General features: G+C 38.1%; 1 protein-coding gene across 2 annotated transcripts; it reads left to right on the top strand.

Annotated features, from left to right (window-relative positions):
- The first annotated feature begins 15,247 nt into the window (after window positions 1-15,247).
- Window positions 15,248-60,678, top strand: CABCOCO1 (ciliary associated calcium binding coiled-coil 1). Of its 2 annotated transcripts, none has more exons than XM_076338154.1 (6): window positions 15,248-15,306; window positions 21,536-21,680; window positions 26,883-26,955; window positions 56,973-57,095; window positions 57,490-57,630; window positions 60,357-60,678. In XM_076338154.1, exons 2-6 carry the CDS (start codon window positions 21,544-21,546, stop codon window positions 60,432-60,434), a joined length of 552 nt encoding a protein of 183 aa, XP_076194269.1. In that variant the 5' UTR covers window positions 15,248-15,306; window positions 21,536-21,543; the 3' UTR covers window positions 60,435-60,678. The 2 variants fall into 2 exon arrangements, with proteins under 2 accessions (XP_076194269.1, XP_076194268.1); XM_076338153.1 differs by lacking the exon at window positions 15,248-15,306 and adding an exon at window positions 18,303-18,372.
- The last annotated feature ends 270 nt before the right edge of the window (window positions 60,679-60,948 follow it).

Genomic DNA, 60,948 nt, shown 5'->3' on the forward strand with positions numbered 1-60,948 from the left:
ACCTCTGAAAGAAATGATGTTCCCATTTGGGGGCAGAAGGGCAAGGACAATGGAATCAGTGAATTTATATTCTTTCGCAGGCTTTGCTATGTTATTAAGATGTAATAATAGTTTCAGGCTTTTACTTTACACAGTTGTGCCTTTCTGTTGGCAGACCAAAGAAGACAGAATGAAACAATAGTTCAAACTGAAAAGTCAAGTTTTGACTATCAAAATGAAATTTGAAGACAGTTTGCCCAAAAGATGAATGTCTTGTCTTTTGCATGGAGTTTAATATTCCAGTTCATGCAAACTTGTCGAGATTAATGGTAGTTTATATCTTTAGGAAAGACATAGAGGAGATGGGAATCTGAGCCCAAAGGTAGCCTGAAGAAAGAATATATACATATGTATTAGATAAAAACAATACTTACGTATATATGTTTAATATATACATTTTATATGTAATATAAATATAAGTAAAATTGTATTTAACAACTTTTATCTCTGTTTGCCATTATAATGTATTTTGTTGTTTAATTCGGGTTATTCCTTCTGGTAATTTTCCTTACTACATTAATTGGCATGTTCTGTACTGAACAGCTTGTCCCCCTGAAGAATATAGCTCTCAGTCAGTGAATTGATGCTTTCCTATGCGCTCTCAATAAACCCAAAGACCTGCATTAAACTTATGTTAAATTATTTGTTTGTTCATTGCGACCAGTGTACTCACGGCTGTATAAGACGTAGAAAGTCAATTCCTGACCCGAGGGGCTTAAAGTCACTCAATGGTCAGCACTGTTCTTTTTGTCTCTTGTCTTGAATTTGGGAATTCTTAGCGGATTTTTCTGGTCTGAACACTGTCAGGAGTCCTTTAGATCTACAGAGATTTTGGGTTTGTTTTAGCAATTGGTGACCTTGGCGGGTAGGTAGTCTAAAATAGCTGCGCTCTAAATTATCCATATTGCTTTATCTTATGCATCAGGTCTCATAGTTTAGATTCTTGAACTAAAAGGTACTTAGAGGGGAGAAAATCTTAAGCTTTCTTAGTTCATACTGATAGCATTCTGCAATGTTATACGCACATTTACATTACTTCTACAATGTAATACATAGTAAGGGACTGTCTTGAAGTACTGGGTTAAATAAATTCATATTTCTTCTTGAAGTTCTTGTTGGCAGGAAAAAGTACAGGTCCCCTGGAGATGGACTACATGTCCTTTTAAGTCTTTTCTATCTAATTTCTAGGATTTCTATGAACCTCAATTCAATTTCTTGGCACTAGATATAGCAGTCTTTTGGCTAAGATCAAGAATAGAATCAATCTAATATTTGCTTTTATCCTCCATTGAGCCACTTCTCTTTACGGGGAGAGGATAATGGAATCATTGATAGAGTACGTGGTTTACTTCTTTCATTTCTCTGTATGCGTATTGTTTTGAGTAATTGAAAATTTATGATTTGCTAAATTTAACTTGTAGTTTCTTATTGCTGGGCCAAGTACTAATGTTATGAGTCTCTCAAAATCACTATCAAATCACATGGAAATTTTGACTACCTATTAATTAAATAGGGAGAGATTCTGAGCTAGATTGTATTGAAGAATGGTGAGCTCAAATAAGCAGCACCTCTCCCTAAATAACTCAGGACTCTGTCCATCCTGCTGCTGATCCACTGAAGCAGTTATCCTCTTGTACTCATATCTTACTTTAATTGGATATTGCCTGAGAAATGGCAGAATTATCTTTTTGTTTTAAAAACAAGTTTCTCTGACAACCTGGGATTTATGTGTTTCTTTTTCTAGTACATAATCATGCCCTGAATTTTTCTCTGAAGATATATGATATGTAAAACAGAAGAACATTACCTAAAGGGAATACTGTTCCCTGGATAGAGTATCTGTGATGAATGTTATAAAGGAGCCAGGAGAGGATGATTAATTACTATGTTAATGCACCTACGTACAATAATGCATGACTTGCTATTAAGAGCTATGTAGCACTAATGTACTGTTGCTTTCACAAATTATCCATTTGTTAGTAAGAGGGTCAAACCCAAATATGGTGTGCAAGATCTCCATACGTGCCCATGTTTTTTTGATCCTTGTCCTGCAGGGCAAGAATTTAAGCAATTTGTTGTTGTGGGGGCTGGCAGCCAGGGGAGCTGTATGTCCGTCTGATGTTGTTGTAACAAGCAAGGCTCCGCTAGGAATTTCCATCTGCTTTTCCTCCTGAATTTGCCTACGTATAATTACCGTGCTTGGTGATGCTTAACTAAAGGTGAATGGAAACATGTTTGCAATTGAACCTTTTCATAGGATCTCTATCGTAGGAGGATGTGTGAATGGGCTTGGAGTTTACAAAAACTTTGAATTTCAAAAGAAGGCTTCTGAAAAATCATTCGTTTTCTTGAATTCATAAACTTCATCTACTGCTGAAATGCAAAGCCCTCTGCAAACAAGTAACAAAATCATACTGAATCACCTTGGTTATTAAAACTGGAGGATTCAGTGGAGTATTTTGGAGCCTTCTTGCAGCTGCTGTCTTTGTTCCAATTGCAGGTGGCCTACACCTTCAATGCCCGGTAAAGCTTCACGTGCAGCTGTGACCTTCTTTCCCCTTCTGATGTGGACTTGGGTGATGCAGGTGAGTCTAGTCCCTCCCCAAAAGCTGTGATCTAGTGATGAAGAGGAAAGTATTTCTAGGAAGGCAGCAGTGTAGTTTATTGTGCAGGGAGCAGCTTGGAACTGCTATATTCATGGTATTGGGACCGGCACTGTTTAACATCTTTGTCGGTGACATAGACAGCAGGATTGAGCACGCCCTCAACAAGTTTGCCGACGACACCAAGCTGTGTGGTGTGGCTGACATGCTGGAGGGAAGGGATGCCATCCAGAGGGACCTCGACGGACTTGAGGTTCGCACGGGCCTACCTCTCATGAAGTTCAACAAGGCCAAGTGCAAGGTCCTGCACATGGCTCGGGGCAATCCCAAGCACAAATACAGGCTGGGCGGAGAATGGATTGAGAGCAGCCCTGAGGAGAAGGACTTGGGGGTGTTGGTTGATGAGAAGCTCAACATGACCCGGCAATGTGTGCTTGCAGCCCAGAAAGCCAACCGCATCCTGGGCTGCATCAAAAGAAGCGTGACCAGCAGGCCGAGGGAAGTGATTCTCCCCCTCTACTCTGCTCTCATGAGACCCCACCTGGAGTACTGCGTCCAGCTCTGGGGCCCCCAGCGTAAGAAGGACACGGACCTGTTGGAGCGAGTCCAGAGGAGGGCCACGAAGATGATCAGAGGGCTGGAGCAGCTCTCCTATGAAGACAGGCTGAGAGAGTTGGGGTTGTTCAGCCTGGAGAAGTGAAGGCTCCAGGGAGAACTTAGAGCAGCCTTCCAGTACCTGAAGGGGGCCTACAAGAAAGCTGGAGAGGGACTTTTTACAAGGGCATGCAGTGATAGGGCTAATGGCTTTACACCAAAAGAGGGTATGTTTAGATTAGATATAAGGAAGAAATTCTTCACTATGAGGATGGTGAGGCACTGGAACAGATTGCCCAGAGAAGCTTTAGATGCCCCATCCCTGGAAGCATTCAAGGCCAGGTTGGATGGGGCTTTGAGCAACCTGGTCTAGTAGAAGGTGTCCCTGCCGATGGCAGGTGGGTTGGAACTAGATGATCTTTAAGGTCCCTTCCAACCCAAACCATTCTATGATTCTATGATGTTTCCCCACATCATTAGCAAAATGAAAACCTGAGGACCTGATGAAAATTCAGGAAAGCAACCAGCTCTTTGCCCAGCCCCTGCCAGGGCTGACTGTACGTGGGCCACGTGGTTGTCTTTAACAGGCTAGAGGTGGCTAGGCACCATGAGCTGAAGAGCTTTAATCAAAGACAGAAAGGAGGAAAGTGTTCCCTCCAAGATACTCATGTGCTGAGTGATACTGGCCTTTGCAAAACAACCTCAGAAACCTGAACTCGGGTTGCTTCTCAAATAAGTAGAAGAGCACTTATTGTGTAACACTGTGTAAGGCCAGATTTTCAAATATGGTCTGTTTAAATTACACATGCTGGAACCGACACTTTCAGGGAACCTTTGCATCTAACGCAGCTACATCAGTGGAGAAGAAGGAGCTCTGTAGCAGGAGCTGTTCTTCTCCTTTGACCTGGAGTGTCTGTGACCATTAGCAATCATAGAGAATCTACCGTGGTTACCTGTAGTAGGAAAGCACTAGATCAGAGTTTTAAGATCACTAGTTCTGTGTTGCACTTTGTCCTGCATTTGAAGGAAATTAAAAAGCTGCCTTAAATACATGTGCATACAAATGTGGGTTTTGTAAACAGGAAGGATCCACATGTAATTAGAAGGAATGGCTTAACGCTACTGTTTAATCTTTTTTGTTGGTATCTTTTTTCTATGTAACCTTTGTGACACTGACTATCTAAAAATTTACACTGAAAAGCAGGAAGTTCGCTACTGGAAATGTGGGCTGAACTTCAATCAACCTGCTCAGTGCAGGTTTTGTGTAAGAAAGAATACAGTCCTTTAATATTGAGTAAGAGAAATGGAATTAGCTCCTTCTAAGGGCTTTGAGCCGCCATGTCTTTCACATTGAAAACATTCACAGAAGTCAGTGGGCATTTTCAGTACCAGAGGAATGCAGGGTTAAGTCCAAAATCTACCTGTTACTGACTAGATAACATCAGAATGAATGTATATGATGTTATATTGCATCCAAATATCACATTTAATTCTGCAGTTTTTACACCTTACTGCATGCGGTGCTTGCAGCTCTGAATAATGTTCTTATTTGGTTAGATTTATATACACAGTAAAAGGGGAAGTAACTGCAGCTGTACTGCTGTCAGCTACAGAGCATGGCACAAATTGTAGGAATTCACAGTGTGGGCTCTACACAGAACTAAGCAATTCTTTAAAATACTATGAATAATTCTACAAAACACTGCAGGATCCAGCTCTCTGAACCTCATTCAAACAGATTTCTGACTCCTTTTGGAAACGCGATTGGTGTACGTTTGTCAGTGAGGGTCAGGGTGTTTGAGCAGGAAGAGGAGTTGCATACATGTTGAATCCCAGACTATAAATCGGAATCTTAGTGGGTAATGGGCACGTTCTCGTCTCTTGTGACCCAGCTATGACACAGGTATTTTACTTAGTGGTTTGCACACTTTAAGAAACTGACGATGACAACCTTCAGAAAGTGGCAAACTGCTCAGAAACAGTAGCAGACCTTGAAACAGCTGCAGAAATCCCAGGAGGTCCTTGCTTTATGTGGGGCACTGCAAAGAAATTGTTTTGTCATACCAGCTCCCTCAGCACAATGATAAACTTTACAAAATAAGTTAGCTTTTTCTTTGTTCTCATTACTGTTCACTCACCAAATGCTTGCATTTTACTTGATCTTGCAGGTAAGTGCTATTACTCTGAATTGTTGCTGCTGCTGTGAGTCTGCATGCAACACAAATCTGACAGAGAAAATGTTTCAGCATAGCTTAGTTTATTAGTCTTCCAAGTTTAAAAAAAAAAATGAAAAAAGAATAGGACAAAGAGGAAAAACAAGAAATACTGATGTATATTGTAATGAAAATGCAGTTCAGTCTCTAAGTCTTCTTCCACTTACTATAGTTTGTAAATTATTCCTAAATTGTACATAAAATATGAATATTTAAGTCCAACTCCTTAGCTGGAGTAACTCTCTATCCCTCCATTGCTCCCAACAGGCGTGCCGATTTGCGCCTGCTGACATTTGAGCTATCATAATTGGTGTTGGCATTCTTGGACTGTATTTAGGTTTAGCTATTTAGTTCGAACATGGTTTTCAAGAAGCTGAAAACGCTGGGATGTTGTTAGGGCAACTGCAGGGATAACTGCATGATGCTATCTTTGTAATTGTTATTCAAACAATGCTTACAGTAGTTACTGGCACTATTTGGATTAGGAAAATGGTGAGATCTAAATTAAAACGGGCTTGGAAACATTGCTTCATGGTGCGTGATGTTCTTATGCCATTGCCTCTTAAAGTCTCTCTACACAGGCCTTGAGGCAGCGGTCGTCACTGGATCGGGAAGGCAGATGTGGGCATTGGCCCTGAGGCGGCACAGCCCCTGGTGCACCAGAGTGCCTCAGACCTCCTCTGCCGCCTTCTCGCCGGGACTGGTCTTCTCACAGAATCCATGGAACTGTTTTTAAGTACGCCATGTCCTTACGCTCCTGTGCCCTCCTTACAAACACCACTCGTGGTGTCTGCTGTGTGAACTGTGCAGTTCACTGATGCCGGTGTGACAGCAGCTGGCTGGACACGCTGCAAAGAACCGAGAGGATTGGGTAGAGCCATTAGGCAGACGGATCCCTCCTCATGCAGGCTCCTTTCTGAGTGGCACCCCACCAGGCACCTGAGGGGACCCGTAAGCTGCATCCTGGGCAGGGGCTGTGAAGGCAGCTCACCTTGGCCCTGCCTGCCCCAAGCCCCACGGACAATGCTGGGCTACTCAAGGCATCCGCCACAGAGGCCCGCCACCCTCCTGCTCCCGAGCCACCGCTGCTGTGACAGCGCTGCACGTGGGCATCCTGCAGAAGGGAAAGGCCATCTGCAGGCCCCCATGAGCGAGCACTGAGGTGAGTCCGCCGGGCAGCCAAGATGGCTCCTGGCCAAAGTGATGGCAGGCTACCGGGGGAAGGAGCCCGGCCCCGGCCCCGCCCCGTTCCCTGGGCGACGGCGACGCAGAGCCGCGGGCAACATGGCGGCGCCGGGGCAGGTACTCCCCTCTGCGGCGGTTGTGCCGCGGCGCGCCCGGAATTCTGCTCGCCCCCCCCCCCTCCCGTGCGTTTTACCGCCGTTGGCTTATCCCGCGGGACCGGGGGCGGTGTGAGGGCCGGTGGCGCTGGTGCTGCCGCTGCCGAGGCGGCGTGCTGCAGGGGCAGGGCTGGGGCAGCGGTAGCGGTGCCCGCGCCCTCCCCGCGGCGGTGCCTCGTCGTTTTCGCCCCCGCTCTTGTTTTTTTTAATAATTTATTTTAAATGTTTTCGCTAAGCTTGAGAGAAGGTAAAAAGGGTGGGGTGTTAAAAATGCAGCGTGGATATACATATCTGTGTAACCTTCGGCCCCAAGAGGGTATAAGGGAGAGACACCCGCCCGCCCCGGCGGGGCAATTCTTCCGCCAGAAACCCGCGGGGGCCTCGGCTGGCACAGGCCCGGCCGGGGTCTGTCCCGCGCCTCGCCTCGCCTCGCCCGCCTCGCTTCAGAACCGCGGCTGGTGAGCTCCTCACCTGCCTTCCGCACCTCCCACCGCGCTCGCCAGTTCTCAGTCGGTTACAGATTCTCGGTTTTAAGTGTATGGCTGTTTCTTGGCTTATTTGTGGTGGTAGGAATCTCCTAACTTCTGATTGCTGAGGGAAAGGCGTACAGTTTCCTTTCAAAGAGCACCGAGGGTGTGGAAGCAAGCTCAGACCTTGCTTCCAGCAACGTCATGATTGTATTTCTCACCTTTCATTGCTTTAGGTAGCCAGAGTGCTCCACAGGATTTCGCAAATCCATGTCATTCTCTTTAATATTTGCTTTTCTTCTTTGTCTTTGGCCTCCTCCATTTTTTGGGTGTTTTTTGTTTTGTTTTGTTTTTTGCATTGCAATTTTTGACTTGGTTGACAGAGGTGTGATTTCTGATAGTCAGGCAACTCATCTTGCGCTGCATGTCAGGAGAAATATAAGAATACAAGTTATTCCTCCCAAGAATGTATGAGGTGTTGTGTCAGCTCAGAATTTCTCCCTCAAGCCTGTCTATATAGTTGTAGCTACTACGAGATAATTTTCTTCTGGTTGAACTGCTTTGTTGTCTTAGATGGCCGAAAAGTTACTGTGACTGTTATGGAAGTGATTAACTGCTTTTAGCCAGTGTAATGGTTGCATCTGTTGGCACAAAGCTACCCTAGCTATTGTCGGTACAAAAGCTTAACGTTTAGGTTTCCTTAAATAAATAAATCCTCTTCCATGTGAAATGTATTATTACGTATTCTAAATGCTTTATGAAAAATATATGCATCTTTCACAGTATTCTCTGTTAGTGTTCTCTGTAAATATTTTGGCAGTTGGAACAGTGTAACACTGGGGTAATGCAGTCAGATCATAGTAAAAGGATACAAGGTGTACTGTATGGGAAACGACAGGCTGTCAAAAATATATTATACATCCACTTGAAATGTACCACTGAAATTTTTTGTCATTTTTACTTCATGGCTTTATAAAAGGAATCTTTAGAGGAATTCAGTGAACATTTTTTTTTTTCCCCCCATGTATTTTCTGTTCCTTATGTATTGAACTTTGTTCTGCACATGATAGCTTACCTTTGTGATATTTCCTACTATCCTTTATGATTTTTTTTTTATTGTAAACTGTGGAATTATGCATTTTTATAAATTAAATTATATAGTCTCCGATTTGGCTGAAGCTAGCTTTGCATGGTCTATACCTAAGCTGTAGGGAACACTCTATTCTGCCACTGTTTTTGTTATATTTTTTCTTAGATCTTGAGACGGTTCCTTTTGATTTAAATTGAATATTTTTATAATTGTTCAGACTTTTCATAGAATCATTGAGGTTGGAAAAGACCTCTAAGATCATCGAGTCCAACCGTCAACCCAACACCACCATGCCCACTAAACCATGTCCCTAAGTGCCTCATCTACACGTCTTTTAAATACCTCCAGGGATGGGGACTCCACCACTTCCCTGGGCAGCCTGTTCCAATGTTTCACCACTCTTTCAGTAAAGAAATTTTTCCTTACTTCCAATCTAAACCTCCCCTGCCGCAACTTGAAGCCATTTTAATTACTTTCAATAGAAAGTATATTAGAAAATCTGAATCCTGATCTTAGAAAGTCTTGCAGCTGCTTTATTTTTAACAACGGTTTTTACAATAAGTAGTCTGCAGCTGTGAAAACATCAGTAAAGTTTAATGTCATAATACATTTGGTCATCCATAAATCTTGACGTTTGGACTGTATGAAATTTTTGAAACATATTTTGTTATTAAAAGGACACTATCAGCATCTGTTGTTTATAATGGTCCTCTCTCGTTCCATATAGGCTTTATCTGTTGCATTTGACACATCTGCATATTTCTCTTTTGAATGTAGCTGAAATTAGTGTTACTATTTTTATTTCCTTATTTGTTTGACAACAAAAGAAATACCATGACTAAAAATAGCAACTATTGATTTTAACTTCCCACTGTGGGAGCGGACAAGTGACGCTTTTTTAAAACAAACAGGAACAGTGAATGCATTTCTGTTTCTGCCTTAACTATTTATGTAGACAGCTTCAAGATTTTCTGCTTCTGCTGAAGTATTTGACAGCTTGATAACAAAATGCGTATAATACAAATAACAGCCTGTGTTGCTGGTGCGTGGGGTTTTTTTTCATTCCCATTTTGATTAAAGTTGTAACTGATATGCAACACTTTCAGGGTACATCTGTACTGCTGTCAGCAGTATCGCTCAGACAGAGGTAGCTGAGCTAGCTTTAAATGAACTGGCTCAGGTACTGGAAACTATCTAGCTGTGGCAGCAGAGTTTAGTCCAGTCTAATTTCCCCGATGGAGTGAGGACAGAAGCATCTCAGGTTCCTTACAGTAATTCAGGTATTTGCTATAATTTAAGAGAGCTGGTAAGCTATTCCTTTGTGAGTGTATTTTTGAAAGTCATGATTTTGCAAAGCAGGGTGCTGTATTGTCAAACAAATGCAAATAAGTAACATCTTCAGTCACTGTAGAGGGCTCATCCCAAAGGACCACCTTATTTTCCTTCAGGAATACTGGTGCTGATTTCCATTGTTGTGTTTCAAGGTTTTGCCACTCTGGAAAGGCCCTCACCAAAACTGCAGATAGTGGGACATTTTTTCTAGCCAGGGATGACTCACTTGGGGTTTGGGTTTTTGAGAGAGTGTTCTTCCCTACCCCCCCCAACCCCAGAGGTTTTTTGTGACTTGCTATTTAACTGTATCACTCTTCTGCTAATATTTTCTGCTTCGTGGTGGTTTGTGAACATTGGCTGAGAGACTCAAGGAAGATCTGATTCTTTTGTTTTAGAATATCTGATTTGGTATTTTGATTTGATGCTGTTGACAAGGGGTGCCCAAAGCATTTGGAGTAATGTATTGAACAGCCAGAAACATACTATACATTCAGAACAGCTAAAAATTCTTTGAAGGAAAATAAACCAGCAACAAGTAATTCTCTAATAGTAGTCTGTATTTCAATAGGGTTAAGTCTACTGCTGGGAGTATTGGGAGGATTGGTTTGGGGTTTTTTCCCCAACACATGAGGATAGTGTTACCACAATTAACTCACCTGGAATTACCTCAGGATGGTAAATTCTTTGACATCAGTCAACACATATATAAAATAACTTCTCTTTGAATTTTCAGTGGTGGTTAAAGACAGCAACCAAAAGACAAAACAGTATTCAATCAAAATAATTATAATCTTTTAATTGTGTTTGTGGTTCTGCCCAAACAGAAAGTTACCACAAATGTGGGATTGTTCAAATGATTCATGGACTTTCACTGCTTTTTTAAATTACAGAAACATTGATAATTTTAAAAATTTCCTAAATTATGTACTTTCTCTCCCGTAGTTCTGCATTGGTCATTTGGAGCACTATTTCTTATTATCTGATACCTGTGCTTGTAGTGGACAGTGGTGCCACAAATCCATCCTTATGGGCAGTAACAAAGATAGTAATACACTGGTGAAGGGTGTTCCTGTTGGGAATATCGTTACAGATGCTAGGTGATGAAATGGGAAGCGTTCACCTTGCCATGTAAACTGTCAGATTCTGATGTGCAGAGTACAGAGCCGTATCTGCAATACTGAGTTACAACAGCTTGAATATCTCTTAAATTTAAACTGCAAACTTTAGTTGGTTAAAGAATATGTTTCTAATCATAGAATGGTTTGGGTTGGAAGGGACCTTAAAGATCATCTAGTTCCAAAACCTCTGACATCGGCAGGGACACCTTCCACTAGACCAGGTTGCTCAAAGCCCCATCCAACCTGGCCTTGAATGCTTCCAGGGATGGGGCATCCAGAGCTTCTCTGGGCAATCTGTTCCAGTGCCTCACCATCCTCATAGTGAAGAATTTCTTCCTTATATCTAATCTAAACGTACCCTCTTTTGGTTTAAAGCCATTAGCCCTATCACTGCATGCCCTTGTAAAAAGTCCCTCTCCAGCTTTCTTGTAGGCCCCCTTCAGGTACTGGACTGTACGAGGCTTGGTAGCCTCTCGGTGGCGTCCCTGATGCAAGCCCCCGGTAAGCAGCACACCTCTCTAGAGGGTGCCTCTGTACCTCTCAGAAGAGAGTCACCTACTACTATCACCTGTCACCTTTTCTTAGTTGTGCTGGTTGTTATATGGGGGACAGATCAGGCTGCATTACTCAGCTCCAGCATCTCTCCTGGTGTGACAGGTCTTTCCTCTTCAGTCTGCAGAGCGGTGAAGCGGTTCTGCAAGGGCATCTCAGGCTTCGGGGGAAGTCTCTTCCTCCTGCTGGTCCTTGCTGTTGCAACCATCCATTCCTCTGCATTGTTGGTCCTCCTCCCTTCTGTGTGTGCCGGTGGGGGAGTTTTTGGCTGTTTGGCCATGGGTCCACTGCAAACTGTGCTTGGAACCAGCTATCTAACTCCTTCTCCACCTTCCCAATGTTACGCAGCCTTCTCACCGCCTCCCGCAGCTCAGCCCCCTGCTGTAGGAGGTCTTTGACCTGGGCACACCTTTTGCAGGCAGGTCTGCCGCCTGTCCCTGCCCCAGGAGAAAGGTCTAGGCGCTTCCTGCAGCCTGAAGTCTGCACTGCAGCCTCTCCCTTCAGCAGCTCCGTCTGGGTGGAGGCATCGGCCGCCGCTGGGGTAGATGGTGCAGACCCCCCAGCCGGAGTTGCACCCTTTCCTCTCAGATGAGTGCCCACCGTTCTGCCTTGAGGGTCAGGTAGGATGAGTGCCCTTGACCTGTGCAGATGGTCACAGAACGGTGCCCAGTTGCTGGGTTATGTATGCTTATGTACGTAAGTCTCCCACTCAGCCAGTGGAATGCCCCACCTTCAACAAGGTGTCCTCCCATGCCATGCCCTGGTTGCTAGTGCTCCCTGGGGCTGCCTTTTGTGGGAGCAGGGGTGGCAGCCATTACTCTTGGCCCTGCCCACGCCTCGTCAGCTGCTCTTGTGAGAGCTGCTGCGCCTGGCTGATCTCTGCATTCCCCTGGGGTTTCCCCGGCTCAGAAAACCCCCCTAATGCTGGAGGACCTTTAAATGTGTTGAAAGAGATTATAGGTGACTGAGTGCAAGGTGCCTGGAGTTACTTTTAAATAAAGTTTTGTAATCTTACATAGCTTATATATTGCTATAATACAACACTACATACTAAAACTTCAGCAAATTTTCCCAGAGGTCCTTCTTGCTGTTTGTAATTCAGAGAATGAGATGAGCCTTAGCATCAGCATGTTAAGTGTGCTGGGCCTGACAATATGATGTGGGTTAGAAAGTTTCATACTGTAGTAAGCCAGGTACATACTGGAGGCAGGAGAAAATTCCTTTTTGGACAATCTTTTTCTGACATGATGGATGTTGCCTGATACCTTTCAAGAAGCAGTGAGGAATTAGTTTGGATAAGATTCTTGGGAGTTCAGGTAAAAAGTTGCTTTCCAGAATGTTCAACTTTTTGCCCACCAACCTGTTCCTTACAGCCTGAGATGTAAGCAGTGGGAAGGAAAAAAAGACTTTTGATGCACCTTTATTTACAGGGCTACTGCTGTGATCTTGAATGGTGGAGGACTGTCGTGCAGGTAGTTGAGAGTGTGTTATGGGAGGGTCTTTGTTCTTATTCGCACCTGGCCTGTAACCACAGAGGAGAAGCTGGAAGATAGCTTGATGAGAACAAAAACACTATGCCTTGAACTTTCTTACGCTTTTCTTTCTGATACAGTACTAAATTCCTCATGCTATACTGATAAAGTCCATCTGGGGTGATACCTGTAAAATGTTAACATTTTGCCTTATAAAGAAGTATGGTCAGTAAGGTGTTGACTGAGTGACCGGTAATGCCATTTATATAATGGTGCAAAACCACATAGTAAAGTATCCTATGTATTGGACATCCTGAGAGAAAGAGGTGAACTGGTATTAATTCAGTTTCCAAAACATCAACATCAGTTACTCTTTTAATTCAGCTCTCACTACTTCTAAAGAATCTCTTGTGTTAGAAACTTGTTGAACCATTGGTCATTTCAGGAAAGCATTCATATTTTTCCTAGTTACTCAAAAATATCTTTCATTAATTGTATAATATTAGCATGTTGAGCTAGTAATTTATTTTTTTTTCCTAGCTAGGGCATGCAGCTTCAATTATATCAAATTACTGACTGTAGGAGTACTTCTTTTTATACCGCATGAATTATTGCTAATAAAAACAAAAGCAAACTAATGTCATGCTCCTAACTATGCGAAGGAAGCCTTCGTTTACTTCATTCCTGTTGTTCTGATGAGACATTGGATCTGAGACTAACTCCTTCACAGTTGGGAACAATAATTTTTCATATTAAAGTACATGTGAAAGTACTCTAGTACTTAATTACAGGAAAAAACTAGTCTGTCCACTAGATGTTCTTTGTTGCTCACAGTCTTGTTTCATCAGTCTTGAATGTTGTAATTCAGCTGGTCTCAGAGTTTTAAGTATATCTTTCAGTTTGGCAGCAGCAGGGGGAGTAGTGTATCTTTATTTGGGGGCTCTCCTTGACCAGTGCTAGAGTTAGTTGATTATTAGCCCGGAACAATGCTGTTCAAGCTCAAAAATCAGCTCATGTTAGGAAATCTTCCACTTCTCTCTCTAAGTGAGCTAGAAACATTATTCTGCAAGCTTTGCCTTGCTGCACTTCTGTAAAGCCCAAGTCCCACAGATGTAGAAGTGCACCTGCTACGAGTAAATTATGATCAGGTTTTACTCAGACTTTTTTGTGTCCTGGTGCAGAAGCAGGTCAGGACGATTAGACTCACAGTCATGAGGCTGGAAAGGGATCTTCAGGACATGAGCTGGTTCAGCTGCCTGCTCAGAGATGGGCCAGCACTGAATGTGGACCAGGGCTTTGTCCAGTTCAGTCTTGAAAACCTGCAAGGATAGAGATTCTTGCACCTTTCTGGGTAACCTATTCTAATGCTTTATTATCTTCATAGTGAAATATTTTTCCTTATGCTGTCCCATGCTAATGTATCGTAGGTCCCTTCCAACTGAAATACTCTATTCTATTCTATTCTATGACCATTGCCCCTTGTTTCCCTGCCATGCACCTTCGTAAAGAGTCTGGCTCATCTCACATTTTATAATGTGCTTTGACACCTCACTTTGTCACCTACGTACTCTATTGTAAAACACGTTTTTTCCCCACTGTTTTATTTATTTCATAGATTTCTTACTGAAGTCTCTGGTCAAATGTTTTTGGTCAGTAACACACACTAAATAATATATCATCAAATGTTCCTATTTTTTTGTAAGATCATTACATTGTTGGTTCATGCTCAGCTTGTTATCCCCTATAACATGTCCATCCTTGTTTTTCCTGTAAGGACCTGCCTTCTGTATTACAAATATACAGACCTTCCCTGAAACACTAGTGTCAGATCCTTGTATGTGTATCATTGTGTTGCAGCAAACATCTTGGACTTTTTTTTGGTTAGGGAAGGAGTCAATGTAGAAAGTAAATTTGAAAATGCAATCAAGTACAGGGTGGAGAGCAAATAGCATGGTAATGTGTACGTGTACTCATAATATCTTAAGCAGAAACTGATTTTAAAATTTAATTACTGTGCAATCTAATATCATGTTGGTCAAATCTAGATCCATGGATTTTTTTGCACCTTTATATTTCTATTGTTTTTACTTGCAAGTTAATTTAATCTTGTGCTGCACATAATATGTCACTATGTTCCCACGTGAATTTAAGATAAAAATATTATTTTCCATGTATCTGCCTAGCTTTTCTCTAGTGAAAATGTGTTAGGGTATTGTGTTGCAGCCATGTAATTATAGCGGTGTTAGATTTTTGGCATTTGTTGAATTAATCCGTTGCATAGTTCCTCAAAATAAAAATGTTATTTAGATAAGTTAGTGACATAATAAAATAAACCTTTTAAAATTATATTCCTATATACATATGTGTGTGTAGGAAGAAGACCGAGATCAGGATGCCATAGGTGGAAAGAAGATTATTAATCGGACGTTTCTTTCTCTTTCCCAAATTACTGCTTTGTCAGAACAAAATGTAGAAGGAGTTCAAAAGTAAGTGGAAATGATAACAATGCTAGAACCAATATAATAAAATGAAATAAAAATTATAGACCATTTGTTACATTTCTTTTGTGATGGTTATGTCATTAGTCTTTAGTTGTTCAGTTAAATCATTGATATTTAATATGGTTCATGAAAGATAGGAAGAAGTACTGTTGATCTCAGATCTGCTTTGTTTTACTGTATTTCCTGTATCTCTTGATTTTTCTTTGACTCCTTTTTTTTCCCCACTGATATTTCACATTGATATGGTTTCTGAGTTTACAGTAGTATTAAATATGCTGTAAATGAAATACTAAGATGTAAATAAGAACAGGCCAATACTGAGCTTTTTTCATAAGTCTCACTTGGTAACTTTTTTGCTAAAACATTTAAGATTCTGTACTGTAACATGAGTTACTGAAAAATCAGAAAGGTTTTAAAAGCTCAGAAAGGGATGGAAAGCTTAAGAAGGTATTAGTAGGTAGCCGTTACGGTGCACTGGGGAAATAGGAGGCAGCCAAAGACTTCTGATGTAAGCCCATCTTGTCTTTCCTGTAGCAACACTCTCCCTTGTTATTAGTGCTTAATAGCAGCTAAATTTAGGAGGCCAGGAGTTCAACCTGAGACTCTAGACTTATATTTTAAGGATGGGATTTTTCAGAAATGCCCGAATTATTTAGGAGCACTTGTGTCCCCTAGCAAATTCTTAGTGAATTGAAAGCCAAAGGGCTAGTCCACTGCATTAGTTTTGGGGGGGGAAATAAAAAATCAACCTTGTCCCTCTGAATAGATAAACCATTTAATAGAGATTAAAATATTATTCCTGAAATATATTCTGTTCCTCCTATTTGTCACTGTTCTGAGGAAAAAATAAGTTCTTTCTGGGATTTTTTTTAAGAAAACTGGAATGAAAATTTTTTCCCATCAAATAATAATAAAAAAAATTTCTTTCATTTACTGTTTTCTCTTGTGCAATAGGCTTCTTATTTTAGAGGAGGTTGAAGTGTACAACTCACTGGAGACTAAAATGTGCTTAATGACGCAATTTATTGTGAAGCTTTCTCATTAAGATTAAAAAGAAAAGCACTGGAAGATCATACATTTCTTCTTAGCCTCAGCTGATCACATACGTATTTTTATATATATACACACTGTACAAGTGGAACGTAAAGTATATACTGCATCTGACTGAAAAGAGGATAGTTACAGGGTATTTTATGTACTCTAAGCAGTTTAGCAGCAGCATTGAAATTTTCTTAGTTTACCACAGTGCATCATGTCTATACACAAGAGCAGTATGAAGGCCACAGCTTGGGTTAGAAAATCAGAATAGATCTGATTCAGTATGAGAATTTTGATGTCCTGCATTCCCATCTATCATGGAGTTTTCTACTGCTGTCTGTCTCTGTAGGACTTGAGCACCTTCCGTGAAGCAAGAAATAGGAATCAGGGTAACTAGGAAATCTAAATGCCCCATCATTTCCCAATCATTTATAGATAATGTTGTCAGTGACATGCCTTACAGAACATTGAAAAGGTGCGTACTGGCATTTTTAGCAGCATCAGAGAAAATCTAAATCCCTGAGAAGCTCTGATTATGAAAACACAGAGTTGGCAGAAGCTTCAGAAAGAGAGGATATGGACTGTTTCAAACCTTGGAAAGTTCAGCTGGCCACGTTCCACTTCTATTTCAGTACACAGTTAAGTGTTTTTAACTGACTTGCATGTGTACAGCCATACAAATTTGTCATGCAGAACAAAGGAATACATGTTTTAAACAAAACTGATTGGATTATATGCTTTACTTTGTTAGCTATTGAGGCTTTAATTAAAAAAAGAAACTCATCTTATTTGACAGTGTATCTCTACTGGCTTGGTGAAAACCCTGAAAAACTAATGGTTGCCTGTCAGTAGGTCTGAGATTAATGCCCTTCTTAGGAAGAATGAGAAGCAGCGGGGGGAAGGCTTTGGTCTTTTACAGGGGACTAGAAACTGTGATCACAACTGGTACCTGTATCGTCAGGTATAGTTAAGAAGCCAAGGATTGCTTTAATGTAAAACTTAACTATCTGAGACATGGCTGAAGTTATACTGGAAGGAACTGCAAACTGAAGTCCTAGCCCTCATCCCCTCTCTTCATGTGGAAAAATGTGCACAATTATTATAAAAGACATAACTAATTCTATGTTTGGATAGAGTAGACATAAATGTGTCAGCAACAGCATGGTCTCCTACAAGGGAGTGTATTTTTTCATTACTTTTTCAAGTTAAAGTAAGTGGAAAAATTTCCACAGTGTGCCAGTAAAATAGGATGAGGCTCTTCTTAAATGTCTTGACCATTATGAAAGTGGAATTTAAACTTCTAAATATTTTAGGTATTTTCAGTAATTTTATATTATACTATTTACATTAATTTTCAAATGTAATTTTTCTTCAGAGGCTACATGACAAATAATCTTGAAAGGGAAGCAAGATCTTTTTAGTACTGTAAAACCAGCTCAATCACACTGAAAGAGTGGTAGTAGAAAGTGGAGACTAATTGTTCCATTTCATCCTACAAACCCCTTCCTGAACAAACAGTGATTTTCTCCGGGATTTTCAGTGTATTTCTCTTAGTTTTTTGTAATGCTCTTATTTTTGTTATTTCATTAATCATACCATAACATTTAAATAGTGTCTGTTGAAACCTGTAGGTGTTTGTTTACTTTTTTCAGTTGATATGTCCTCCGATCATAAACATTCATATTTAGAAATTGATGTAGCTAAGTGCCAGGAAGATATATACATATATGTATAATATAATAATAGTAAATATTGTAGATATAATTACAAGTAGACTAAGTTAAACTTTGGAATCTGTAATGTATTTTTTAATTTCATTATTTTACTCTGCAATTTCTTCTAGAAAGCTGGAAGGATTTCTGAATTTAAAACAATTAAAGACATCTTTGAAAGAAGCTATTTTGCTAGATTATTATACTGCAGGATTTTGGTGGGCTAAAGAAATGAACTTCAGTCTTATACAGCTCTCAGGTTTCATGGATCTATTAAATTTCCTGTTGGAGAACCTCAGTGGTAAGAATAATTAAAAATTGTAAAATAAATATCTGAAGTGGAAGGCAAGAATATTTTCCAGTCATTTTAATAAAGCAATATTTAATTACAAGTAATTGCAAAATTATTTATTTTCGTCTTGAATGTTGGTAAGTTATGCCTTGTATCTGAAAATAATTCTTATTGGCAGATGTTAAACTTTTGTTAGAGAGGACCTTAGTCTTTTTAGCAGAATATCTCTCATTCTTTGTTTGTACAGTATGTGGTGCAAAAGGGCCAGGTTCTGAAGAGACCTTGTCTTTGCTATGGTAAAATAAATAATAATTACAGTAGAGTGAGAGCAAGGAGCTCCTAAATTCCAATTCCAGCTGTCTCAGTGACTGACTCACTGTAGCCTTGGGCACATTTCTCTGCTGTTTGAGATATTCAGTACATCCTGTAGCATTGCAGCAGGTGAATTACATTTATTTTATCCTTGGAGATCAACTCTCAGGCAGCTTTCTATATGGCAAATGCTGCACTTCTGGCACAAAATATATCAGTTAACTAAAGACTGGTGACGGAAGTAAACTGGCATCACTGCCGAAGATGAAAAATGACAATGAAAGGACTGTAGCTCCTGTGGCTATGAGGAGGTTTGCAACGAAGCATGTAGCTTGGGTCTAGTGGGAACAAAATAGCCAGAAAAAATGGTGGCAGCATCCTCTAAAACCCGTTTTTCAGAGATCACAATGCTTACTTAACATTCACTTTGAAGGTGATTATGTCGAGAAAAGTCCATCCCAGAGGAAGAGCGAAAGGACTCAGCGGTTCCATTCAAAGAGAGGATGAATATTTAAAATCAAGCTCATAATAGTTATTCTACTCTTTCATTGTAATTTAATTCAAGGGCCTTTCTGACTTGGAATTTTGACAGAATATGTACGTGCTTTATGATCATTGGAATTCCAGTTGTCCTTCCTGTCTCCAATGAGAAAGTATCTTAACATATGCTAACTATATTAATATAACAATGGAGAAGAATGGAAACATGTCAGAAATTAGTTTTATGAGACTGTATGTAATGCATGTGTACTAGACAGGCTGGTAGCACAACTGATTATTAAAGCTGACCGATGTTTTTCAGGAATGTGATCTTAGTTGCATAAAGCTTTGCCAGACTTTAACTCTTTAAGCTGAAATTTTCCATGGCAGTGTCTGCCTCTGATTAATTTTTATATATAAAATTACAACTAAAACAGTTCAATGGGCTTGCAGACAGGGGCTGTGGAAAAAAAATGTATTATTTTGTGCCCTTTTTTTTTTTTTTTTTTAACAGCTCTAATACCCCTGTGCTTTGAAGTAAAGACATAAGGTTTGGCAAGCAAGTGTTGTGAATTTGCTTTTTGCTGTCCTGTGAAAATCCCTTCAGATTTGGCTAAGATACATGGCTTTTAGGGGAAAAAAAATGCAGTTTGTAAACACTTACAGGAGACTTCTTACATTTTTTTTACTGCTAAGTTCTCCAAATAATTCATCTTATAAAGTATGCTGTAGGCCAGGGCTGAGATGAATTTGCTTGTAATTACTGTTCTCAGCTGGTGCAAGTTCCAAGACCAAACATTTCAACTAAGAGCAAAAAGCTAATGTCTTCTATATTAATGACCATTTGCTTTCCCTTCCCTACACTGGACCCAAGCAGCCTGGAGAATTAAGCTGATTTGACCATAACAGGAAGAATAGCATGGAGCAGGAAGAATGGATTTAGAGAAGGAGGGTAGTGGAAACTCATTTAAGGCTGGTAAAGGAGAGAGGAAAACTGAGGTTTGGAAACCGGAGGCTTTGGTTGATTGGGAGCCAGGACAAATTACTGACGTGATTTGGTTCATCTTCTATACATTGAGGCTAAAGTGCTCCTTACTTCACAGAAGTACTGTGAGAGCCTTCCTGAGAGAGGTAGCTGGGGCTGAAAAATCAGTTGTGCAGAGGAAAGAGAAAATTTGGACTAGCTGGCAACAGACCTGGGCCTGGGTGTTACGACTTCTCATGACCTTGTTACGTGTCTTCACTTCCCTACTAACTGTGGTATTTCTGGTTCTATTGCTCTTTCTCATTTCCCATGGCTTCTATTCTATTCCATTCTATTTCCTCCACATTCTCTGTATTTCTTTCTTGTTTCTTCCATTATGGTTATTTATATTGTGCTGCCTCTGTTACTGAAAACTGAGGTGAAATTTTCAGGGTTTTGATTGCTGTACCACTAAAGGGCAAAACTATAAAGACCAGAATCTTGTAAGTTTTTTAATTTGTTTTCTGTACAAAGAACCAATGAGCAGATCAGTAGAGAATTAAAACAATAAGGAAAATAAATCTATTTCACCACTCGCAGATATTTCCCCATTTTCTACTCTAGATTTTTTAGACTGAAAAAGAACAAGTAAATTGTGTTCGAAAATTTTTTTTAAACTCCACCATGGTTCTAGTGATGGCACACACTGTACGCAAATCAGAAAGATGAATCCTTTCTTTTTAAAGGTTCAGCAAACACTGATATATGTCAGATTTCTCTCTTTGTTGAGACACTTAAAAAAAAGAATTTAAATTTTAATTCAAAGCTGTTTTGGCATTTGGTTTTGATTTCCAGGGTAAAAATGTAAAGTAATTATCTATTTTGGGGGGTGCAAAAATGTCTTCCAGTTTGATGATACATGCAGAGTATTACGCATATTCATGTTTAATCAATTATGACTGTAAGCACTTAAAAAAAAATTGGTTACCCTTGTTAACATCTGTTCCTGTATTACTGGTTTATATTGCAAGGGGCATGGTCAGAAGAACAAACTTTTACAATACATAAACAGTAGTAAATTGATTTTAAAGATAAACATACTGTGCATCTCAAATTTACATACTGTTCTGCCTGTGGTTATCTCTGCTTAAGTAAGAGGCCAAGCTGTAGTATTTTAAACACCCATTATTGTGATCCTTACATTTTGAAGGTGGATTTTCTGATGGAATTTTAATGCACATTTTATTGATAAAAATAATAGCAACAGACAAAAATGTTTGACTGCTGTTGCTTTTTAAGTTTCTACATGGCTCATAATGTAACTTCAAGAAGTCTTAGAATTAAAATGGGCCAAAAAACCCCACCCCAACCAGTTGTGTTTATACTTAGTTTTTGTTCTTCGGGATTACTTTGCAGACAAACATATGACCTTAGGAGATAATTTAAAAGAACTTGGAAAAGCAATGGCTGGAATAGGAGGAACTGATTCAGAAAGAAGTGGTGACTTGAATTTCTTCAGCATTGATCAAGCCAAAGCAGTCATCGATTACTTGAATATCAGGTATTTATTTCTACAGGATCCATTATTTCTTATTTGAATAATTAATGTGGTGAGAAATCGGCTGATAAAATAAGTTAAAATTATTTAATTGGGTATGTTCATACTGTGCCAACATACTGCAGGCACCAAACTTTAAAACATTAAAAAGAGGAGAGAATATGCAAGTGGCAGTAAAGATCTGGCTTCAGATGCCAAAGCCCAGGAAATAAATTTAGACTTGAAGTTTATCAAAATGTAAGATTGTGCTGAAAAGCTTCCTTCTGGGTTTTGTTTTGGGTGATAAAAGGGAAAGGAGAGAGTAGTGTATAGAGAATATTGTTGGTTTGCTGTTAAAACATTCTATTTTTAGATTCCAGTTGAACAAAATCCTAGGTCTTGTCTATAACTTTAAGTATTTGTCTGGCCTTGACAGCTGTAGTGGACTTCTTAAGTGGTTTAAAGTTATGTACTTTACAAAATTAAGGCTACAGTCGTATATGAGTCACAAAAATGTTGCATTTCGAAGTTAGCAAAAGTTCAGTATCTGCATGAAAAGGTTTAATGACAGGTCTCAGCTTTTAAACAGAGACACAGGAAGAGATGCAAACAGCGGTAATTCAGTTATTTATCTGAGAAAAAAATTAACGGTCTGATAGCAGCCAATCACACCTCTCCATGTAAAGTCTTAGCTATACAGTAACGTATACAGACATTTCTCCACTGAAATGCCATAGTTAGGACAGTGGCTATACTCATATATCACTGTTTCCAGTACATGATGGACGGAATGGTTCTCAAGCTGTTGTATCACCCATGAATGTCGGGGGCAAGGAGGTAGAAAATGGAGAAGGTACTATTGAAATATATGCTCATACACTGTACAACAGCTGTACCTTTCAGCCCGTTTTCTGACCTGAATGGTGGTTAGAGGGAGAGATTTTGTGGCAGATGGGCATAAAAAGCGAGTAAGGTCATGACTGATCCATATGTAGAATTGTTGGGAATTTTCTGACTGTTCTTTTGCTAGGAAAAGTTTAATACATCGAAGAGGTGTTTTTATAGTGTCTTCTTGGATGCAGAAAAGTATTTCCTCTTGAAGACAGACAAAAATACTAGGATGGCTGATAGCCTTCCAGTTTAGGGTACTCAGATTCAGACTGGGGATTTAAACCCATCCCAGGTGATTTCTCTTACAATTGGGCTATAAAGTTTGTCTCTTTCTCCTGCTCTCCCATTTTTTTCTTTTGTTTCTTTTTCATGGAAAATATAAAAAACTTCAGGTTCTTCCCATATGAAATGAGAACATCTCTTTAAATCTCAAATTCCTGTAGTCAAGGCAAACCAGTGTCCCGCCAAGTACTAGCCCTAAACTAAAAGGAAACTTGGCATTTGAGATGTCTCACTCAACTTCTTTTACTTCTCCCTTCCTGTCTGTGCCTTTTGTATATTTATTTGGAACAAATGTTCTTTCCAAATAGCATGTCTATAGCTCTTGTGTAAATTATCCTTTGAAAGATATCTTGTCCATGAAGTAATTCCTTCACAGTCGCAAGAATTTCATCCAAGAGATTAGGTGCTCCATCCTACTACCACCGAAGTATGAACTGGGCGGGAATACAATCAAGCCACAAGACTTTTGCAGCAGAATGGTATTTTGGCCACCAAATATGTGGTTGTATGTTCAAACTGCTCAATTTATTGCAAGTATGTGCTGCTGCAAGGTCACGGATATATACACATACGCTGAAATGTGTCATATGTGTCCAGTTTATACAATCCATTATTTCAGTCATTTGAATATTTTTTTCTAAATAAGAACTGAATCAGCACACTTATGTGGGTGTATTTTGAACTTTATGAACTCAGAAATAGGTTGACTGAGTTTTATTACAATTCAAATTAATGTATTACTTCAACATTTTTTCTTGTTCTTCACTTTTTTTTGTTTAATTTTAAATGATAGGCTTATAGCTTTTTTTTCTACTCGAGTTAGTATGACATATTTTAGTTCAGATCACATTTTTACAGAAGAGCTATAAACCCATGGGATTTATAATGGAAATGGGGACAAATGCTTAACCACATTGGCGCAAACTGTGCAGCAACTATAATGACACCTTCAGGTTTGGTGGAAGGTGACAGTTACCATCTTTTTATCTTGTCTCCTTGGGCAAACACACATCAACATAGCTCTTGACATTTTCTTTCAGGAAGCAGTGGAGCTAGGGAAATATGTCATTGTTAATCACCTTCAGATTCTCAGATTCCATCATAAGAGGATCTATTCTTAACAATCTTACTTGCATGAGTAAAATTATTTTTGTGTAATTGCTAAAAATGTTGGTACAGAATTTTTTAATTGTTCACAACAGATACAAACAAAAAAGCATTTTATATAATGCCTGATAGAAGAAAGAAAACTACACTGTTGTTTCAAAATAAATACTGATGTATAATTTATGTGATTTGATTTAAAGAGCATTAAATGGAGGAATTCTTTCCTTGATACAGGATTAAGGGTGCCAGGTTGAACAGAGTTCTGTTTTAAAATGAATAAATAAAATTCAGAAATGCCAAAAGTAATGACTTCTATTTTTGGGAATATTATAAATTACCTGTACCTGTAACACAGTCCATAAAGAATATCATAACATATTTAGAGGGGAAGGGGAAGAGCTGATTTTCACGTGCTGTAAATCTGGCTCCTTTCCAAGGCACTGGAATAAATAAAAAAAAAAGCTTGAAATGTTCAGTTCTGCCAGTGCAGTTTGAAAGATATATATCTTATTTCTAGTGTGTCTGTGATGTTCATAAAATATTTTTTGTCTTTTTCAAATAATCCCTGTTAGAATTTTACCAAATAATAGGTGTGTATGTGAGGGGACACATATATTTTCATAAATTGGTGTGAGTCATTTCCAGGTTAAGTCCTGAAGTCTGCTTAAACATAATTCCTATAACTCCACTGAAACATGGCAGGAATTCTTTGAAGTACTGCAATAAAAATGTACTGCAAATGAAATGGCAACTATTGTAACAACTTAATTAATTGCCTGTGTGCTTTGGGTTTTGGGGAAGGGAACTTGTAGTTTATGATAGCCAAATTTCTTATGCAAGTTGGTAAACAAATTTGTTTTTTAACTAATGGTAATTGAATGACTGAATTAAATGTAACTGTAGAATAAAACTTTTATATGGCACTTAAAGAGCCAAATGTTGAATGAGGCTGCCATAATACTTCTCACCAAATTAGGAAATGCATCTGTACATATGTGCAAAAATGTCTGCGCCCATTCGGGTAAAAATGTATTTGAAAGTTTCACAGATGCATTTGACTAACTGCTGGACGATGTACTGCTGTCATGTAAGAGAGGCAGGCAGTGCCACCATTTTAGTCTCCTAATTCTGAGCTGCTTTCATGGCTGGAAGAACCACTGCTGTACATTAGTCGGCACTTTAGCACTGCTTAAATTAGAGCTAATCGTCCCTGGTCCACAGTATTTCGTGGAATCTCTGGTTCTGTGGCAGTGGCCTGTGGCAGTGCGTAAGTACTGGTGGTGATTCAGGGAAGGACAGTCAGCTAAAATAGTGCGTACCGAGCATCAGCTCCCACAGCTGGCTTCCCCATTACCTCCCAGAGCCAGGATTGTATTTCAGACACCTACGTTCCACCACAGCAGCCTCTCGCTTTGCATGCAGCTGGCTGGTCGAGCCCTTCTGCTGGCTGTGCCAGGGTGCGAGGCTGCTGGGTAGGAGAAAAGCCTCAGCGCCGTGGGGTGGCCAACCAGGGTGGCACCTGCGGGAGCTGGCTCTGAGAGCCTTGGGCAGCGCCACGTCTGAAAGAGCAGCCTGTGCTGGGTTGTGTGGCCAGGCACTGGTATTGTAAACACGTTTTCATAGCATTTGCATGATATCCTGCAGCTAGTAGCAGTGTCTTTAGCATTAGCTAGATAATTGTGTATGTTGGGTGTAGTAGGTACTTTCATAGACCCATAGAAAAATTGAGGTTGGAAGGGACTTCTGGAGGCCATCTAGTCCAAAACACTCCTCACAGCAGGCCTCAATATTCCAGATGTGGCCTTGCAAGTGCCAAGCAAAGGGGCATTGCCATCCCAGTTGATGGCTCTCTTAAGAAAAGAACCTGTGTCCTGTCCTTAGCCGGAAAGCACAGGAACCAGTTACAGATGTTCCCTGCAAATACTGCTGTATCTTTCATGGGTACATCAGGCAGGAGTGTGATAAACTCTTGGAATCATTCTTCAGCCTGGACTTGCTATGAAATCACAGAACTGTATTTTAAATCACATGTCCAAACTCTTGGAATCATTCTTCAGCCTGGACTTGCTATGAAATCACAGAACTGTGTTTTAAATCACATGTCCAAACTCTTGGAATCATTCTTCAACCTGGACTTGCTATGAAATCACAGAGCTGTGTTTTAAATCACATGTCAAAATGACATGACAGAAGCCAGAAGTTCTGTATCATGATTTTAAAAGGACAAGTAATTGTAACAGATGGACTGTGACAAACCAAACCTTTGATTAAACAAATGCCATATCATTGATCATTAGGAAAGGGAACAAGGAAAATTATTTAAAACATGTGAAAAGGAAAGCCATATATTTTTTAAGGAAGATAAATATTTTAGGCCGTTGAGAAAGTCTACTTAAAGTTACTTCTGTTGTAATACACAAAACTCCAGTGTGTCAATCTAGTTTTTTAGTTTTTCCTTGAGGAAATACTACATTGATTTTGAAACATGACCTTGAGTGAATAAATGCTTCTATTCTTTATTGTTTTGGTGTTCCAAGATCAAACTTGCTCCCTGGACTGGCAGCCCATCCCAGAATCTGAAAGCTGATTTGGCTTTGTTTCCTTCTTGTCCACTATTGCTGATATTAAAGGCATAAGTATCCTGGTGATAAGTGTTTCAGGAATTACTTTTTTCAGAGTAGAACTTTGTCTTCTCAGAGTTCAATTTCATAAGGACAAAGTGGATGTATTTTTAAGTATCATACTGTATTTTCTACGGCCATCTGATAGTAAATCATGTAAATTAAATATTCTGCATATTGTACCTGAAGTTAAACAACCTTTTTCTTTTTAAAATTTGGAGTATTACCATGCTGGAGAATAACTCTTAGTTTAACAGAATTTTTAATATTGTTATCTTTCCAAAGATTTACAGCTGTAATAGTACTATATTCTCTTGTTTCCCAGCTTATTTAAACACTATAAGCTATATGAATACCTCTTCCACAGTCCTAGAGAAGAACTTGTGATAAGTAATGAGGTAAGTCATTTATATAGATGGAACTCATTATGCAGAGTTATTTAATGAATGCACTGTGGCATATGTTTTATATTGCTCAAAGCAACTTCATGTCAACATTACTGCATTACTAACGTAAAATGGCTGATTAAAGAATACAAGTTAGATGTTTTGATCCTCATATTCAAAATTAATTTTGGATTTCAAAAAAGTGTAAATGCATTGCTTGGTTAAGATGTTAGTTGTGTTAAATCAGGAATACTTTTGTGTATGTATTTATAAGTTGATGCATGTAATTTGAATTAGCAATGCATGAGTCTGACTCTATTTTAAAATCAGCAATCAAAATCAGAAAACGTTGTGTACCAAGCCTAGTCTGACCGCAGTCCTAATATTTATGTATGCATGTGTATGTACAGAGTTTTGTTTCTACTGAGGCCACCAACAGTTAATTATACTGACTGTAAAGAAACAAGCTAGCTAGAAAGTCAGCGTTTTGAAAGCATTCAGTTAATAATAGTGAATTGGCTTGACTGTAAACTTTGTCATGTATTCTAACTTATACGTGAAAAAATACATAGGAAAATGCATTGATGCAGGATGTGGCCTTTAATCAAATGGACAGATTCAATTCATCAAATAAACCTTCCTTTAGCCTGACTATGCGTTTTGAGGATATATGTTAAAATACATTGAAAAGGATTTACATTTATAATTTATATTAGGAGACAACTGGTTGCTCAGAGAGGCACGATAGTAGAATTTTTTTGATGGCACTTATATTTTAGCTTATCAGTACACAGTGAAGTTAAAATTAACGCACTGGAAAATTTTCTTTACACTTTTTAAGCTGGTGGTTTGACTCTGTAAGTGATGTGGGATAATTTCTTTCCGTGTTGCTTTTAAATAGCCGTATTATAAAAAAGAAGGACTTTTCTTGACATGGATGCAAATATTAGGGAATTATTCTCATCATTTGTAAGGTGGGTTAAAATTCCAACTATAATGAGATCAGTGACAAAACTGTCATTACATAAGTAGAGCAGGACTTCGGCGTTACTATGTTAGGGTGGTTGTTTTGTATTAGCTAATCAGATCAATGGCTGGGTAGCACTTTCTAATTGGTAAAATTACTTAATCAAAGCCTCATTAAAAATAATTTCTTGTGTAAATTTGGGTAATTTATCTTATCAGTTGTAGACATAGCTTAAAAGAAATGTCTTTGTGTTTCCTTAAAACCAATTTCTGGATGGCTGAGATCAGAGTACACTGTCCCAGACACGGAAGAGTGGTTGCTCTGCACAGTCTGTTTGCTGGGGAGTACCACCTCTGCTGAAGGTACCACCTCCACTAGGGAATGGCAGAAATGTGTTTCTGTGAATTACTTTGGTGACGATCCATCAAAGGAACAAGTGCAGTCTACAATTATAACTGTCACAAAAACCTTCATGACAATTTTTAGCTATAACTCTTATGGCTATTTCTTACCTATGCGCCAGTTCAGTTTAATCCATCTGTTTTGTATTCTGAGTTCCATGGCAGAGAGTCTTTAATTTGTCCAACCACACTGCAATGCCAAGAAAATCAATATTTATATTCCTGTTGAGTTTATTTTGATAGGGTGATACATTGTTCTTCAATAAATAACAGCTTAAGGCATTGAAGCTACACATACAAATTTATGGCATTATTTGCACTTGCTTTATGTGTTAAAATGTGATGAGAGGTGAACCCAACGTAGACTTCAACTTCTTTTGCTACAACTTTGTTATATTTAGAAATGCTTATCCATAAAGGAGAGTATTACCTTCTATGTTTGCAGTCCCTTAGATGAACAGCTCAAACCCTGACAAGTTAGTGGGGCTGATGTAGTTTGGTGTGTATGGCTATGGCAGGAGCATGCCTGGAGTCACGTGCTCTGCAGTGCATCTGCTCAAGGAACAGAAGGGGGCAGGAGATCGACTGGGAAATCTGCATGCTGAAAGTAGACGATAAATCTGTGCTGAAAGGCTGAGTGCTGTCTTGCTATGTAGATCAATGTCTTACCAAAAAAAAAAAAAAAAAGCCCATGTAGACACACCACGGCCCGCAGCTGGATGCAATCCTTACTCTAAGCTAAGAGCTGCCAATGTCTGAAGAGTTTTCTTTTAGTTCCAGCAATAAAAATCTATTCTTTTGGAATTGGGGACCGTAAATTGTAATGGCCAGATTTGCTCAAATAACAAGAAGCATGGTGTTTCAAGATCTTAGTTACAGTATTATCTCCTTTTGCAAATGAAGACTTTGAGACAAGTCAGTGAAATACTTGCTCCAACTGAAATGATTTGCTTCGACTGAAATGGCTTGCTTTAGCTCAGTGAGTAAATTTGTGCTCTACGTGTGCTGAAAGTATTATGTACTGAATAAAAGTCCAGTAGCCTAATGAGAAGACCTGCTTCTTTAAAAGAGATGCAGCTACAACAAATAAAAGCAGTACTTAGTGTTGTAATGGATATCCTTTCAGAGAAACCGCAGTATGCATTTTCCAGAGAAATCTTACAGCGATGGATTGTAAACTCATTGGATTTTATTTTTTCTCTAGCACAGGCAATTACACAGTGTTCTCAATCAGGTTTCCTTTTTGATCTTTCACTGCAGTTATTTCCAAATGACCCTGTCATTTCCTGTGTAGAATAAAATCAGACAAGAAAAGGGAAATGACTCAAAACTCATTTAGATTATGCATACAATATCTGTGGCCATGCCACTTAACAAAATTTAAGATACTTAAATGTGGCATGTAATTAGTGGAGCTTCACAGTCTGATTAATATTCTGTGTTTGATGCAGCTAGCGTAATAGAACTACCTTTGTAAAATACAGACAGTATTTAAGTCTTTACAAAAAAAGTAACAAACGCCTGGCTAATTTAAATATCTTTTTACGTTGGCTAAAGCCTTTAAACCAAACTGCCTGAGGTGATCATATTGCCTAGGGGGAAAAAAAAGGTTAAAACTGAAAGACATGAACGCTTGGTTAGATGATAAAACACACATCATACATCTAACCTACTTTGGCAGTATTTAAAATTTAAAACTTGCCTTTCCAGCTATCAAATCCCTTACTTCTCCTTCATTCCAGATCTACAAAGACCTATATATTATGTATGCATGAATACCTGTTAGAAAACATGATGGTACAAGGAATTACTGAGAAGTGTTAAGATTGCCAAGTAAATTCGTTGGTTTTTTTCTGTTACTATTATGAGCAGTTCCCCACATTTAGAATGATTACATAAGAAGCAGTGCTTAAGCTGTGCTGTGGCTATGATCCAAAATAACATGCATGTAGTGCTAACATACCAGAGTTCTTCAGGAATATTGTTGTTAAAGATACTGGTTTTTCCTTTGCCCGTTCTGGAGGTTTTACTCTCTAGCTGTGATTTTTGTGCACCTAAATACACCTGCAATTTCAAAGAAAGCAAAAGGAGTGCAGACTACATCTTGACGTGCAGGGATTCAATGGAGCAATTCCTATTAATACATGTCAGATCTTGTAACAAAGGTTTAAATTGTTAATACGTGAATTGTGTAGAAGTTTTTATTCTTTTCTATTTCTATGTTCAGTTAATTTATTTTGCTTTGATAGGATGATATATTACAGCACATCTTGTATTTTTTTTTCCTCACATTTACAAATTGTACCTTATACCGCAGTTCATGTTTTTGCTGCTCTCTGTTGTGTATTTTTGGACGGAATGAGACTAAGGTCTTTTGGGATTATGTCTGCTTTGAAACATTTCCTAATAAAAATAATGTGGTTGGTAAATCTAGTTTTATTCCTAGTTGCTTTAGCCAGCCTGATGGAGTAATCTGCTATTTTATGGCCCAGATGACTAGCTAAGTTTGACTTCTTGAAATAGTAGTGTACAATGTAATTTTCTTTAGAGATGTCATAGTGGGTCAGGTTGCAATAAAAATATCGAAGATTAAGTTTAATGGCAGTGCAGATTCAGTATTATAGCAGTCACTAGATATCATCCTCTGTACTTAGAGTTCCAAAACAGTTTCCATGAATGCCTTCTTTCCATGTACTACTTACTTGCTGAAACATTACGCTTTCGGACTATGTCTGGTCTTTATCCAATTGTGGGTTGGGTTTTTTTTGAGTTTGAACAAAATCCCTTCTGTGTTTGAATTTAAGGGGGTGGATAGGAAGAATATACTATTTGAAAGCTCATAAAGCTTTTTTTCTGATGGCAAAAGACCTGAAGTCTGGGACTTGACTTTGATATGTAATCCTCATTAGGTGTTGCATATTTAGATTGGTTAATCAATCATTGTTTAAACAAATTTGCTCAATGATTTCTTGAGAACTGCATTTTAAAGACGTATGAAACCAGAATATTTCCATAAGCATATCAGTTCACGCTAGAGAGACTCATTCCCCAGCTAACGGAATGCATGCTTTTCAAAGCTTGGAGGTTTCAGATATTTGTAATGCTTAAAAACCACTGAGTTGATTTTCTGTAGCTTTGTTTTGTAAATATCACCATGGCAAAGACATCAAGACTACTTTGAAGGAAATAAGAGCACAGGACTGGACGGGACTTCTTCAATTGTCAGCTGTAGTGCCACTTTCTCATAGGAAAACATATATAATCCTCTTCAGAAACTTGTCAAACTCTGGCTTAAAAAGTTAACTTTTTTGTCTTTGCTCTTCCAGTTAGAAAGCTGCCCTGGTGCCTGCTTTCTGTAATGGTTATAAAACTTCTAATTTCCAGTCCAAGTGTATTCATGACAAGCTTACATGCGTTTGTCCTTGTGCCAATTTGTGCCAGCATTGACCTTTAGTTCATGTTCCATCCCCAGTGTTTATTTTTCTAATGTATAAAGAGCCAGCAATCTTATTGTCAGGCTTCATTTAGCTAAACTAGAAAAGCCAGCCTTCTCTAATCTTTGCTTTTAAGGTAGGCTTTTGATACATGCATTCTTACTTACGTACCAGCCTCTAGTCATCCTGTTGGCCTTCTTCTATAATTGTTTCACTTTAAATCAGTTTTGTTTGAGCATAAGTGACCAAACTGACATAATATTGTTGCTGAGATAAAAGCAAGGCCTTCTACAATATCAATAATGCTTTCTTTTTCTCTACTGGGAATAGCCTACATGATAGGTCCTAGAATCACATTTTATACATGTATCATGTGGCTGTCTCGTCGTATATCTGCTATTCTGGTTCCCCTTTATTACTGTATTTTCCAGCTGAGATGCTCCCAGTGCACAGTAAGTTTTAAAAAAATTATGTCCCTACAATGTCACCTCACAATTTGTCATTTAATACAAGAGTGAATAGTCTTCAAGGTCATTCAGTCCCATCTGTATGATATTCCTGCCCTCTCATGAATTGATCACGTCTCTCACATTTCTTTTGTTTAGAAAATTAGTTATCTTATTAAATAAACTATGAAATTAGTCTGGCATCGTGTATCTTTGATAAACTGATGTTGTGTTATATCTCATTTTTCTTTAATTTCCATGTCCTTATTTATTTTTTCCTTCAAAACGTGTTCCTCAAGCCTTTACTGCTATGAAGATCAAAACTGCAGCTTCAGGAGTAGGTTCATTATTTTATGATTATGAATGTTTAAAACTAGCAAACTGGTACTTCGTCTTTTGATGTCTGAGGGGAAATTTTTGATGTCCGTTGCAGAAGCGTGTAGTACCCGAGACCGGATTACTGAAGTAAGCAGCTGGAGAGCCAGTGCGTTTTGTGACAAAAATCACTGATACTCAGTCCTTTGATCTTGAAGCTTGCTATGGCTATAACCAGAGAGATCTTGAAGGACATGTGATTAGTCTGAATGAAAAGTGGAGTCTGTTGGAATTGTGTGCAGTATTACTTGAAATATTTTAAGCATATTTTGCACGGTAGAAACCACCTTTGTTTTTCAAAGATTGTCTTTGGTATACTCAGTTGCCAGTAGTGGAGACACACTGACCTTTAACAGTTACGTTTCCATGTAGGTCACATGCTGATGGTCGTCTACAGCAATTTTAAGATTCCTGAGTTTTGGTAGCTGAACTGTGCTGCCCTGAAAGCCAGTGAGAGCTCCAGAGAGCTAGTGGAATTTGTAAGCCGGTGCTGAGTACTTTTACAAATCTTGCTTTAGAGAATGACTGACAAAATGTTTTTTAAACTATTTTCTTAGGAAACATCAAATACAAAACAAACCTGCTTTTTAATTCAGTAACATGCGTGAAGTCATGAAAGTAAAAATTCAGGCAGGAAAAATGCCAAATAGCTGACATAGGCTATGCCTTCAGTATGCTGAGCACTATGGTTCTGACCCAGCCAGTGTTTAAACAAGTGCCTCTTTTTAAGCACTTGGGAACTTTTATTTCAATGGACCTATTCACATACACGGAGTTAAACTGAGAAGTGACTGTGGTCACATTGTTCAGCACCCGGGAGAATGAAAAGCTAAAGACACTAGAGCAAAAAAAATTTTGAAGCTCATCATAACTTTTTATTTCAGTTGTACAGTTGACAAAGCATCACATTTTTTGACTGTATGATGTTAAATAAGAGAGAGGAAAAAAACTTGAATTGTTGGCAGTAAAACGTTTCTGGAACTGTGCAGGAATTTATATACACAGATGTGCTCTCTGAGTTTTTAAATTATTTATTTAGAAAGTGGCTTGATTTCTGTATGCGTGTGTGTGTGTGTAAACATACGTAGTTCTGATGACAGCAGTAATGGCTTATTTATTTGCTGGAATGCAGGTCAGCTAGAAATTGTAGGCTTTGACTGGAAGGACAGACAGTATATTAATGACCGCATGTTTCTGCTATTCATCAGAATGTTGTAAGGTCCAAATGACTAAGTGCTATATCAGAAGACTACAGCAGACATTTAAAAATATTTATCGATCAATATGTAAATTTTAATGGAAGACAATGAGATTGGCAGAAATGTATTGACTTGGGGAAATTTTAAAGTGGTTAAGCAAAGTACCTGAAGGTAGACTATTAGGATATGAATTTTGTTCTACTTTTCTAGTATTCCTGAATAGCTTAATCTCTTGATGCCCTTTGGGAGTTCTTGTCGTTTTACTTGACCAGCATAAAACAAAATAATTGGAGCTGAGCAAAGATCAGTAATTCTGTTTCGTAGAAGATTCTGAGATTTTTGTAGTTTGATTTAATTCCAGTTTAAAACAAAAAATAGACACTTTCAACAGAATTGCTATTCTTACGTGTCTCTGTTTAAACTCCCTCACACCAAAGCAGTGCTCTTGAAGACCGTTTCAGAGCCCAGGCTCCATCCTGGCGCCATACAGTGTAGCTGGCTCTGCTGGAGCAAGGTCCACATGATTCTGGGGTCTGCGATGTGCCCTCAGCTGTCCATAAGGCATGTTGTTGGGGAGCCAGGAATCTATTAAGCAGGTTGCTAGGTCAGCCAACGTGGCAAACTGTGTCGAAAGAGCTTTGTACGTAAGCTGGAGAGAACCAGGTAGGCTGCTGCTGGCATGTTGGTAGAAAGTAATTTGTGCAAACTCCATCCTAATTTTTTAGGTAGTTCAAAGAACAACATTTGTAAGGAATCTGCCAAAAAAAAAAGGACACATTTTATTTGAATTAACCCAATGCATTATGTCCGTTGCAGAACAATACTGTTTTCAGTGTTAAACTCTTCCACGTAACATAGTATGGATCAAGGAGTTATTCAAGAAGGTACTGTGTTTCACTTATATTTTGCTGGTTCAAATTTAGCTGCTTTTTTTTTTTTTTCTAAATTGTGTGCCAACAGGTACCATTTTGGTACTTGCTGATCCAGTGTGACTTACTGGAGACTGATTTGCCAGAGCAGTTGCCCTATTTCCAAAATTTCCAGCATCATTTTTGTTAATTGGCAGACAGAAATCTACAGTGGACAACTATTTTTGTACCCCCTACCTTTATCTGCAGCTTCTCATCATCTTGAAGATTAAATTGTGTTCATAAAAGGGTCTGTGGAATGGACAAGTGATGTGATATTTCATGGGAGTGTATCCCCATGGGTGAATATTTATGTATCAAATTCATACATCTTGTGATCGTGTGTTATGAATAACATGTTGACCTTATTCATATAAATAAACAGCATGGCATTTCTTTACTGTGATGATTTATAATCAATATACATTTTTATAATTTTTTATCCTTTTAGTTGGTGCTATAAGGGCAAATGTATTCAAAGTCTAAATAACAGACAAGTTTCGCAATCCTTTGAAGTCCCTTTTTAAAATGCACCAGAAAGTTTGTATGTTTTCTAATTTCACCTTGAATTTTACGACTTGTCATAAGATACAACATAAAGTATTTTTACTGAACATTGAATCCGATGTCTTTGAATATTTGATTCATAAGATGTTATTTTGATTTCCTATAAATCTACTAAGCTCAGCAAAACGCAGTGTTACTAATTAGAAAGCTGAGTTTTATAGGATGTCTGGTTGGTATGTGAGGTAACTTATATTGCTACTTAGGCTTACATTTAATAAACCTTAGCTAGGAAAATTGTTTAAATTTCAAAGAAAAGATAATAAATGAAATGAAGGCATAGAATATTAATGTGAACTGTGCCTTTATTTTGTTAAAGCATTCAAAGTTAAATAGTGGTGGTCTGTTAACAATCTAGGGCTAATTTGGCAAGTCTTTAAACTTACTCAATAATCAAAACATAAAAGGACAATGGAAACTTTTCACAATAAAAGAAAAAGGAGTTGAGTACAGAAACCAAACAAATTATTCTCTGCTTTTTCTTGGTAAGGAGGTGAACTTTATAGGAAGGGCAGCAAGCTCTGAGTTGGGGTTGCCTTTTCCTGTCTTTGTTATAAATTACATCTGTCTGTGAAGAATCCTCTCCAGTTACTTCGTGGTTCATGGCTACGGGGGAGGTGTGCGTGTCTATCTGGAATGGAACAGACAAAGGCAGATTGGGGAGGAGCCTTCTTTTAATTTTACTGGTTTTTTTTTCACTTAGGACATGGCAATTCTTCGCATTAATTTGCCTTGCTTACTAAATATAAAGATGGATAAAATTCCTAAGATCCCAGCTGTGTAAATAATTGTATTTACAAAATTTACAAAACAACTGTTTTCTTCAACGTTTGTATTATTTGTTCTTTGCAGCTTGCTAGACTTTTGGAAGACTTCGACACCATTTAGGTTCAGTGTAATCATTCAAAATGTTTTTATTAGGGCTTAAATGGGGAAAATATTTGGCAAAGGGATGGACTTTATCCAAAGTGTAATGCTTCATTCTTTCATGAGAGTCTGAATACACTGCAACAATATTATGAGGCACCAGAAATATGGGAAGAAGCTGCCAAATGGTACTGGAAGGAGAGCCATATACTTGGGATTAGTGCGCTCTTTATTATGTATTTCCAGCTATTGCACTCAGAAAAACAACATGGAATAGGTAGACGATACTGCATCTCCTCAGGGTGGGCTTGAAAAGATGGCAGCTGGAGTCTTTTAGAGTGTTTCATGATTAAGACTATTATCTGAAGTATTTTATGGTTTGGCTTCCCATTGCACTGTTGAAAATTTCGTAGTGAAGTCATCCTGAGTCTCCTCTTGACCAACTTAAAACAGCTGAGGAGAAATACTTAATTGTTTATACCTAATGTTTGCTTTTTCATACTTGTAAGAGTGGGCAGAATCCTTGGCTGACCTTAAGATGCTATGGTGGTGAGTATTTGTATGAACTTTATTTGCCTTTTTTCTTTTCCAGACTGATTTCACCCTCAAATTTTGTCTTTGTCTCAGATTGCAAAGCCTATGCCAGAGCCTGCATAGTTTCTGCAGAGTTACACTGCAGATGGTGCTGTGTCCAGGATAAAACGCAAACATAGATGTTTTCAGCTGAAATACATTAATATTGTGCTCTCCACTTTTTATGATGAGTGGTCCTTTTTGGTTGGTTCTACAAGAATCCAACAATATTGTAAAAACATATTGCAGAAAATATTGTTACTGCTCTCACAGCACAGAACATTTTGCATGAATTACTCTATTTTCTTAGTGTTAGAATTCACGTGCTTGGTAAAAGTTTTGTTGTCTCTGTTCTATTCAAATAACGCTACACAAGGAACAATATTTTCTGTGCAGTTGCCCTGTAGTTTATTTTGACTGCATATCAAATTTGGCTTGTGAATACAGTCTGAGGAAATGGCATAGATTGATTCTAAGTGATAAAGATGAATGTTGCGTGCTTCATTTATAGCAAGGCCATCCAAATATAGTCTCAGAGTTGTGAAAACATCCCATGCTTGAGAAGTCCTGAATTTTGGATCGATCAAGGCTGTGGGCAAGTTTCAGGCACTAACAGGCTGGAATTCAGGTCTATATCTTTAGATTCACTGAATATTGTGTGTTGTGAACAGATTTGCAATACATTGACAATGTGCATAGTACTCTTGTTTAATAAAACGGAGGAGTGATAGGGATGTTCCTTAGAGCTTATTCTACTTTGAAAATCTGCCTAACATTCTCTCAGAGTTTTTCTTAGCATTCATTTTGTATTCATGACACCCATTTATCATTTTCATCTCTGTCTGTTATACATTTAGGAGTCTTAATGATTTTCTTTTGTTCTAAGGAAGACATTTTGCCAGCTTTTTGTATTCTTCAGGAGTTAGGATGTAGTTGAAGATTCACATTTGGAGAAATGTTAAATTACCTGTAATGATCATATTTCAAATGAAGTATTGAAAGGTTTTACCCTCACTTAGGCTTGTTGCAAGACACTATTTTCAATTTTTAACATTACTGTTGTCCCTGCAGGCCTAGATTAAAAGAAAGTGAGGGCTAGAGGCTAGGTTGCCAACTTTTTCTTTTTTCTTTTTTTTTTTTTTAAATCCTACCAGTGGTGCATTGTGGTGCCCTCCGGTGGGATTTCTAAAAACAACATTATGTTTCTGTCCATTTTGAGAATGACCCCTTGAGTCTATTGATAGGTGCATGCATGCTGGTATGTAACTCAGTACTGAACCATTCATTTCTGTTTAATAATCACATTTTGTTTGAGAAATCAAGAAATTGTCAAGATGGAAGTAAGGAGCCAAACGTTACTCATTTTGCCATGACAGAGATTTTATCTTTTGTCCCTCTCTCCTTGCTGCTCTTGCAAATACAGCTCTCTGAATTACTGAATGTAAAAATAATATCCTTTTCTTTGCAACCCTGGCACAGCAAAACACAATAGGAGAAGTTAAAGACAGGATTTCAGTCTTATCTCCGTGTTTCCTAACTACTGCTGGTTTGACTTCAGTTCCTACTCTTGTTATTCATACTGTTTTTATTGCAGTGTATTTAATTGTCTCTCTTTGTTCTGATCAATCCTCCGTTAAATGGGTAAATAAGAAAAGAAAGAGGGTACATAATCAAATTACCAGAAGTAATTGGTCAGTCCAAGCATTACTGGAACTTCGTAATGAGCGGAAAGAACGGGGCTTTGATATCAGAGTCATAAAGGCCAAGCCTTTAAAACTGACAACACAAACACATTGCTACATTGGCACATTTTTTGTGAATTTAAATTACAAATTATTGTGTATAATCAGAATCAGAGCAACTGAAAAATCATAAAGCATGGATAGACTTTATTAATTTTGGATACAAATGACAGACATTAGACAAGCTTAGAAGTCTGACAGACTAGGAGAATCTTAATATTAGACAAATGCAAGATAAAATGAGAACTTGTGGATTTTTTTTTTCTTTCATAGTGGTGGGAACAGTACACAAACTAATAAGCAGCAAACCATATACATTAGAATAAAATGTAGAAGTCTGCAGTAAGGGAGCTTATTTAGGAAACAGGAAAGTTTAAAGACTGTACATTAAACGGCCAACAGGACATGGTATATTAAACAGGGGACTGTGGGTTGCTCTGGGAATTGGGAATTAGACACTAAAGTTTTTCAGTGCTCAATTGCCATTTTAATATGTTTACCACTTTGCACACTAGAACATGAATTGTTCTTGTTCCACTTCATAGTGAATAAATACAATTAAAAAGACAACCTGCTTTCTTCCTTAGCACTTATCTGTTAATGTACTACCAATTTTAGAAGCAAAATTAATTGCTTAATCAGATAGGTGTCAGTAACTCCAACCTATACAGAAATATAGAATTTGATTTTTTATTTTTATTTTCCCTTTTCTCTTTCTGCCAAATCAATTGGGGAAGAATGGATGAAGAGTAAAGAAAAGGTAGCACGACTGTTAACAAACTAAACCCTGCTCTGTGGAATTCATTTGTATAAAAGGCCATTTTTATAGATTTTTGCCACTTACAGGATTCTGTGTGTCAAGTTCAGTAAGGTCCGTATGGCAGGGGGAATAAATAAAGGTTCTCATTAAGAGTACACTAAACTTACCCAATGCTACAATAAACAGTAGTGGTGCAGCGGGGTATTGCAGCTTCATTTTCATCTGGGTGTCAGATTGACTGTCAACTAGTTCCCTGTTAAGACCCAGTTTACTTGGGCTACATAAAAACTTGAATGTGACGCTAATATTCTGTTGAACTCTATCTTCAGGGAACAGGAATTTCTACTCATCAATGACATCGTGAATTTGAAAATTAAAGAAATTGTTGAGATGGAGACTTTTGGACAAATTCATCATGGATAACCCATGAGAAGGCTTTAATGTCTGTGCTTCTTTTACTGCTGTCGGGTATAAATTTTGTGTGTGCAGTTAGGATTTACAATCCAATTCAGGTATCCTCAATCCACTGTACCCCAAGTAATTTCAGGGGATCTACTAGGGTTGTATCTAAAATAGACACTATATTACCATGGTATGTAATGGTAGCAAAATTTGGCCTCAAATTGAAAACTATTAAATTCAAAAATATTCTTGCAAAAATGCAAACATCCCATATTTACAGTTGTATAAAATCCTGCCATAGCTTTGTCATGTGTGTGTATGTATAAGTAGAGTAGAAAGTGCTGTATTAGTTCATCTTGTGGATCATTCCCAAATAAGACTTCATATTCAAAACATTTTAAGTAATTTTGCTTTGTATTTTCTGTAGTAAATTAAGGAGCCTAGTAGGTTTTCAACATAAAGAGAAGGTTGCTGCAGTTTTTCTGCAATATAACAGGAGTTATGTTTGTTAATATACCTTGGAAACATTTAAATTCTAATCACACAGACGAAAGGAAATTTCAAGTAATGGCAAGTAAATTTAAATTACACAACAGTAAAGACTTTCATACCTTTGAAAATATTTCAGCACAGGCTTTTTTTTTCACTCGCTTTGATTATCCATGATCACAGCAGCAGAATTCTGTTGCTGTTGCCATAATTTCTAAAGCATAACTGTGCTAACATGAAATATGTATATATAGGTACATTTGCCAACTTGTTTTAATTTTTTCATTCGCTTTCCACCTCATGTATCGGGAGGGGCTGCTGATCAGTACACTGGCTGAAGGAAAATGCAGAATTGTTGCAGGAGAAAATGGAGATATGCAGGCAACATTTGCAGGAAAACTAAGCTTTTTTGCTGTGGTTTCAGAGTGAAGAAAAGGAGGTTTCCATCCCATAAAACCTGCCTCTTAGACCTCTGGGATTCCTCAGTACACTAGCCAGCATTTGCTGGCCATGCACTTGCAAGTGTCTCACAAGCACTGCGTGAGAGAGTATTTTTATGCCACATAAACTTGCCAGCTTTGCACCCATTGAACGTTACTCTGGATCGGGCCTCACAAGCTATGTATGTCTAGTAATCTAATTCAGATAGCTTGGCTCCTCCTGCAAGCCAGGTCTTGGCTAAGATAAAAAGCTGCAATACAAGACACTTAGTGACTGTGGAAGGGAGGAAGATTCTGTCCAAGGAAGCATTTTCCTACCCTTCTCCGGCTTGATGCCTTCCTGTCGTGAGACTTTCCACCTCTTCAGCACCACCTGCTTATTGTAAAAATGAGAAGGGGCAACTAAGCACCACTGTGACCAAAAATAGAATTCCCCAATTTTTTTTATTGCCGTGTTTAACCTCTGCTCTTTTAATCATATGCACAGCAGGAGAAAGCGGGATGTGCTTTAACAACTTGTCAGGTATTAAGCAGTGCAAATTTTTAGCTAGAAATCATGCTATCAGTTGGAAGTAAACAGTAAGGCCACATATATTTAATTTTTAATAAATTTTCAGTTATGCTATTCTTTTAATTACATTAATCAGGCAGGCTCCAACACTGCAAGCCTTAGGGCTTGAAGTGCAATTTCAATGCTTTGTAATAAATTTGCCGAACTTTGGAAAAAGATGAAATGACTTAATATTAAACATTTGCTTGATTTAAATTTTACCCATGCACTTTATAATACATTTTTTTCAGTGCAATGTACTGCCACAGCAGAACGATCATAATAGTAATTGTGAGTAAGCGTTCCTTTTGCACACAGGTTTTGCTTATAAACTAGATGAATAAAGGGGCCTGGAGTATCGAGGGAATGCTAAAGATCTGCAGAGCCTTTCACTTCAAGGTCATTGGTTCAAGCACACATCATTAAAGACAGAAAGTTAACATCTGACTGCTGCTTCATAATATACATGAAATGAGTTAGTGGTGTCAGTGGAGACAAGGAAAGAATACAACCAGTTTAATAACAAGAAAAGAGGTAGGACTAATGCATAGGTCCAAAAAAGAGGAGGAATCAGGAGATACCCAATTTACCAGGCTCCTGTCTTCCCCTGCATGCAGTCCTAAGGGCTGTATTCATTCTTCAGTCTGGAAAGGTTAGAAAGGTCGTAGCCACTCTGCTTGGTCTCATTTGATGTCATAAGCTTAATTGAGTTGAGCTGGGTAAATACTAGGTCAGAAAGGATCCAAGGAAAATTCAGGTACAAGATGGCTTGATGATGAAGTAATAGTGAACCTGGTTTGATGCTGCTAGGGCACTGCACAACAGGCTCTTTGAAGAAAGCTGCAGAACTGATAGCCTGACCATTTGTCATTACCTCAAGCATATAAATCACAAGCAGAAAACTGTTGGCGATGGTGTCCTCATGACTGCCTTCCAAGTGAGTAATTACAGCCTGCCAATGTTAATTCCCCAGTAAAGTTAATCGAATGAGGTACTCTCTCTTTTGATCAGTTGTGCAGCATTATTGTTGTTCAAGGCTTTTTTAAAGTAGTTGCTTTTCAGTGATGTGAGACCTCTGAGAAGATTAGGTGTGTTTAGAGGAAGGAGTGTGTGTAACGTGGCAGTGATTTTTATTAGCCATTTCATATTTAGTTGTCAAAATGAAGTAAATTGCTTCTGTCCACTGTTGTAAAAAGTGCATTATTTTTCCCTTTTGTTCTCTGAACCACTGAGATTTTAAAGGGTACTGTTTGGCAGCTATCTTTTCTCTTCCTTTGTTCTTGCTGTTGTCATTGTTTGTTTTGAAATCTGGGCTAAGACTTGACCCAAGGATGCCTTTGCTCATGTACATGGTTTTTAGTGAAACAAATTACTTCAACCATTGTAAAAGAGCCCTATGATGACTTCTTCTTTCCATAGTGGCTTTAGTTATGAACATATACAAAAGTAAAAACAAAAAAAGTCTCACATAAGTAATTACTTTATTAATAAGCTCTCTTAAAAACATTTTATGAGTAAGAAGGGAAATAAGGTGAGAAAGACCAGAGAAGGAGAAACTCAGCCTTCCAGACAAGGGGAAATACAAAGGAGTTTGTGGGGAAAAATATAGACATATGCAACCCCAGCTTGGTTTGGTTTGTTTCTTTTGCCTTTTAGCCCTTGTTACTTGTATACTTAAAGTTTTTATACCATTGGAAGAGGCTTTAGTCACAGGTTCTTTATGGTTTTAATATATGTATACATTGAAAATATTTAGTCATATTTTATATTTAATGTGGGATTTTCTTTTTATTCTCAACACTTGTCTGGAGCAGAAGGCATTTTCTGAAGAACTCTTACCCGTCTGAGCCATTGAATTAGTCTAATGTAGCAGTTGTTAATTTATAGGTGGTTTCACTTAATTGTAATGGGGAAATGCCACTGGAAGATTTCGTAATAGAATTTTATGAATGAAATTGTGGTTTACTTGTAAATAAGTATGTGATGCTTAATGAAAGGATCTCTGGAACTTTCCTGAATTTTTTATTCAATAACCTTAGCCCATGTTTGTTTTTATGAGGAAAGTGAAGTTCCAAGTATTTCATTGAAGAGACTAGATGTCTTTTTGAGTTAATATGTCATAAGCTTCTTTATAAAAAATACATTTCAACCTCTAGGTGTTCACACATCGCAAGAGTATTATTCTTTTCATAAAAGATTCCATCTAAATTCACATCATAACTTTATTTTTGTCAGTGACAGTTTAAAACTTAATTGGGGTGAAAAAAGGAAGGATACAGTGGTCAAAAATTAGATATTTTTGCATTAGTCAAGGGGGAAATGTGCATAGTATGTGTCAGTGGTCTTCTTGAAAGAAAACATGATAACTAATCTTTCACTTTGCACCTTTGTTTTTTCACCTCCAAATTTGAATACAAAACTTTTTTGACACAAAAATCAATTAGGATTTAAAATTGTTGTCATCTCTGTAAAAAAGTGTCACATACTTGAAGTAATTAAAAAAAAAAAAAATTTTTCAGTCACCAATTATGACGACCTGCGATATTTGGTTGGAGGATTTTTAGAGTTTGAAAGAAAAAAATGGATCCAACAGAACTTTTACATTTCAAAATATTAGTGCATCAGCTTTATTGGAAAAAGCTGAAATTGTCCAAATGACCTCAGTAAAACAATTTGGACTACGATTCCCGGAATGCTCGTGAAGCTGACATGTCTACATGTTCTTAAAAAGTCATAATCCATCATTCTGATGCTAGATCGATGGATTATGACTTTCTGATGTCAGATCTGTGAATTAAGGCTTTTTTGAGTACAGCCTGCTATCCAATTATTGCCCCTATTCATATATTATAAATCATTATTCCTTCACCAGGTAGTCAGCAGTTTCTATTTCCTAATGTTTCAGAGCCTTCTTTTTTTAGCCGTTGTGGCGCTCCCATTGAGCAATCAAAAACGGAGAGTGCTGACCTGAAAAATAAAGCTTCTATCACAGCAAATTGTTGAGGGAACAACATTCGTTTCTAATTCTTGTAGTTTCTTTTGAAATAAAGGGAATTAGATTAGACTGAAACAAATCTCAGCCCCTTCCTGCACAAACAAGCAATATAATAAATTAGCACAAAAGTTGTTGGCATGTATTGACTTCATTTTTAAGCGCTCATGCCTGAGTTTCTTAAAAATGATGCTTTCTTCTGGTAAGTTGATTTTTTTTTTAATATGAAGACAGATCGGCTTCTGATTTAAAGCTGAAATTTGCCAATGTGCCTACCTTAAGTGATTTTGTCTATTAGGTGCTGTTAAACTGAAGTTCCTTTGAATGAATTATTTATAGAGTAATAAACTTACTTCTAATGCAATGGAGTATATGATAAAAGTAGAAAATGCTTTACTGTAACCAGTTTATGTGTGTCAAATCAAAATGCAACTTAAACAACTTTATTAAAAGATATTCAGAAAAAGAAGAGCTATTTTAGGATCTATCATGCATCCCGAGAAGTCATTAAATGAAATGTAATCATGCTATGTTGGAGGGTTATCTCAACAGATTTCTCAAGGTAAGGGAATTTAGGTCTAGTCCATATGTGGATGGAAAAAATCAATAGTATGATCTTGTTGGTTTTTATTTCATTTTGCTGTACTGATAGTTCTTCATTAGGATGCAGTTTTCACACTAGATGGCTGTGTGTAAAATATGTCCAGTCAGTACATTGCTAGCGGACTTGTTGTCAAAAAGGACGGTAATCAATGAAAGGGAGGGTGGTATAATGAATGTGGTAGAATTCGTCTTCTAATAACTATTTGTTCTAGCCCTGTGTCTGTTGTGAGAGAGCTGTCACAGAGCTGCCTTGTGCCTCAGTTTCTACTTTATTTGAGCAGCCACATGGATTCTAAAATCTGTGTCCCAAGGACTGTGTTTCTGTGGCATTTTTCTGGAAAACAGGTTTGCGTCTCTCGTGTTACCCCTGTTGCTATTTGGTCAAGGATGTTATCCGAAACCGCATGAGAAAGTTAACGTAGTATTTTGCATGTCCTGTCATTGAGTAGTCAGGGGAGTAATGCTTTAATATGCTGTAGTTTAATTCTTCTTAAAGGAAGACATTGTCTTGGCATATTTATCTCATTTCTTATTGTTTATTTCAGGAGCTCAGGACACTAATGGCATCCTTGCTCTCACCTTCCTTTTCCTGGTATTTCTTTTACATTTTCAAATTTTGGCCATTAAAGCTTCCACGGTGCTGCAGAGTGTTAGAAAGAGCTGGTTTGTTGGGAGAGCACAGAAATAGCTATTCTGTGAATGATTCTGGAGAAAACATGATTTCAAGGGCAAGTGCCAGCACAGCAATGGAACCACCAGCGGGGCTTCAATGCCTTTCTTGCTTTAGATAGATTTCCAACGTGATACAGCTTTAGAGCCCAGTTCTGCTGATGGCAAGTCTAGCGAAGCTCCTTCTGCCATCTGCGGAAGTAGGCTCCAACCCATTTTCAAATTTCCTGTTAAATGCAGTTGCCCACTAGATGGAGACATAATATTTTATACCTTAGCGGATATACAGATGGTAATCAAACACACCAGCTGCTGTCTGCTCTTTCTGGGCACCTTGCCAATTTACTGGCAGTATGTTGACTGGGAAGCAGACAGTGACACACTTTGATCGAAAAGCTTGTATGATGATTTTTTTTGTTGTAATATTATTGTTTTTTTAAAAAATGATAAAAGAGATCAAGATGTGTATCTTGATCAAAGGGTACTGCTGTCTGCTTCCCCATCAGCAACTTCGAATTTATAGAAATCAGATTGCGTGGAAAGCAATCAGCAAAGGTTTGAGGTCTTTCTTGTTCTCACTGCCAAGAGATGCTGACAAGTGAGAAAATTAAAATCAGAGAAGGTAGGGAGAGAACTAGTAAAACACTGGTTGAAATATAATTATTTAAAGTTCACAATTTTAATAAGTTTAGGGCTGTAAAAAAAATCTAGTTAAAGTGCTCAAATTGTCTATCACTTGTATTATAAGAGCATCCTAAGATCTTTCTCTGATGGAGGATGTTGCTTTGAGACTAATTTACCATTCAGAGACAAATATATCTGTTAAGATACTTGTTGTCACGGAGAAATAACCTGTCTTTGGTTTTGGGGCCAAGTTTTTCAAAGGTATCTCCTATCGGCTCTATTTCTTCCACATGGGGCTGTGCATCCAGTATGATTTATTAGGGTGTATACATGATATAATGAACACCTGCAAAGAACACTTAAACCAGTCAGTCCTATAAATGTAAAGATAGTGTGTGCAGAGGGACTATACTGAAAATTTGCCTATTATATTTGGCGAGGTCTTTTCTCTTTAGGGTCTCTAGTAGGGTTTTTTCTTTTCAGCTCTTGGTATCAATTCCTTCTTTAAAAGCCATTTTTTGTTTTGGATTTTTTAGTCCTTCTACACTTAAACAACAATTAGCAGTTACAGATATATACATGTGTGTATATATATGGATTGTGTCAGCTGGAGAAAGACTGTGTTTCGGTGCATAGGTGAATATTTCTGGCCAACATAAAAACACAAACCCAGTGGCAGTGGTGAGAGTTGCTTCACATTCTGCCAAATGTTAAAATCGAAATAAAGAATCATATGACAGAAAGACCTAGGATATGTGGCATTTTGTCTAGATGGAGCCAAGGGATTATCAGAAGGAAATAGCCTGACGTAGGTAAGGAAGTGAATAGGGCCTACCTCCAGAAGTCTTTAGAGTGCCATCTTTGATATGATCTTCGGATTATGAATCTATTGGAAAAGTAACTTAAAAACTTGATTTGGTGACAAGAGATACTGTTGGAGCCACACTAGACATTCAGCTGCTTCATGCAGTCTGGCATGCTTGGCAGTTGGGGCCAAAGGGGAGTTTGAGACTAGAATAAATAAGTGTTACAGTTCAGCATTGCACTCTGCTACCGGAGTGGTGAAGATGGATCTGTTCAGCCTCACTGCCTCTCCTCAGCGTGCAAGACATTCGACTCTGTTGTTAGCTACTTCCCATCGCTCCTGCTCTCTTCCTCTGCACATTGACCTATGCTTTTCCCTGAGCTGCTGAATGAGTCTTTCCTTCCACAGGACCAATTTAATTCCTGTGTCCCCATCCACCCCGCCTTTCTCTCTATTGCCAGCTGAGCTTTCCAGCCATTAGTGATTTTTCTACCCTCTCCTCAACTTCTCTGCTTGGCAATCCCAACACATTTGATGTTCCTGATAGGTGTTTTCTTCTGAGGGTTAGATCGAAAGGCAGCAGCTTCAGAGCAGGCAATGTCATGTTTCTGGGTATAGCTGTGCATTCTTAAGAGAAGGTGCTGTTTGGCATTGCTCCCTCTAGGTACTTACGATGTTGCTATTTAGGAAAGCTGCCAGGGAAAAGGTGCTGCTAAAAGGAATAAATAAATAAATCCCTTTGACATCATTGCTTCATTTTTTTCCATCAAAAGCCGACCATCACAGACATATTGTCTTTACCTCATTGGGCAAACTGTGTGCAAACTTTATGATCACATTGTCTTTGCCTATTCTTGTAGAACAGAATTTCTCAAAAAGACAAAACACAAGGGAATAGGGGAAAGCCTATAGTGTACAATTCAACGTGATACCCTTCGTGTTCACTTATTCTATGGCCAACTCAAGATTTTCACTTCAAAGTTCAAAGTGTTTGCTCTCAGTCCTGACTTGTGTTAAAATTTTGTATGATTGTAGAAACCTTCTTTGAACAAATGCCAGATTTTTGTTGGTTTTGTTACTTGTGTGGTAATTTTCTAAAAGATGACGTTAACTTAGAGTTTATAAAGGATAAGGAGCGATGGTTTGTTGTTTTGTTTTTTTTTTAATTTGGGGCAAAATTATTCAGTAGAAATGCTTGTTTCTTCTCATTGTTTGTTTAAACAAATTTTGAAATATCCCCATTTGATTACACGATTTGTCATGAACTTCCTAACAAGTCAAAGCAGAATGAGATTTATACACTTTTTCACCAGAAACCATTTCATGCCCAAACAGAAATGGAAATGACTCTTTTTCTCAGAAACCTTCCAAGTCGAAGTGGGAGGATATAATCTGTAAGGAGATGTTACCTTCTCAAAAACAACCTCACGTCATCCAAGGTGTGGTTGGCTTTGGCAGTTTACCAAGAGGAAACTTATTAGATTTCAAATCACCCATCAAGCCAAGCTATGCTGAAACAAAGTTTTGTTTAATTCTTGCATTCACCAGACTAACTCTGCCCCTATCCACAACTGCATTTTTATTTAACATGAATGACAGTATTATAAGATAGAGTTAAAACTAACCCCAGCATTCAAGGTGCGATCCAGTATAAACAGATTTATGAACATGTACTGTAATAAGGAGAGCCTATTTACAATGGGATATGAAATTCAAGTGTGATATAAGGAAATGGTGGTTTCTTTTGACTAACAGGCTATGGTGAGAATACTGGAGAGTCAAGTTATATAGAAACACAATAGTAAAGAAGTACTGATATCTTAGACTTGTGTGGTTTTTTGTGTGTACTGATGAAATATTTTGGTGCTAAAATAGACTAGTTTCACATAGAGAGGTGACTGAAAACTGTAACTCTGAAATTTGAGAGAAAAATTGGCTTACTTCTGCATTCTCAAATAGGAAAATGTATGTTAATAACTTAATTTTGATGATAAAAACATGAAAAATAACTCCCTAAAATAGTGTCGAGTCAATTTTCTGATAAAGTAAATTTGTTTTCCCATTTGTGATTAAAATGACCTACAGTAAGATTTTTTTTTTTAACTAGGTGTTAATTAAAAATATGGAAATGGATTTAAAAAACATTGCAATTCACAGTGGAAGAATTACCATAACTGATTTGTTCTCAGAGCCATGCCTGTTTTGAGATGTTTTTAAGATGTCTAAGTTACTGGTTGTTTTTCTGCATGATTGTTTCCAAAGCAAAATGTGATTCCAATAAAAACAGTAATTGAATTTACAGTCCACAGGACAAATCGTTGTTTTAACAGAAACTTACACACTCAGGCAAAGACTTTATGTTTTAGGTCTAATAACAAAGAACACAAGCTCCCCATTTTTATGTGACTGTATATCCTGAAAAGTTTTCTATTGTAGCATATTTTTAAAAAAATCTATATTGTAGTTTTAAAATTGTGTGAGCAATTTTTTTTCCCCTTAGCTCAGAATCAATATTCTTTAGGTTGTTTTTTTCTTTAATGCAATCTTTTAAATGTTAGAGCAGCTTTTTTCTGTAGCATCAGCTAGGAGTGAATCAATATAGACAAGCCTATTCACATCTAATGCACCTGATGACTGAGAGGAGTTTAGAGAGCTTGTTCCTTTGTCATTTGGTGGTGCGGGAACGAACAGAGTACGGGGCAGTTGTGTGAGAGGCTTGTCCATGACCAGTCTTGCATGGAGAAAATGCTGGTTTCAGAGGAAATGGATAGGAAGGGAAGGCTGTTCAAGAGTGGCAGCAGACAAAGGCGGGAGGTGGGACCTCTGTCCAACTTGAGGCAGTGATTACACATTACCGTATCAACAGCAAAAGATTATTTCTCTGCTGTCAGACTTACTCAGCAGGATCTCCCAATCACTTCTTGAATCCTTGTTGTTTCAAAAGTTTATTTTAAAGTTTCCCTAGTTTTTGGGGAATCTTCTTGGTGCCTTTCTTTCACGTACATTGTGCTCATGTTTAGATAAAGCCTGAAGACTGTGCTTACTGAACCAAGAGAAATCTGGTGAGGTAACACACAGCTCCCTAGACACATGCCTGCTCTAACTGGTGTGTACACAGCGTGAGACATGCCAGAGACATACATGCTGGAGATAGGCATGTCTACATTAGCATTTTTTGGCAGTCTTAAGGCTGACCTAAAGCCCTGTGGAACAGTAATAGTTGGTGAGACATTGCTGCATCTCGGATGTAACACCTGGAAAAAACAGCCCAGGATAGTGCCAACAGCCGTCTGACTTTTACCATACGCGCTCGGGGCTGCAGGAGGAATGTGCGGTGCTGTTAATCCCCACGGAGTTTCTACAGTGGTCCTTTGAATAAAAAAAGTGAATATTTCATATTTCCCAGCACCAGGCAAACTGGGGAGCCTGAGTGAAGAACCCAGCTTTGCTAGGTTCCCTATACTGTCAGTGGGAGAGGTAACAACAGGCTGTGCTTGCTATGGTCTAGGGCAGGTATATTAAGCAATTCTTAAGTTCTTAATTTATCTTAGTTGCTCTGACTTCCTCAGGAGATGCAGTCTTCTTTGCGCTTACTACAAGGAGGGGTTTCGGGGGTTGACAAAGCCCCTAAAGCAGGTGTGATGAATACCATCCCCCTAAGCAATTTAATTCTTATAGGCCATTTTGTTGCTAAAAGCACCTGCTCTCATGCAAATTGATTTTCTGAGAGTATGAGACTGCAGCAAGTCTTTATAAAATGTATGAAGCCTCCTCCCAGAAAGAGGTACCAAAATGCACCTGGCCAAGTATGCTTTCACATTTTTATCATAATGTTTTCAGTATTCATATCGGATCTTTCCTGATTAAATGATTCAGAAAAAGAGATGTACAACAAGGAAATGTAAAGCTCTGGCCTGATAAGGTGTATGCCACCAAAATATTAGACTGCCTGTTGTGCATTGGGTTCAACAAAACTTACTTTTATGGTTTTCTAATGTGATCACATGACTAATTAAAAAAAACCTTACTTTTTTTTAATATTTGTAGATCCAGCTAGGTGGTTACTGTGGTAAAGGTTCTTGTGGTTTTTGGGGGTTCTTTAATGGCTTTAGATCCCTGTTGAGTATAACTGTACAGCCAGAATGGGAGCTGCCTGCTCTTTGCTTGTTTCATGGGTGCCCTTGAAGTGGAAAGGGGGGCTGGCACTTTGAAGAGTCCTGACATGCAAGAGTTGCACTTTCAGGTACTAAAAAAAAAAATCCTTCACCCCTCCTCAAAATCTGTATGCATTGTTTTTAAAAGGATTTTGTTCACCTCAAGCATTTAAAATGGTGAGACAGATCCCAAAAAATCATGAGACTTGGTTAAAAATAATTGTTGTTTGGTTCCTTTTGCTTGCAGTCTAGTCTTTGAGCTTTCAAGATTTATGTTTTCAATCTTTCCTCTGCAACCATAAGAGCTAGATACTAACTTTATTTTTAAATGAAAGCTGAGATTCTCTTGTAATCCCATAACTCTAGGAGATTTGGCAATGCTAAACACAATGTGAATTTAGAGCGACCATTCCAAGGTGAATCATTTAGTGATATGCCCTCCACATGAAAGCAAGCTCGGGATTTTTTTCTTTTGGATGTCTCTTATTTTGTCTTTCTAAATAATCTGCGAATTGGCAGTAATAATTGGAAGCTTGGTAAAGTAGATGTAGATGACTGCAGCCCAGTAAAATCAGTATTTTTTTTTTTCTGGTAAGTTAGGATATTCTTACAGAATCTAGGTATTAAGGGCATTCTGCATTAAGATATCTAGAGAAGGAAGGCTTTGGTTGTTTTTGTAGAAGCACCCTTTTCTACTCAGTCGAGCATTAAAATTGGCAGCAGTTCCTGGAGTAGCAAGAAAATCTTGGTTGTTGCCTTCATATAGTTACTGAAAACAGTAAGAGGATACGTAAAAGCTTTAACTCCAAGGAAAAATATTTATAACTGTGACAGCATGTTTCCTTACAATAATTTATGGGCAAAATGTAGGAAAGGAGGAACGCAAGCTATAAATAATATTCCATATGTAAACATAATGGCAGTAGCAAATTCTTTTTATTTAAAAATTAATATTGATGTTCATTAATATAAATTACCACATTTCAGATGACTCTGATGTCCTTGAGGCCAGATGTCACTGACTGATTTACAGCTTCCTGGGGGGAGGAGTAGATCCTGTTTTGTCAATGTAGGCACCAAATTGCTTCAGATAGCTATTTTGGACTAGATTAATTACTGATGTATTGTCAACAAAGTTGATTCACATCTCAGCTCAGAAACATGGAAAACTCTCTTTAAAACTTATTAACTTGAATTGTGAAGTGCGGGAAAAAGAGCATAAAATATACCTTTGACTTAGTGAACTTTTGTCTCATTTAAGGAATAGTGGTTTGAAAACTCCTGCCCAGGAACATGCACACAGAATTTCCGTGTACATCATTAGCAACTGGGGAACATACTTCAGAGGCCAAGTTTAGTCCCTCATTGATCTTAATTCTACTTTAAATATTAATACAAGCGTGTACAGTGAAGGTGTTCGGAAGGAAGCTCTGCCATCTTAATCACACTGCACAGATCATATATGTGGATTAAGTTTTTGTGTGCTTCGTAATATCCTTTGGTCCTTTGGACCTCATGTATAGCATTGCTGCAAAATAGGATGGCAAATGTATTTGTAGAGCTATCAGCGGCCTCCCAGAAACCTCCTCACCTGTGAGAATGCTGGCGGGCAGTGCCGCAGAAGGCAAGTAAGGGTGGATTTGTTGTGTTTGCATACGCTGGCAGGTTAAAGGGCTGGGGGTGGGGGGGGAGGCAGGCTGGTTTGAGTCAGTGAGACAGTGCGTCTCTGTCCATTAGTTATTCATTCAAATTCAGCCACATGAAATAGAGGCAGCTAACAAACCATATGTGGTGAATGCCTGTTATTCCAGCAACTGAAACTCAGTGCATTTGTAGGTGTGCAGCTGGGCATGCTTAGCATGAATGGCAAACTAATGTAAATCCTGTATTAAATATTTTGGTTCATAGCAAATCTCACATATGATCATATGTAAGAGAGAAGTCTGTGCAGGTCTCTGGTAGCATAAGGTCCTTTCGCATACAATTAAAAACTACACAGATGATATGAATATAGGGAATAACACACAAAGAACACCCTTTTTTAAATGCATCTGTCATTCATATAAAATCAAATCCATATCCATTGAAAGGCCATTGAAAGGCTTTGGAAGATGTTACAAGGCTTTAGAAATGGTCCATGCTGAATGTGGGATATTTTTTCCAATCCTTATAAATAATTATTTTCCTATGTTTGGTAAGATTAGCTACAGAGAATTTATGTTAAGACTCTGTGGAGAGGAGTACAGAATTTCAGATAATATTAAGCTGAAAAGGTGGTTTAAAAATGTTTCTGTGACACAAAAGCCTTGTATCAAAGAGGCAAATACACCACCCCCTCAGTCTCTTTTCTCATTTATGAAATAAGTAAGCATAAACTATAAATTCTAATTTTCAGCAAGTATGTTAGTAAATCCAAACTGACCTTGACCTTAGCTTTGCTAATTTCCAAACTCTGATATTTGTTCCCCGAGTAGATTGTTTCCCTTCATACCACATACATAAATACTGCAAACCTTTCCAATGACTTGAATTAGAGTGTAAGTAAATAGCTGGGTTTAATCTATGTAATATTTTGAGAGCAGACATTCTGTGCTATGACTATTAAGATGTACCCAGCAGCCATTTGTATAATACTAAAACCTCTTACATATATTATTAAAAGTAATGCTATCAGCCAGGACTTGTTTTATGCCACAGAGACTTAAATAATAAAATACAGTGTGGATAAAATCTGCAATAATAATAACTTAAGCAAAATTAATTTAAGTAACAGATAACATCTGGGGGGAAATGTAATGGTATATTGGTAAGTTATGCAAAGCTAATTTTATAATAACTACCACATCTGTGGAACTCGTTTATTAGAACGTTTTACCAATCTCCTTTCCTGCCATTATTCTGTTTTAGAAATTTTCCTGTATACTATTTTATTGTCTTTGCTCTGCCTACATTTGTAAAAAGGTAATTTGCTAGCTCTCAACAAGTATGTGGGTTTATGTACAGAACAACGTGACGCTTTTTATACTTACCTCTCTTTGTGCACACTTTTACTAGAAAGAATTCCAGAGAAAAATTGTGGCATGGGACTGTACATTGAGAGCAATGTTTGAACACCAGCTACAGTCCTCAGCTGTGACTACGCCGAGGCTTGATGCACTGGGGTGGGAAAGTAGAGGTGACGCTGAATGGTATTTCCCCCATTAACCTCTGCTGAATGTTGGAGCAGCCTCTAGCCTGCTCTAATTTGTCCAGATTCAAGTGGCCTTTTGGCACCCCACCGCACCTAGGAATTAGTAAGAATATTGCATTTAACTTCTGCTCCCTCCAGTCTCTTTTGGAGCATCCTTTTATCTGCAGCTGACACTGATATGCCCTCTGCATTTGTGCAACTGCCTTACGATTTCTTTATGTTTGAATTCTCATGGACCCATTGGACCACAATGTGCAGGAAAATACTGCCAATTAATTTTAAGGCATTATCATCTTGCCAAACTGTTTCTCACATTTCGATAGTTATATTGATTCAAGAGGACACTTTGAGTAATACATCTTTGTCATAGTGAATAATGCTCACATAATGACAAATCTTCAGGAATTAAAAAAAGGAGGATGAATTTTTTAATGTAGGTCAGTGGAAGTAATTCACCATAAATTTACTCAGACTTCAGAAACTAGCAACATTTTTTAAAGCCACTGTAACTGTATAAAACTTACTGTGTCTCCTTCTCTGTTTTTAAATAGATTTTACTACAGAGCCATTGGTGCTATTAAACATGAGGTTTTGTTCAAAGGAAATACAAAGACTTAATTGTATTTTTTAAAGGAAAGTATTGCATCAGAAGGATTCATTTAAATACGTTTGTTGGCTTCGGGCTCTCACCACAATTCATTCATTCTAATTTTCCCCTGGACTTGTTAAGGACACAATGTATAGGAAGGAGCAATGCAGAATGGCATTTTTAGGTCGCTATATTTTGGCTGTAAACTGTAGTACTGCTCACAAACTTGTTATTACTAAACAAAATACTTCATATTCTACACTGAAGTTTCACAGTCTTAAAAAACCTTTTGGCTGAATGTTGAGACTATTATGGCTCATTAAAGAGACTGGTTCTGCTGTAATTTAGTTATTTCCTAATGATCCAAGGGTTATTATTAGACACGGAACAGATGAGTAAAGAATGGCTCTCTTTAAAAAGATGCAGAGAAGTAAAAATATTATTCTAAAACAGAACCTCTGAAAATCTTATCCATGCTACAAAAATGTATTTGATCAGCCAGGAATTGATTTTAAAAACCCGGTCTAGTTTTTTACATTATTTCATTTTTTGAAAATTGGACTGGAGGGAATAAATGGAATAATGATTTAATCTAAATAAAAAAAAATATTTTGAGTGAATAGTTAACTAACTAACCAGAAAAATGTTATTTTAAAGAAGCAGAAAGTAATTGTGACTTCTCATCCAATTCAGCTAATATTTTTAATAAGAAAATATAAGGTAAGAAATCAGAGAAAATGGAAATATTTGCTAAATCAAAAGAGCTCTAGTTTAAAAAAAAATTAGAACTTGAAAACAAAGCTTCTTTTCATTTTAGAAAGAATAACATTTAGCTGAACTTAAGGTTTTTTCATTTTGATGCAAAACCTAAACTTTCTGACTGTTCCTTTTGTGAGTCTGTAGGCACTAGCATAGTGCTGTAAAATTTGAGTCACAAGTGATACAAGAAAATGCTTCTATAAAATATGGCTTTCTCCTCACTTAAACTCTGGAAATCTTTCTGTCAGCCTTTTGGGTTCTTATAAACATGCGCTAATACTGTCTACCTTTTTTAGCGAGCTCACACATGACAGGGAATCTTGAAGATAATGACAGAGTCCAAACATGACTTCTGAAAAGCTTTTAGGACTACAAAAGATATTTTTAATGCAATAAAGTACAATGGCGAGGTCTCACTGTTTATTTTCAATTTTTGCTATCACTTTTGCAAATGTATAGAACCTTTAATATTTTCAGCATGTTTAATTGTAGCAAGTAACTAAATAAACCAAATATCAACCTAGCTATGATTTCAAAGGTATGAGGAAATTAGTTTCTGGGAACTGCAGTTACCCAGATGTGAATTAATGTAGCCGACTTACACCAGCCAAGCAAAATCATGTTTATAATAGCTGACTCAGAACTGGAACATCTGCCTGGCATTCTTGGTGGGCACTTCCCGTTGTAGAGGCCCCAAACATAGCATTTTAGCATTATACCTTGTTCATTCAAAAATGCCTTTTGTCACCCTATTTGGCAGGTATGTTCTGTCATCCATTTTTTAAAAAAACAACACAAAACCTTGTCCCTTTAGAGGACGCAGGGCTGCCTCCTGCATCACTCGTGAGAGCCTGAGCAAGAACTAAGTGCTGCATCTAGCTACTTGGGGGGGAGGAGGAAAGCCATTTCCTTGTCAGAGCATTCCTGGAGCCACAGTTCACACGCCAGCAGAATACCAGTGTGGTTCCCGTGTTCACAGGAAAGAGAAATGGGAGCAAGTTGATGAAGCAGCAAAACTTGGACCGTTGGCAATTCTTAAATTATAGTCACACATGAAAATACTTTTCTTAGGGCCTTATTTGATGCAGTGTCACTACAACTTTACTCCAGCTAACTCCTTTGAAAGAATACCCTGGTCAGCTGGGCCCCTTCATTCCAAAACGCAACAAGATCCCTGTTCAGAAGTGACAAATTTACGTTGGGAAAACTGCATGTTGCCCAAGCTCTATGTTTTCTAAACTTAATTATCCACATAAGTAAGAAGCTGTAGTGTTATGAAATTATGAAAATCATCTGTTCTTTCCAAGTATTATAAAGAGGGCCCCTTGAGATGCAGCTAGAAATTAAAGCTGATCTATAATAATTTTCAGTATGCTTTCCAGTTCTGAGCACCTGGATAGTAACAAAAAAGGTATTGTTTTTTGTTGTTTGCCAGCCATTTCATTTCCATTTAAAAAAAATTGCAGTAGACCTCTGAGCAATAATTAAACCTGAATTACTACTTTTTTTTTTTTTTAATACTGCCAGTATGTGATTGAACTTGCTCAACCTGCAGTTCCCCCCTTCCCTGCTCTGCTGGAAGAAGGCGTACCTTCGGATATCTATTCGTCGTTCATAGTATCACCAACAGCTGCAGATACCGAATCTAAGGTATAGAGGTTTTTTCCTTTTTTAAAAAGCTGTTTTCCTATGAGTCTCCTACTTCATTTATCCCCATTGGAGCCCAGTCGCTAATGATATTTATTCCCCAGAATATAGCATGCATTCTCTTCTAAGATTGAATGAAGTTGCTTTTAATGCATTAATCGGTCAACAGAGGACATTTGAGTCAGCACCTCTGGGCAATCTCCCCATGTGACTTCATAACCTCAGGATCTGCCTGGCCTGGGCAGTGGAAGAGAGGCACTGACAGTCTCTGTCAGAGCAGGAGTTCTTAAAAGCAGGCTTCGTGTATTGTTGCATGTCTTTGGGCTGATGCTGTTTGGTCTTGTAGAGAGCAGAGGATCTTCTAACTCACTTATTTATTGTGGTTGGTTGCTGCTAGGGGTCTGATGAAGAGGGTTACCTGGAAGAGCCCTGTCCAGAGGTAGAGTCCTTTGAGGCAGATGCTGTGGCTGGCATCACTGCTGAAGATCAGAAGTCCGCAGTGGGTGAAATCCCAAATGAAATTATTGGCAACCTTGAGGTACTATTACTAGGAAGCAATTCACTAATTCTGTCTATGGTTAATTAGCTAGCTCAGCCTTAATGAATATAAACTGTATTCGTGCTAAAGCTGGCAAAAAGCACATCCATATGCTGTAAAAATGTGAATTAGCCTCTATAAATAACTCCTAGTTTAGTCAGCTTACATGTGATAAGATAAAAAATATTCAGTAATATAACAACATATATCTTCAGCATTACTATGTGTTAAGAAACATGGGCCAATCTTGCTCTCAGTGATGTCAATGATAAAATTCCTTTTCAGGGGTTCAGGATCAGCTGCTGTCATGGAGCATATGCAGTGTGTGCTTAATATACATTGTTAGATGCATCTATGTTACACATCCTTCAATCTGTGTAAGAAATAACACATTTATGCCAATTTTAGACTTCAGTTGGTAGGTGCCTAACTATGCAAGAGTTGCCTTAATGGAACAGATCAGGTTTCAGTATGTGGTCTGCAGACTCTGAGGAGTCCATGAGTTCTTTCTATGGGATTCATGAAAGGGAAGGAAGCTATTGTCAGTGGACTTAAATTTGTTGTAGGGTGATCTGCTTCTTTACAGGGAGGTCTATAAATGGAAACATGTGGAAAGCCAGCAGAGTAGATCATTGTTATTTTGTAAACTGCTCCCTCAAGCATATGAAATTATTGAAAGCAAACCAGCTAGAACTCAGTTCCAGCCAGGAACTGGTGGAATTTTGTCTTGTTTGCAACAACCAGGTGGCATTAGGCACTTTAAATTTTTGATGCAGCACATTGGACATTGTTGACCAAGCAGCAGTTTATTAAATATCTAATATTGTCTGAAAATAGTGTGATACTGATAAATTGCTTTACATGGGTTATGTATGAATGGGTAATATAAATTGGAATAATGATGCCATCATTAGATCTACCTATTTGACTTCATACTCCATTTCAACATGTATTTAGAAACAGGAGGGAACCTGGCCTATGTTGTCTTATTCCTGGCCCTGCCTACAGAAAACATGAAATGCCTGGTTTTCACTTCACCTTAGCATCAGTCTAAGAGCTTTTTTTCTTTACAAAAACTGCACAGACTAGAAAAATGCTTTTTTTTCCTTCTTTTGCAACTCTGCTTATATACACAGAAAATAATTTACTTTTAGTTGTTAAAAGTCCGCTACCAATGTATCACCTGATTTCTCAGTTTGTTGACCTCTGAGGTAATCTTATCATTAGGTTTTTACCCGATACATGGTCAAACTCATACCATTTTGTTGTTATGTGTGAACTGTGATTTCGCAATCTGCATTACGTCTCCAGGGAACATGAGGCATCTCTTGTTCTAGCTGAGTCTAGAAAATAACTTTTAGTCTGAAATCACAGTGCTGACACTCAGTGATCACAACAGCAGCCACGGTGAGTATGGTGGCAGCTGATTTGCACTGAAGGTAGAATCAGAGAAATAGGGATATAAAAACTGAAGAAGAAAAGGCAGCTGCGGTGGCTGAGACATGATTAGCCTGGAGGATCAATGTTCCACAGCAAAGCAGCTAAGTATACATATAACGTAAAGGGATAGGGACATATTTGTTGATACTTGAGGATGGATTGAATATGGTGAAGGCCATCTCTAAAGATACAAAGTTGAGATAAAAATTCCAGCTTTTTGATGATAATCTGAGCTACTGAGGACTTTGAGAACACTTTGGCTGTGGTTCTCCATTGATAGGTTGCAGTGTAGCACTAGTAGGGATTTCCAGGACTGGCAAGCCAGAAAGTTCCTAAGATGGCAAGTTACTGCAAGCTTTTCCAGGCCAAATCCATTTGCTTTATCAAAATTACATGAAGTCCATTAGAACAGAACTCTAAGTTTTGGATCAGTTTATGTGGAGTCTGTAAAGGACCTTTGAGCCTGTTCCAGTTTTTTGAACAAAACTTTGTGACTCTTGGAAAGACTGTCATTGTACTCCTTCCATTTCTTATGTATTTTTGCAGTGATGAATGCTGATATCGAGAAATATACATAAATTCCCCATAAACCCCCAGTATTTGTGGCCTTTTTTCCAGTGATCCCCCATTTCCAAATGCTATAGAATTAAAGACTGCCATGCATTATCACTGCCAAAGATTTCACTAAAATATGTCACAACCCTTGCACCATCCCCACGAATGTTACTTTGCAAATCAAACACTCAGTGTCTACAGCAGTCTGGATTTCCAGAATGAGATACACAATCATAATTGTGTTTGTAATGAACATGACAAGCAACATCACAGAAATATGTTTTTTTATTGTTCATTTTCAGTAATGCTTTCTAATTCCAGCAGTGATTCAATAAAATGTACTACACTAGAGAACAAACATCTGCAGCAAAGGAAAACAGTGGCAACAACCAAATCCCAAAGCAATTTTTCTGATTTGGTGTTTATTGGTAAAGGCTGTCTGAGAATACGGGCAAATTAGCCTATCTCCCAAGACAAGGTTACATGAGAAATGGCTGTCCCAGATCACTTCCTGTTCATGGCAGTCCTACCATACATCGGGATTGTGCACAGTAATATGATAAAGTGTTATCACGTAAGTACAGGCTGAAACACCATTATGTCTGCAAAACAGGAAGGTGTGTAGGATAATGTCGGTCTTACTGCACTACAGTGTGTCAAAACCACAAAGACAATGTGCAGCCTAAGATAGCTTCATCATAACCACTTTTTTCTTCTGATTTTCTTTACAGGCAGAGATAAATGAAAAGCTGCAAATGCAAGAAGAAGCTTATGCTTTGAGAACAGAAAAATTAAAAAGTCCTAAATAGCCAGATAAGAAAGGTGATGTTGAATTTTACAGAAATTGGACAGTAGGGGATGGTGTGCAGAGAAGACTGGCTCCCTGCCTGAACGTAATTGGTTTTGTATAAAGGAAAATGGTTCTGTTAACATTTACCTAGAAACAGTTCATCCCAGTTCCTCAAATTTACTGTGTTCTGCCAGTGTTTTTATTTAGTTTAGACTTAAGTAGAAGATTATAAACAGAAGGCTATGTAATTAAAACATGTTGAAGTTCAGTTTATTTCTGAATAGAAATCCTAATGTTAAAAAAATCGCTGTAGTTTCATTCTTTCCTTTTTCCAGTTGTGAAATATGTAACAGTTTCTGCTTTACACCTATGGCATTTTTCAGGAAATTTTGCTAGAAGGAGAACACAGAGAGAGAAAACATCATTTTGAGGCACTGCAGATACAATAAGGAGAGAACTTAATTAACATGTAATTACACACTTTTCACTGTAGTTATTCATTAATAATCATAGAATCATAGAACAGTTTGGGT

The sequence above is a fragment of the Aptenodytes patagonicus genome, chromosome 5 (assembly GCF_965638725.1).
Source record: "Aptenodytes patagonicus chromosome 5, bAptPat1.pri.cur, whole genome shotgun sequence".
NCBI lineage: Eukaryota > Metazoa > Chordata > Aves > Sphenisciformes > Spheniscidae > Aptenodytes > Aptenodytes patagonicus.

Bases quoted from the DNA above. Each gene is read 5' to 3' on its own strand.
- CABCOCO1 (XM_076338153.1), top strand. From the start codon at position 18,303: ATGAACTTCAGTCTTATACAGCTCTCAGGTTTCATGGATCTATTAAAT. The intron at 18,373-21,535 runs GTAAGAATAATT...ATTACTTTGCAG, and splicing joins CCTGTTGGAGAACCTCAGTG to ACAAACATATGACCTTAGGA. The intron at 57,631-60,356 runs GTACTATTACTA...TTTTCTTTACAG, and splicing joins AAATTATTGGCAACCTTGAG to GCAGAGATAAATGAAAAGCT.